General features: G+C 32.9%; 5 protein-coding genes across 9 annotated transcripts; 2 read left to right on the top strand and 3 right to left on the bottom strand.

The window, feature by feature from the left end:
* The first annotated feature begins 881 nt into the window (after window positions 1–881).
* On the top strand, window positions 882–2,303 carry LOC140812380 (F-box/kelch-repeat protein At3g06240-like). 2 transcript variants are annotated; one of them, XM_073170633.1, is made up of 2 exons: window positions 882–1,881; window positions 2,053–2,303. In XM_073170633.1, exons 1-2 carry the CDS (start codon window positions 1,026–1,028, stop codon window positions 2,157–2,159), a joined length of 963 nt encoding a protein of 320 aa, XP_073026734.1. In that variant the 5' UTR covers window positions 882–1,025; the 3' UTR covers window positions 2,160–2,303. The 2 variants fall into 2 exon arrangements, with proteins under 2 accessions (XP_073026734.1, XP_073026733.1); XM_073170632.1 differs by having other exon boundaries at window positions 884–2,303.
* Window positions 2,304–15,229: 12,926 nt separating this feature from the next.
* On the top strand, window positions 15,230–16,907 carry LOC140812140 (probable WRKY transcription factor 53). The gene is made up of 3 exons (XM_073170351.1): window positions 15,230–15,640; window positions 15,753–15,878; window positions 16,133–16,907. Exons 1-3 carry the CDS (start codon window positions 15,378–15,380, stop codon window positions 16,707–16,709), a joined length of 966 nt encoding a protein of 321 aa, XP_073026452.1. The 5' UTR covers window positions 15,230–15,377; the 3' UTR covers window positions 16,710–16,907.
* A 7,616-nt stretch (window positions 16,908–24,523) lies between these two features.
* LOC140812137 (NADPH HC-toxin reductase 1-like) lies at window positions 24,524–26,379 on the bottom strand. The gene is made up of 5 exons (XM_073170348.1): window positions 26,138–26,379; window positions 25,687–25,853; window positions 25,366–25,578; window positions 24,896–25,266; window positions 24,524–24,820 (listed from the first exon to the last, which is right to left on the bottom strand). Exons 1-5 carry the CDS (start codon window positions 26,256–26,258, stop codon window positions 24,679–24,681), a joined length of 1,014 nt encoding a protein of 337 aa, XP_073026449.1. The 5' UTR covers window positions 26,259–26,379; the 3' UTR covers window positions 24,524–24,678.
* A 5,850-nt stretch (window positions 26,380–32,229) lies between these two features.
* On the bottom strand, window positions 32,230–33,895 carry LOC140812711 (hydroquinone glucosyltransferase-like). The gene has a single exon (XM_073171057.1). It carries the CDS (start codon window positions 33,808–33,810, stop codon window positions 32,395–32,397), a length of 1,416 nt encoding a protein of 471 aa, XP_073027158.1. The 5' UTR covers window positions 33,811–33,895; the 3' UTR covers window positions 32,230–32,394.
* Window positions 33,896–42,876: 8,981 nt separating this feature from the next.
* On the bottom strand, window positions 42,877–46,924 carry LOC140812997 (jasmonoyl--L-amino acid synthetase JAR4-like). 4 transcript variants are annotated; one of them, XM_073171399.1, is made up of 5 exons: window positions 46,714–46,924; window positions 45,680–45,968; window positions 45,446–45,547; window positions 44,087–44,904; window positions 42,877–43,604 (listed from the first exon to the last, which is right to left on the bottom strand). In XM_073171399.1, the coding sequence occupies exons 2-5, from the start codon at window positions 45,961–45,963 to the stop codon at window positions 43,066–43,068; spliced, it is 1,743 nt and encodes a 580-aa protein (XP_073027500.1). In that variant the 5' UTR covers window positions 45,964–45,968; window positions 46,714–46,924; the 3' UTR covers window positions 42,877–43,065. The 4 variants fall into 4 exon arrangements, with proteins under 4 accessions (XP_073027500.1, XP_073027499.1, XP_073027498.1 ...); XM_073171398.1 differs by having other exon boundaries at window positions 45,680–45,994; XM_073171397.1 differs by having other exon boundaries at window positions 45,680–45,997.
* Between the last annotated feature and the right edge of the window lie 4,137 nt (window positions 46,925–51,061).

A 51,061-nucleotide genomic window follows, 5' to 3' on the forward strand; every position in this document is an offset into this window, starting at 1 on the left:
TATTATTATAGTTGCATTGTATTATAAAAGTAATTTTTTAAAAAAAAAATGGACGCAAAATTTAGCGACGGTGTTTGAACTGTCGCGAAATTATAGCCCGTCGCTACATTTTAAGACCGTCGCTATATTAGCAACGGTTTTAAACCGTCGCCATTTTGCGACGGTTTGTCGTAAACCGTCGCTAAGGTTTTTCTGTTTTATAACTATTGACTGCGTATATGTGCACGTCGCAGAATGTTGTATCAACAGCGTACATATGCACGCTGCCCTAGTTTAACTATCAACAGCATACTTTGCACGTCGTTAATAGACTAAACCGCAGCGTAAATTGCATGCCGCCAATAGTGTCAAACTTAAGACGGCTTTCAACTTTACAGCGTGCAATGCACGCTGCGGATACCTTTCCGCGACGCATATTGCACGCTGCGGAAACCCACTTTTCTTGTAGTGATGATATCGCATTTCATGAATAGGGATGTAAAAGTAGTGTTAGCTTGGTTTCATTCCTTTAGTAACTCAACCATGCGTTAGCTAAATGGAAGTCAAACGCGAACTGAACTCGATCAGTTCCACAGGTTTTAAGAAAGACCTAACATAAGTTGGTACCAAAAATTTGGGGGATTGCCCCGATCTTCTAACTAGCATATATAAGTTTATATCTTTTGATACATTTGTTTTGTTGGGATTGGGATTAAAGGACGAGAAATCCAAGCTTGGTAAAACAAGATTGAATATGCTCGTGACGTGAAGGGTTGAAGTGGTTTCATAGAGCCAAATCTATAAATTCCCAATTTAATTATACTTTTTAAAATAGCTTGGATTGCTATTCAAAGTATTATATATTTGTGAAAAATTTCAAACTTTTAATCAAATTATATCACTCAAAAAAAAAATTCCACAAATGAATTATATATTATTTCGAAATCATGACAAATGAGCCGGCCGGATAAGGTGGGATTCCTAGCGGCGTGGTTCTTCTTGATTCACCCGAAGCATCGACGGGAGCGAAAATTGAGATTCAAGAAATGAAAGAAAGCGATGATCTTTACGTCAAGCTCCCTCAAGATGTAATATTTCAAATCCTCTTCAAGCTCCCCACGAGAACCCTACTCAATCTCAGGTGCGTCTCCAAATCCTTTGTTTCCTTAATCTCTCACCCCTATTTCCTCAGACTCCGCCTATCCTGCGCCACCGCCGCCTCCCACCACCTCTTGTACTATGAATCCTCGGATTACACGAAAATATACTTTTCTTTTCATGATTCCCAGACGTTTACTCTGTGTCAAAAGCTCGAAACTCCGTTCAAGAGTGTTAATGGTTACTTGAGGCTTGTCGGTTCTAGCAGGGGAGTTGTGTGTTTGTTCGATACCAATTATTTTAACTTTGTTGGCACTGTGATTTTGTGGAACCCCTTTATTGGGAAGTACAAGATTCTGCCTTGTCTGCAAGGATTTCGTTGTTTTAAGAGTAGTTTCTCGCATATGGCTGTTGGGTTTGGATTTGATCACACGAATTTTGACTTTAAAGTTGTGAAAATCTTGTACGGATATGATAATAATGAGCATGAGTTACGATCGGAGGCTTTGGTATATGGAGTCAAGACTGGATCTTGGAGGAATATTGGACAGGTCGTGCCTTGTTTCATGCCTAAAAATTGGTGTAGCAATGCGTTTGTGCATGGTGTTGTGCATTGGATGGCATATAAGAGGCCGCAATTTGACGGACATCTGAATTGCATCATGGGTTTTGATGTGGTTGAGGAGATTTTCACGTTAATGGAGTTGCCTCAAAATCTTGGACCAAACTGTAAGGAATTGAGGTTGTCTCCCTTGGTTAACGAGAAATCTTTGTCTCTCTTTGTAAGTCATCGTGAGAATATGGGTGAGTCATGGGATGTGTGGTTGATGAATGACTATGGGAAGGTGGATTCTTGGATGCTAAAATATGTCATTGTGTTAGAGCAGGTTTTTGTTCCCATCAAGATTGTAAATGATGGTGCAATCTTAGCTGCAATAAGTGACGAATTATTGGTTTTGATGAATGTTGAAACAGAGGAAGTTATGGATCTGGCAGTTTGCGGATTGCCACTATCGTTCTATGCAGCTGATTATGACCCGAGCTTGGCTTTGATTGATATTGGACAGCAACTCACAGAGTAGGATTCTACACATCATAAAATGCCTCAAGAAAGCTCGTTATAGGCTGAAATGATTGTTACATAGTAGTTATTACACGTTGTGAACAAATGGATCAGATCTTTTAGATACCAAATTTCAGAATGGTATGGCAATCATATTTCTCAATCTCTGCGCATATATATGACATCTATGTGGTTATATTAGTATCATCTTTATAGTTCTTGTATACTGTAGTCTTACTTTTGAAATCTGTAATGCACATCCCTTGGAACATATTGTCAGCATATAAATGTACGTTCCTGTTATAGAATTGTTGGACTGAAAGTTTCTCACAGGAGTATATCTGCCCTTTACTTTAATCACTATTTGCGAACCATCTGAATTTTTAAACCCGTATATCTCCGAACCTTATTTTTGTCTTTGAACCCTGAAGCTGGTTGCCATGTTTAACCATGTATCAATGATGAATTTTTTGTTTGAGTCTAACTATGGAGAACTGCTTTGATCTTACATCCGGATTCACAAGTAATTGTATAGTTCAGTAGTTTGAGAGGAGACTGGTATTTGGGGTTTGGGTACTAAATTGGCGTTTAAGGTCTCGCATCAACTCTGCGAATACATCCCTCCCCTCTTTTCTGCAGCCGTCAATACAAATCTATCAAGTTGTTGAGTTGGACTATCATTTTGTTCGAGAAAGGCCGAGACCTTAGCTATGAAACTTCAGATAGAAAACCAAAAGCAGCGAGCTTATGAGGTACCGATCAAATAATAGAAAAAGGCGTATTTTTCTATTATTTGGATAAGGCCTTCCTTGTCAACGAAAACCAACCCGCCAAAGAAAGAAATGGGGCAGTCCTATGGAATTATGCCTATAACCCGCCCAACCAGATCAAACTCATTCAAGAGATCGAGAAGGTTGGGAACATTAAACTATTTGGATTGGCCACTGAATATAGGAACCAATGCCTCATAATCAAAGTGTGCGTATTGAAATGCTGGAATGTTATGTTAGGTGTCAGTGTTAAATTCTGTTTGTTCCCGAACCACAGCCTGGTTGTAAATTGATATATTTCATTAAATTTAATAGAGCTCGTTATATTGTCTCAAACTTGAAACATTGATATTAGATGAACATGCAAAATTGTAGATATCTAAAAAAAAAAAACTGCAAGATTGTATATTTTTTTGTCTTGGTTTTGATAATTTTGTCTCAATATCAAGGTCACGATTTTTTTTTTTGTTATGTACACCCCTAAAATAAAGGGTGTTGCTTACTGGACTTAACCGTTTTAATTTGTAAATAATAAATATCTTTTTTCTAAAAAAAAAATTAAGCTATTATAGGTAAAATTTCAATTGACGTATGTAAAAAACAGCATGCTAGTTTTTTTTAATACATTTTCTATCATCTGAACAATTTTAAAAAAAGAAACTATTTTGTATACCTCTCAAAAATAATAGATATCATGTGAGACAGTCTCATAGATATATGATTTATATCCACGAGAAAGATCGCCTCTCTCAATATCCGGATCTAAATTATTTTTGACATAAAAAGTAATATTATTTTATTAGTCGTGTTGGATAGGAAATTCGTCAAATAAATTGACCTATGAGATGATTTTACGAGAGTTTTTATACCCAAAAAATAGCAAAAAGAAATAGGTATCTATTTAATTTGTTAAGTGCTTTTTATAATAATTTAAACTAAAATAAGAATTTAGATAATCTGAGATGCATGTGCAAAAACTTCTAGCTAGTACTGCAAATTGTAAAAAAAAAAAAAAAAAGAAAACAAAAAGAAAACGTATCCATCCTGAAATTCGTTCGTTTGTCTTACTACATCCAATCTGAAACTGAGATTCTTATCCCTGACATGGAAATTCACATGAAATTCAAAACCTCTTTCCTCGAATTTGGATAATAAATAAAATAATAATTACTTGTTTCATTTTGACAAAGTTTAAAAAACTTATCAAATATTTTATGGTCTCATCAGTCTTTGTTCACAAGACGATTCATCTCTATTCATATTTATCAGAAAAAATAATATTTTCTCATAAATGACCCTAAATATAAAATTTATATCATAAAATTGACTCATTAAATTATCTTACAAGAGTTTTTTGTAAATAAAAATGATATCATCAGTCCAATGATTCAAAGAATCGGTTCTTGAATTCTAGTATCTCTTGATATTTTTCGGGAAACAGTCTCTTATATTTCAATTTTTAACTAGCACGCTTAGAATCCATTTTTTTAAAAAAAAATTAAATATTTTCTACAAATTTTTTTATTTAGTTTGTGGAACAATGTTAGTTTTATAATTTTTTTAGAAAATATATTATAATATAATATAATTATTTTACAAAATTGAAATAGTTGCAATTTAATAAATAAGGAAAAAGGCCATTTGACGGATCAATTTGTCGATTTTTGAACGTCGTTTTTACATAAATTTGTTTACTAATTAGAAATATAAAAAAAAAAAAAGTCCATTTTTTAGCCAATAAGTTTACTTCGTATCTGACATATTCATTTGAACTTTTATAAGAATAAAATAAATAATTCGAAACACACATAAATAAATTGTTATATCTCACACAAAACCTTCAAAATCCATATTCGAAAATTGAATTAAAAACAGTAAATAATTACGATTAAGCTTTCGTAAAAAAATATATTTCTAAAATATTATAATTTTATTTTTTTTAAAAAAATAAATAATTAAAAAAGCAGATGCTACCTATTCGTACAACGTGTAGCTTGGATTTATTAAACCGCCAAAACATATAATAAGCAGTATATATCATACAGACGCGTAATTTTTGTTTATTTCTTTGTAAAGCAGACGCGTAATAACTAAAAAAATTGGATCACTCGGTGCAAAATTTTCAAGCCACCTTCTCCGATTTACAAATCGTTGATATATTCAAATCACTTTTTTCATATATATTCTCAACACGTCACCAATTAAGAGCACAATTCAAGCTATATCTCGGAGTCCGATCTGATTCATAAAAAATATTAAGTATTATTTTTCATTGAAAATATAGATCGATCGACCCGTCTAATGATATGAGATCGTCTCACAAATTAAATATAAAAAACAATAAAAGAACTAGATTGTATTTTAAAATAGTTGTCATGAAAAAATTAAATTTGGGCTTTTATATTTATGGATAACATATTCACTGTATCTGAAAATTTTATTTTACGATGTATGGATGTAGATTTGGCAAGTAAATTAAAGTATAATTCAGTTGTAAATAACATTATATTATGCACAAAGTTGACAAGTAATCTGATCGGTAATATATTTATATGACGACGAGATCTTAGTATAACATGAAAAATAGAATAAAGAGTAGGTCTCTTGTGAGACAGTATCACGAATTTTTATCTGTGAGACGAGTTAATCCTACCGATATTCATAAAAAAAGTAATATTTTTAGCATAAAAAATTATAATTTTTTTTCATGGATGATCCAAATAAGATATATGTCGCACAAACTATGATTCGTGAGACCGTCTCACACAAATTTTTACCTAAAATAAAATAAAGTTGATGATTAGAAATCACAAGGTTTTTGACTTAATTGCGTATGATCGTATATTATATTATTATAATACTTTTTTATATATAAAAAGATTATCATGATACGTCTTGTCCTTCTCGATACACGTTAGCCGCGATTTATTAATCATGCAATAAAGAAATAGTTCAACCACTGACTTCTTCTTTGAATAGTAAATATATGTACTTAAATTAATCAAATTAAATCCAAGAAAATTTATGAAAATTTGAAAGTTATATTGACAGTTAAGGTTTTATTAAAAAATAATTGTGTATTTTTATATATATTATATATACTTGAAAATTTTTACATGCGATAAAATGAAGGAGTAGAATTAAGTACGTTTCTTTGTCAAAGCAAAATGATAATCGAAAATTTGTGAGTTTGGATTGAAATTTGTATTCAGTGCAAGGGAAGATTCCCGGTCCGACCCCTTTAAAAAAAGTCAAAAACACATATAAACCATCTCATTATCAATTTCGTGAGATACTTCAACTCGATTCGATATCTAAGAAAATTTTAAATAATTTTTTTGTTAAAATAAATTTTTTTATTATAAGTATGAATCAGATTGACTCTTTTCACGAATAAATATATATAATATCATCACTAAAAAACAACTAATTATAACTCCCACATGTGTGATTTACCTTTTTTTCCCCTTGTTTTATATATTTATTCCAATAATTATCTCAATAAATTTCATAAATTGAAAATATTTCATCAAATTAACTTAAAACAAATATTTTATTGTTTGCCTCTAAAGTGCAAGCAACATGCGGTTATCCAATTCTTTCACATGACGTAGTCCTGATTACGTCATTATTAATCTTTTTTTATATATTTATTATAATTTTATTTAGTGAGTCACCGAGTATTAATATATTTAAATAAAAGGGAAACAACGCGGAAGCAAGTTCTAAGATTCGTGGAAATTGGACAAGATTCTTTCCCTTGACTTTTGAGAAATATTTTTAGAGGAAAAATATATTTGGAAATTCTTTGGTACAAAATGTTGGCTCGTGAAGAGTCGACTATCTATGAAATCTCATGTTGCGAATTTGCCAAGCAAAATGCCATATTGAATAATGGAATACTCTGTAATAAAAAGAAATGAAAAAAAAAAAGAACATTGGATTTTCTTTTTTCGCCACCTTTTATGGTCGAAAAAACAATATAAACAAGTTTGGCAAAAGCTTGTGTGAGACGGTCATATTTATGAGATATATCTATTATTTAGGTCATCCATGAAAAACTATTGTTTTTTTTATGTTAAGAGTATTACTTTTTATTGTGAATATCAGTAGGATTGATCCGTCTCACAGATTAAGATCCGTGAGACGGTCTCACATGAGACCCACTCAACAAGTTTTTGTTGATTTTTGAGGCAAAAGATCTAATAATTTTCGGACAATAGAGACGCACAAAAGGGTAATTTGTAGAAAAATACCTCTGTCCAAGTTTTTTTTAAGATTCAGTACCCAACAGATTTTTTTTGTATTTTAGTACCTGACAAAACACCAACTTAGGTTTTACTACATATTTCATGTATTTTTACATTTTTACCCTTTTAATTAAGAAAAAAATATATAAATACTTATTTTTGTTGGACATCTACTATATCCACTCATCAATCCCAATGCATTTGGATGACATGTATATTTAATTTAAATATTTTTTATTAAAAAAAACAAATTCACAACTAATTGAATTTTTTGAAATACTTAGTTTTATTTATGAAATACTTAATTTCAATTTTAAAATACTTGATTCAGTAAATGAAATACTCAGAATGTTTATTAAAAACTGGATATTCGAAGATGCATTTAAAAAAAACAAATTCGCAACTAATTGAATTTTTTGAAATACTTAGTTTTACATGTAAAATACTTAATTTCAATTTTAAAATACTTGATTTAGTAAATGAAATACTCAGAATGTGTATTAAAAACCAGGATATTCGAGTATGTATTTAAAAAAAAAACAAATTCGCAACTAATTAATTTTTTTGAAATACTTAGTTTTGCTTGTGAAATATTTAATTTAAATTTTAAAATACTTGATTTACTAAATGAAATACTCAGAATGTGTATTAAAAAGCTGGATATTCGAATATGCATTTAAAAAAAAACAAATTCGTAACTAACTGAATTTTTTGAAATATTTAGTTTTACATGTGAAATACTTAATTTTAATTTTAAAACTACTTGATTTAGTAAATGAAATACTCAGAATGTGTATTAAAAACTGGATATTTGAATATGTATTTAAAAAAAAAACAAATTCGCAACTAATTGAATTTTTGAAATACTTAGTTTTACTTGTGAAATACTTAATTTTAATTTTAAAATACTTGCTTTAGTAAATGAAATACTCAGAATAGTATTAAAAAGCTGGATATTCGAATATGAATTTAAAAAAAAAAAACAAAGTCGCAACTAATTGAATTATTTGAAATACTTAGTTTTACTTGTGAAATACTTAATTTTAATTTTAAAATACTTGATTTATTAAATGAAATACTGATAATGTGTATTAAAAAACTGGATATTCGAATATGCATTTTAAAAAAAATCGCAACTAATTGAATTTTTTGAAATACTTAGTTTTACTTGTGAAATACTTAAATTTAATTTTAAAATACTTGATTTAGTAAATGCAATACTCAGAATGTGTATTCAAAACTTGATATTCGAATATGCATTAAAAAAAAAAAACAAATTTGCAACTAATTGAATTTTTTAAAATATTTAGTTTTACTTGTGAAATAATTAATTTCAATTTTAAAATACTTGATTTTGTAAATGAAATACTCAGAATGTGTATTAAAAAACTGGATATTCGAATATGCATTTAAAAAAATTACAACTAATTGAATTTTTTAAAATACTTAGGTTTACTTATGAAATACTTAATTTTAATTTTAAAATATTTGATTTAGTAAATGAAATACTTAGAATGTTGTATTAAAATACTGGATATTCGAATATGTAACGTAATTTCATCAAATGCTCGCATTTTCTTCCAAGATGCATTTAAATGACATGTTCATTTCATTTTAAAATACTTGATTTGGTAAATGAGATACTCAGAATGTGTATTAAAATACTGGATAAGTACCTAATTTTAGTTTCAAAATACTTGATTTCATAAATGAGATACTTAAAATAGATAATAAAATACTGGATATTCGAATATGATTATGATGCAATTTCAATGCAAATGAAATTTTAACAAATATATTGCTCATCATTTCTCATGAAATAAAAATAGCAATTTATTTCGGTATACAAATAAAGAACTTACTTTTACTCCGAGACAAGTATGCTACTATATTTTTGTTAAAAGTAAGTGATATCTTCAAGGACACGTGATCGCCAACCTCAAAATTCAACGGCCTGTGTCTCACATCAGCATAACTCTTCTGTCTCGACTGTGCTGTTTTCATCATCTCTCGAATATCAGCAACAACATCAGCTGTCTGTTGGACCAACTCTGGACCCAACATCTTTCTCTCACCAATCTCGTCCCAATATAAGGGTGATCTACATTTCCTGCCATAAAGTGCTTCATATGGCGCCATGCCAATCGTCGCTTGATAGCTGTTATTGTACGTGAACTCAACAAGAGGAAATTTGGAATCCCAGCTACCAGGATAATCGATAGTACAAGCTCTGAGCATATCCTCTAAAATCTGAATAACTCTCTCTGATTGACCGTCGCTCTGGGGATGATATGATGTACTGAATGCTAACCGTGTACCCAAGGCTCTGTGCAAACTCTTCCAAAACTCTGAAGTAAATGAAATACTCAGAATGCGAGCATTTGGTGAACTTACGTTGCATATTCGAATTTCCAGTATTTTAATACTCATTCTGAGTATCTCATTTAAGAAATCAAGTATTTTAAAATTGAAATTAGGTATTTCGCAAGTAAAACTAAGTACTTGAAAAAGTTCAATGCTTAGTTGCGAATTTGTTTTTTTAACAATAAAAAAAAATAATTAAATGAAATGAACATGTCATCCAAATGGATCTTGGATGGAAATACGAGCATTTGATGAACTTGCATTGTATATTCGAATATCCAGTTTTTTTATACACATTCTGAGTATTTCATTTACTAAATCAAGTATTTTAAAATTTAAATTAAGTATTTCATAAATAAAACTAAGTATTTCAAAAAATTCAATTAGTTGCGATTTTTTTAAATGATTATTCGAATATCCAGTTTTTAATACACATTATGAGTATTTCATTTACTAAATCAAGTATTTCAAAATTAAAATTAAGTATTTCACAAGTAAAACTAAGTATTTCAAAAAATTCAATTAGTTGCGAATTTGTTTTTTTTAATGCATATTCGAATATCCAGTTTTTTAATACACATTCTGAGTATTTCATTTACAAAATCAAGTATTTTAAAATTGAAATTAATTATTTCACAAGTAAAACTAAGTATTTCAAAAAATTCAATTAGTTGCGAATTTTTTTTTTTTAATGCATATTCGAATATCCAGTTTTTAATACACATTATGAGTATTTCATTTGCTAAATCAAGTATTTTAAAATTAAAGTTAAGTATTTCACAAGTAAAACTATGTATTTCAAAAAATTCAATTAGTTGCGAATTTGTTTTTTTTTTTAAAATGCATATTCGAATATCCAGTTTTTAATACACATTATGAGTATTTCATTTACTAAATCAAGTATTTTAAAATTAAAATTAAGTATTTCACAAGTAAAACTAAGTATTTCAAAAAATTCAATTAGTTGCGAATTTGTTTTTTTTTTAAATGCATATTCGAATATCCAGTTTTTAATACACATTATGAGTATTTCATTTACTAAATCAAGTATTTTAAAATTTAAATTAAGTATTTCACAAGTAAAACTAAGTATTTCAAAAAATTCAATTAGTTGTGAATTTGTTTTTTTATTTAAATGCATATTCGAATATCCAGTTTTTTAATACACATTCTGAGTATTTCATTTACTAAATCAAGTATTTTAAAATGAAATGAACATGTCATCTAAATGCATCTTGGAAGTAAATGCGAGCATTTAGTGAACTTACGTTACATATTAGAATATATAGTATTTTAATACAACATTCTAAGTATTTCATTTACCCCTCGCTAATCTACTTAATTCGTTCGACAATGATCTATGATTTCCACGAGATTTCATATCCAATTGAACACGCCCTCTCAAGCTATGCCAAACTAATTCAACTCAGTGAAGTAATTAAATCTCTTTAATTATTTATCAAGGGTGAATTGCATGTCGTTTTATTAAATCCACTAGCTTTCGACCTACTGAACTATGACTATCGAAGTATATCCGACTTTATATTTATCTGTAAATTTTAAATCCACGGATTAAATTACTTGTTCCTATCACGAGATATTATCTCGAAGAACATTGTCCAGAAATCTTCAAATCTTCGCGCTAAGCCTTTTTTCTTTTTCAAAGCTTTGTGGCTGCTGAAAAGTTCTTGAACATGTCATCCAAATGTATCTTGGATGGAAACGTGAACACTTGGTGAACTTATGTTACATATTCGAATATCCAGTATTTTAATACTCATTACAAGTATCTCATTTACCTTAAACTGAAATTAATTATTTCGCAAGTAAAACTAAATACTTAAAAAAGTTCAATGCTTAATTGCGAATTTTTTTTAAAAAAATAAAGAAAATATCTAAATAAAATGAACATGTCATCCAAATGCATCTTGGATAAAATTCAATTAGTTGCGAATTTGTTTTTTTTAATGCATATTCGAATATCCAGTTTTTTAATACACATTCTGAGTATTTCATTTACAAAATCAAGTATTTTAAAATTGAAATTAATTATTTCACAAGTAAAACTAAGTATTTCAAAAAATTCAATTAGTTGCGAATTTGTTTTTTTTTTTTTTAATGCATATTCGAATATCCAGTTTTTAATACACATTCTGAGTATTTCATTTACTAAATCAAGTATTTTAAAATTAAAATTAAGTATTTCACAAGTAAAACTAAGTATTTCAAAAAATTCAATCAGTTGTGAATTTTTTTTTAAATACATATTCGAATATCCAGTTTTTAATACACATTATGAGTATTTCATTTACTAAATCAAGTATTTTAAAATTAAAATTAAGTATTTCACAAGTAAAACTAAGTATTTCAAAAAATTCAATTAGTTGCGAATTTGTTTTTTTTAAATGCATATTCGAATATCCAGCTTTTTAATACACATTCTGAGTATTTCATTTACTAAATTAAGTATTTTAAAATTAAAATTAAGTATTTCACAAATAAAACTAAGTATTTCAAAAATTCAATTAGTTGCAAATTTGTTTTTTTTAATGCATATTCGAATATCCAGTTTTTAATACACATTCTGAGTATTTCATTTACTAAATCAAGTAGTTTTAAAATTAAAATTAAGTATTTCACAAGTAAAACTAAATATTTCAAAAAATTGAGTTAGTTACGAATTTGTTTTTTTTTTTTAATGTATATTCGAATATCCAGCTTTTTAATACACATTATGAGTATTTTATTTACTAAATCAAGTATTTTAAAATTTAAATTAAGTATTTCATAAGTAAAACTAAGTATTTCAAAAAATTCAATTAGTTAAGAATTTTTTTTTAAATGCATATTCGAATATCCAGTTTTTTAATTCACATTCTTAGTATTTCATTTACTCAATCAAGTATTTTAAAATTAAAATTAAATATTTCACATGTAAAACTAAGTATTTCAAAAAATTCAATTAGTTGCGAATTTGTTTTTTTTAAATGCTTATTCGAATATCCAGCTTTTAAATACACATTCTGAGTATTTCATTTACTAAATTAAGTATTTAAATTTAAAATTAAGTATTTGACAAGTAAAACTAAGTATTTCAAAAAATTCAATTAGTTGCGAATTTATTTTTTTTAATGCATATTCGAATATCCAGTTTTTAATACACATTCTGAGTATTTTATTTACTAAATCAAGTAGTTTTAAAATTAAAATTAAGTATTTCACAAGTAAAACTAAATATTTCAAAAAAATTCAGTTAGTTACGAATTTGTTTTTTTTTAAAATACATATTTGAATATCCAGCTTTTTAATACACATTCTGAGTATTTCATTTACTAAATCAAGTATTTTAAAATTTAAATTAAGTATTTCAAAAAAAAAATTACGTATTTCAAAAAATTCAATTAGTTGCGAATTTTTTTTTTTAAATGCATACTCAAATATCCAATTTTTTAATACACATTCTGAGTATTTCATTTACTAAATCAAGTATTTTAAAATTTAAATTAAGTATTTTACAAGTAAAACTAAGTATTTCAAAAAATTCAATTAGTTGCGAATTTTTTTTTTAAATGCTTATTCGAATATCCAGTTTTTAATAAATATTCTAAGTATTTCATTTAATGAATCAAGTATTTTAAAATTGAAATTAAGTATTTCATAAGTAAAACTAAGTTTTTCAAAAAATTCAATTAGTTGTGAATTTGTTTTTTTTAATAAAAAAATATTTAAATTAAATATACATGTCATCCAAATACATTGGGATTGATGAGTGGATATAGTAGATGTCCAACAAAAATAAGTATTTATATACTTTTTTATTAATTAAAAGGGTAAAAATGTAAAAATACATTAAATATGTAGTAAAATTTAAGTTGGTGTTTTGTCAGGTACTAAAATACAAAAAAAATCTGTTGGGTACTGAATCTTAAAGAAATCTTGGACAGATGTATTTTTCTACAAATTACCCCGCACAAAATATATAAACCAATAACTCATTTACTTAAGCACTATCCCGAAAAAGTAGCGTAATTTTAAATACTTCTTACTCATCACGTGTTGGTTGTCTTATCTTTGAGTGTGTCCGTGATTATTTTCAAACATGATCGTTTTTTGGGGGGAAAAAACACATAAAAAAGTTATATAGTTGATATGAGAATATGTGTCTTAATTATAACTCATCTGCTCATTAAAATCTCAAATTCGAGCCGAAATCGTTTGAGACGAAATTGTAACAAAACCACTCTCCACAAAAAAAAAAAAAAAAATTGTTTATGATGATGACTATTTCAAAAGTCTAGCCCTTATGGGGAGACAATTGATGAGTAATACGGAATGGGTCTAAACTCTATGAACAATAATAAAAATAACAGGAAGAAACATTGAGTATTTATAGAAGCTCGAAGAATAATTAAGTTTCTCATTATTCTGTTTTCAGAAGGTATTTGCTAAAAGATTTAGATATTTACAGCTTCTGTAAACACTCACGTAGGTATTGACTACTTAAACTTTTAGTATCAACTTCCTTACAACTTACGCACTGACTGTTGATCAGAAAAACTTTTTATGACAGTTACAAAGGTCTACTGAAAATGCTAATATAATAATGAGATTATAGAGAGTAGAAAATGACACAAGATGAACTCATAGAATATCTGATAAGGCTTGTACGAGTGTGTTTATGATTTATTTATCAGTGCTTTTGTATAATAAGATATGCTTGCGCTGAGTGTATTATGTCTTGCTGAAATATTATGTCTTGCTGAAATATAATATGACTTTATATATATGATCTTCAAACGGTCGGATATGAACGATTATAAATTGGTCGTATCAAGTTCCTTAATGCATTTGTTCAATATGTCGAATATAATTTGATCTGCTTCAAAATTAGCGCGACATTAAATGATTGACACTGTCTGTCAAATCAGTTGTCCTCTATATGATAAACAATTTCTGAATGTACTTTATGCTGATTTTATGCTTCAATAAGTATGATGATCTATTCAAATACTCATAAATTACCGTTGTCAAGTTCAATAATCTGTGCATGTTGATCAGTAATTTCTTGTCCAACAGAATCAGTATACTCTGATTGCATACCAGATTATAGGCTAGTGGCTAGTAATTTTTTTCAGAGTGCTGATTTTAATAATCTTAAGTTAATTATTTTCGTATAGCTCATCACCAAAACTTAAATGTTATAATATATATGAATTATATCAATAACTACTGGAATGAAAATTGTTAAATATTTTATAATATTCGAAATAAAAACTATTATAAGACGATCTAACGGACTAATTTTGTGAAACAAATCATCAATACGACTCGCTTTCCTTCATTGGACATATTTGTTAACTTTCCTGACAAAGTAATAATAACAATCAAATGAATGGAGGAGGCGTTCCATACGCAGCTCACTCTCTCCAATCAGATCTTGTTGTCTAAAACAATTTTAATAATTAATTGTATCGTTTTTTTAATAAAAAAAACAATAAAAATTTCCAAGTAGGTACATTGTGGACCTGTGGTGGCCATTTGAACCGGTCAGCAATGGAATAATTACAATCTATTTTCCCACAATTCCACACGATTATTTACCAAAAATCTAAAGCCACCTTATTTTATTTATGTATTTATTTTATATTCTCTTCTTATATATTACATAATATATATACATATAGCTCTCCTTGCTAAATCCTCAATCAGATTCAAAACTTCTTCTTCCATCACGCACCCCATTACGTCCAACAAGGAAGGTGAAGCCATACACCCTTTGTTCCGATTTAAAATATTCTCGATCAGAATCAAGATACATCAGATAAAGCTGCAGTCTTTTTGGATTATTTCGAAATGGAAAATCTTGGAAGCTGTAATAAAGATAGTCTTATAATTGAGCTAACTCGAGGGAGGAGTTATGCGAATCAGCTGAAAAAAGAGCTTCACCCCACTCCTGCTTCATGTGTTCATTTACTGGAGAGAGTACTTTCTTCTTATGATAATGCATTATCGCTGCTTGATTGCATGGCTTTGCTACGGAATGGATCAGACCCCAGATGTGAAGGATCCGATCCGGACTCTAAGGGTCAAGTCCTAAGCAAAAATTCCAAGAAAAGGTTAGTTGTTTACGTTTTTGTAGATTTGTATTTATGGGTTTTTCCCATAGATTAGTTCTAGTAACTACATGAAATGGTTTTGATTCTTTGAAGAAAAAAATGGTATTTGCAGAAAGACATTAGCAACATGGAGCCAACTGCGTGCGTGCACTGAAATAGGGTTTGAAAGTCAACTTGATGATGGCTATTACTGGAGGAAATATGGGCAGAAAGATATTTTAGGGGCTAAGCATCCAAGGTGAGACTTTTTTTTGTGAGGGGTGGCCGAGTGGTGAGACATGTAAATGTATATAATATATTTCGAAATCAAAAATTTTATTCAATTGTTCAATCCTCTCCTTAAAGACATTGTACTGCAACTCTTAGGGTTGTTGACTTCTGTAATAGGATCATAGTTGAATCGCCACAACTTGTTTGAAGGAATTTCAGAACTTATATTTGGTGGAAACAATTAGAATCTGATGGTGATCATTTGATTTGTTGAAATTGCAGGGCTTATTATAGATGCACTCACCGCGGTACGCAAGGATGCTTGGCGACTAAACAAGTGCAACGAACAGATAAAGACACTTCGATCTTCGAAGTGACTTACACAGGGAAACACACATGTATTCAGGAAATGCGGAAAAGGAAAAAAGAAAATCTTGATATAAAAAAGAGGAGAGAAGAAAAGGAAGCGAGTGCAAGACGTTCAGGACAGAAGAATTTGACCTCTAAACCAGAGAATCAAGAAATGTCCATTAAGGATGAGAGTGTTCCAACTTTTACCTCTTCTCCCACACCAATTGGATATGAAAATGTGGAAACTTCATTTTTTTCGAAGCCCGGAAACTTTGTTGGAATGAGTAATCCGCCTCCGTTTTTGTCTCCAGACACATCCGAGTCCTATCTCCTACTTTCACCATGCCAGATTAATGATATTGAGCTTAGTGACATTTTACAAAGTTCAGAATCAGATTTTGCAGAAATAAACTTCAATCCAGCCCCGATCGAGGATTTCCCATCGGGAGAGTTGGATCTCTTGATGGATCAAATAGACTTCAGCTCTTTTTTTGATGGATCCATCTGATTATTTTACAAATTCCGTCGTTATTTGTAAATTTTTTTGTAGTGGTATGCTACTGATCCACCGCAAAGCAAGATGTGGGGAAACATTAGTAAAGTTGTGCTTGCCTAGTTACTGATTCAAGCCACTAGCCAGCATCGAGAGTGATTCAAACTTGTTTATATTGTCGAGTCATCAATAAATCTGGTCTTTTTGGAGTAACTGTTTATGTAATTAGTCCTTCGCTAGATTTAGGAATCTTGATGACTAGAAGAGATATGTTTAGTTGTTTGGGACTTGGTTTCATAGTCTTGAAAGAAGAAGACTAGCTTGTTCATTTCCTTGTTTATTTCAAATTTTTATTGAAATCCCATGTTCCTACATTTTTATTTTGAACCCAATCAATCAAATTGTTCTTCGTATGTTCGGTATAAAATTTGGTATAATCTCAAGAACCGAGATTATTTTTCTTCTTGTTTATCAAGCGGACTGATGATACCCTTGTAAGAGTCCGGGTCATGCATGACCCGGAATATCAAATGGATTCCCAAATCCGAGTGAATCTGCAGATAAATTCTTCTAGAGCCGGGCAAGTGCAAGCCCATACTCTCCTCCCCGGGCCACCAGACGCCCGGGCTCTTGTATAAATCTCCCAGGATGCATTCTACCCGGGGACCTCGATAAACGTACCTGACAGAATCATACTGATGTGACATGTGACATGTCAGAGTATAGGGTGTGCTCAGCCGTCCTACTATAATTAATAGGTAGCACGGAGAACGAGGTCATCCGATATGTCCCGGGACATTGGTAGGGCCCGTGATCTCCCGGGTCGTGTGGCATGCCCATGAGCGGCGCCCGGGTCAGGGTAGAATATTTTCAAAGTTGAATATGGCGGCAAATACTCATATCCCGGGTTGTGGGTTTAGGGCCTGGCGCCCGAGTTCTGGCACAATTACCCAAGAAGTTTTTTCCCTCTGACATCTCGATGCGAGGGAAGCATTTAATTGCGTTGACATTAGTAGAGTGCACGCGGCCGACATATCCTTCTTTGGCTAACATTAATGGGTGACAAGACAGATGAGACATGACTAGTACGATTTGATATGTCAGAACAATAGGGTACAATCAGTCACCTTATTATATTTAATGCTCACACACCCCCAAAATCGAGATCATCATTACTTCCTCCACTATAAATACCAGGTTCTGCATTTATTCATTCATTCAGATATTAATGAACATTTAATACTCTCATTTATTACACACCAATCACCACAACCATCACTTGGTTACATTGGTTTTCTTGCTTGAGTACCTGCTGACTTAAGCATCGGAGTGGTCACGCCGGATACCCCTCCGGCGCCCATTCACGTGGTTGTTTTCCTTGTTCTCAGGTCCTTCGTAGCACTCGAGGAGTCATAACCCAAAGTTCCACGCTTAGACTCATACTTCCTTCAACATTTTTGATAGTCTACCCGGCAGAGTTCCCGACCCGACTCGACCGTTTGACCCGGGTGACATCATTGGCGCCGTCTGTGGGAAGTACTGAGTTCTAAAGACGTTGATATGGCTCCCACTAGGAGAGAAAACCAGGACACCTCTCAAGCCCCAGAGAAAAACAATACACGTCTCTCTGGTGCAGGTGGCCCTCCCCCTAATGGTCCTCAGCCCACCATTCATCTAACTCCCGAAGAATTGCAGAGAATCATAACTGATGCTGTCAAAATGACTACAGCAAACAAGGCTATTTCTCACCAGGCCAGTCATCCTGAGCTCATCCTGAGCAACAGCGTGAACGAGTACAAGAAGAAGAGAGAAGGGAAGAGGAGCAAGGGTGAGACGCGGAGGAAGAAAAAATAGAGGATGAAGAGGGCTCTCGCCCGCTGGTGGGAGAGACCCGTGAACTGGATTTTTGAAGATATGTGGAGTACGAAATAAAAATACACATGGAAAAGAAAGGGAACCACACAGGCAGCTGGGAGAAAGAAACCTTCTGGTTTAGCGTTGGGAAATCATTCTGGTAGAGAGATTATGGTATTTCTGGCTTTCAAAGAATTAAATCTAGTGGCATAGCCACCACTGTTATAGCTCCCTCCCGTGTCTCCCGTGACCGACCACCCACCGGAAACCGCGATTTAACAGTCGGAAAGCATGAAGAAAGACAACAACTACTCCATTGTGGGTCTGTAGCTTTCGATTAGTTTCCCAAGAATCTGGTTTTCATAATTTTTCTGGGCTGTTAGGTGGTGTTCTTTGATTGTGTCGTATGCTTCTTGGGTGGGTAAAACTTGCTTCAGTTTTTGATAAGCCCGGACTCAAACATTGATCAGGCACAAGTCGCATATTCGCTATCGGTTTGGCTTTGGCTCTCTGTATTTTTTGTTGTGCTCTATACTCCTTTGGTTTTTTGTTGCTCGTTTTGGTCCTTCTCTTTATTTGAGTGCATATAAGGCATTTGTGGGTTTTCCCTAGTAAATTTCAGGGCTTCAAGTGCTAGGATTCAAATATGCAACTGTTGAGAAATGACTCATGGCTCAACTAAGATATTACAAGAGCTTTCACTTGCCGACTTAAGGGGATAATCGGAGTTGGAGAATAACGTTATCCCTCTCTACCCAAGTATAAGCCCTTATCTTAAGAAGCCAGGGCGCACGAGTTGGTTCGAGGATGGAAAACAAAGTCTCAAATATGTTATGGGTTCCCAAAATCTTGAATTCGCGGAAAGATAAGTATTAATTTTACATGATTTGAATATGTTATTTGATAAATATATTGTTCATATAGCTGAATGTGGAGGATTGTGATAGGTAAAATACATCAATCACCTAAGGTGCATGTTTGCTTGTGATATATGTTGGATTTAATAATTCATTCCTCAATGATAAAGTCACGAGCACCACAATGTTTGACACATGGATTATTTTGTTTATATGGAGCTGCACTAACCCATTAGAAATTTGTGCTTCTGGATAGTTCTTGATAATTTAATTACTCAAGATAATTGATCAATCGGGGAATCCATGGAGTGGAGATGGTTTGCATTTAGCAAATTTTATTATCTTACTGGTCCAAGTCACCTTGAATATTGGCATAAATTCTCCACGAATTTAAACATTTCTGACGCATCAATCTTTATGTGCTTGAGGAAGGTTTTGAGGGGATGGAATGGATGAGTGCTAGAAAGAGATATAATCGAAATTCTTATATTACACAAGCTTGATCGTGACATTTGGGTTGCACGGTTTCATATCTCTCGAAACCGGGTCTTGCTAGCTTGCTTGATTCTACAACACAATTTCTTTCATCTTTGCTATCAGGCCTCTACATCTCTGTAAATGGAGCTAAATGAAAGGGGAGTTTTATGGGTAACCTTGACAATCGGCAGGTTGAAGCTTCTCTATTTCTCAACCTTGAGAATTTGTCAAGTTTATCGGGAAAGTCTCATTACTACCTTCATCTATGGATGTCATAACAGGGAAGATTTAAAACTTTGTTCTTTATATATCTTAATATTACACTTGTTTTTCGACTTATATTTAACTTATCAATATGCTCAAGGATGTTCAATGTGTGCAAACTTGATATATTTTTATTGAGTTGTTAACATCGGGCTCGGGATGCATTGCATATCTTCCTACATGCCTTGTCTACGGTTATAACTCATGTCCTTTTATTATTGGGCACTTTAACTCGACAGGGAACTTCGACCTCCAGCTCCGCACATCACCTCAATGCATTTAGCTATGTTCGGTGATTATTCTATGCAATCGACAGTTGCTTACTCTACTGATCATCATTGATTATTGATAATCTATTAGCAACAATTGCTTGGTTTTCTCGAGTTTGAATGCAACGGGCCTCTATCTTCGCTGTTCGTGATGGGGTCTTGTATTTCAACTTACTCATGTAGATTTTAATACCATCAACGGAGGAAATTTCAGCTAGCACTTCTTTGGGATCCATTAATTGCATCAGCAGCCACTCTACATGGCTTCCATAGCTCCACCCATTGAGTTGCGGCACACATAATTGGCATCAGCCGAGAAACATGGTTATATCATCTTTGTTGCTTGGATATCTAAGTATTGGCCCGACATCTGGGTTGGCCCCTCGTTCCCGGTTCGTTACTGCTGAGTTTGGTGCAATTTCACGAAGATAAGTCGCATCACTTTTATCATATTAATAAAATCAAGTGTTAAGCGTATTTATCAATTATGATCAGTCATAATTTTTAACTGAAATTATTTAGGATATATCATAGCGAGCTTTTCTTTATGAGATCGTATGAATTATTGATTGACCAGCTTAATTATGTTGAATTGCTCAAAAACGTGTGTAACGTCGTATCACGACACATTGCATATGCTTGGGATTTTATCGGTATGAGAGCTGGGATGTTTGGTAATGGATTTCTTATATCGGGCCATGTGATTACATTGTTATATTGGATTCTTACTTGGATATTTCTAAAGCTCGAACATACAATCTAGCAGTAAATCCAATTCTTCTTGGCAAATATATAAGTCCAGGAGATATGAGGCCCCGACACTTTCTTATCTTAAAATCCGGGAGGTATGAGGCCCCGGCACATTCTATTAAGTCCAGGGATCCGTACCCTGGCCCGGGGACCCGTACCTCGGCCATCTGTTAAGTCCAGGTATCCGTACCCTGGCTCGGGGCTCCGTACCTCGACCATTCATGAAGGCCAGGGCTCCGCACCCTGGTTATCTATTAAGTCCAGGGATCCGTACCCTGGCTCGGGGCTCCGTACCTCGACCATTCATGAAGGCCAGGGCTCCGCACCCTGGTTATCTATTAAGTCCAGGGATCCGTACCCTGGCTCGGGGCTCCGTACCCCGACCATTGAGGAAGGCCAGGGCTCCGCACCTTTGTTATTTATAAGCTCAGGGTTCTCAAACCTGGCTCTAGACTCCGGCATTTCATCACATTTCTGGGAGACATGAAGCCTCCGATGCTTTTCTACCCGGGCACCTCGATAAACGTACCTGACAGAATCATACTGATGTGACATGTGACATGTCAGAGTATAGGGTGTGCACAGCCATCCTACTATAATTAATAGGTAGCACGGAGAACGAGGTCATCCGATATGTCCCGGGACATTGGTAGGGCCCGGGATCTCCCGGGTCGTGTGGCATGCCCATGAGCGGCGCCCGGGTCAGGGAAGAATATTTTCAAAGTTGAATATGGCAGCAAATACTCATATCCCGGGTTGTGGGTTTAGGGCCTGGCGCCCGAGTTCTGGCACAATTACCCAAGAAGTTTTTCCCCTCTGACATCTCGATGCGAGTGAAGCATTTAATTGCGTTGACATTAGTAGAGTGCACGCGGCCGACATATCCTTCTTTGGCTAACATTAATGGGTGACAAGACAGATGGGACATGACTAGTACGATTTGATATGTCAGAACAATAGAATACAATCAGCCACCCTATTATATTTAATGCTCACACACCCCCAAAATCGAGATCATCATGACTTCCTCCACTATAAATACCAGGTTCTGCATTTATTCATTCATTCAGATATTAATGAACATTTAATACTCTCATTTATTACACACCAATCACCACAACCATCACTTGGTTACATTGGTTTTCTTGCTTGAGTACCTGCTGACTTAAGCATCGGAGTGGTCACGCCGGACACCCCTCCGGCGTCCATTCACGTGGTTGTTTTCCTTGTTCTCAGGTCCTTCGTAGCACTCGAGGAGTCATAACCCAAAGTTCCACGCTCAGACTCATAATTCCTTCAACATTTTTGATAGTCTACCCGGCAGAGTTCCCGACCCGACTCGACCGTTTGACCCGGGTGACATCACGGACAAAAACTGAAACAACATTTTGCTCAAGTTTTTTGAATATGAGCAGCAATCTCTGCTGAGATCTAGCGCAGAATCTTCAAATTTGGAGTTGTATCCTCTAATATATTTACATATTCATACATCATTGGAGATGGAGAAGCGAAGAGGGAGGTTTATTTATTTATTTAGTTTTTTGTCTATTTGTAATTATAATTTTTCCTGTTTAAAAGAAAGAATAATAGACAGTGATTTTAGCTCATTCTTGTGTTTTTAAAATATTAAATTTCGGCTTCACACTCGAAGCTGAAACGATGATAAAGTTTCTTGCTACAAAAAAAATTCTGTTTAGTTCCGTTGCTAACATGAATACATGATTAACGACGGAAATTAACATTTTGAGAAACTAAACCATCGTTAAATTGACGACGTTTACCGTCATTAATTAACGACAATGTACGAATAAAACGTCGCTAATCAACGACTGTTTCGTCAAAATTTTATATGGTTGTTTTCATATTCTGTCGCTAATTATTTCTTTTTTATAAAAAAATATTGTTTTATAATTTCTTAAAATAAAATTATTTATATAAATTTTTAAATAATCTCTTCAACTCACCTAAATTAATGATTTTCAAATTTATAAATAATATATGAAACGATTAAATATTGCAATAATAAGCATCCAACAAAATCACTTAAGAGAGAAAAATATATTACATAATCGCTTAAGAGAGAAAAATATATTACACAGGTGAAAGGGTGTGGAGAAAATGGATCCAGACGCCCAAACTTATAGAAAAAAATGCGACAGTTTTTCTTAAAACGTCGCTAATTAGCGACGATTTTGATTAAATGGTCGCCAACATTTGCGACATTTTAATTTTTATTTGCAACGGTTTTGCCTAAACCATCTCTAACACTTGATATTTTTGTAGCGTCTATACTTGATGTTATGATATTGATACATGTCCACCAAAAAAAGAATTGAAATTGTCACGCCCGAGCCCAGACCGGGACCCGCGTATGCATGACTGCACAATGGATCCCTATAGCAACTACTTTGAATTTGTCATCGCTTTACGAAAATGATTAACCCAAGTTGCTATAGAAGTCTATTGTAATTCCATTATGAACTCATTTTAAATATTTAATTTTTAAGATGTTGACAATGGGTATCACAATTACTCCTCGTTCAGAACGCAACACCCTCGTCGCGGTTTAACCCTTCAATCCACCAGCACCGAGAATCTAGAGGTAGCTCCTACAGGTTCAAGAGGTGGCTCCTGTCATGTAGCAATTTGCCCCTCAGGCTCAAGAGGTAGCTCTCATGCACATAACACTTTGCCTCGTATAGTACTTATTCTCGGTGTTCATTGCCCGTGACCGGCTCTGATATCATTCTGTCACGTCCCCGGCTTGAGCCCGCATCTGCATGACTGTACAATGTGCCCTTATAGCAACTACTTCGTATTCGTACTCGCTTTACGAAAATGATTAATCCAAGTTGCTATAGAAGTCCATTGTAAACTCATTGTAAACTCATTTTAAATCATTATTTTTAAGATGTGGCACAAGTGGTATCAGAGAAATGATTAATAAAATGTCGGAGGAATTCTGTCTTCAAGGTATGCTATTTATGTTCGTCTTCTCTTCTTGAATTTATGGCTCTAGTTGAGAAGTGAGAACCCACGCAAAGGATCGGAAGGAAAAACATAGGAAAGGGCAGCGATCAAACAAGTGTACATTGATAATGTGACTCGTGTTCTTGCTATAAACTAAATTCAAGAGGTTGTTCATATTGTTATCAAACAACGGCTCCATGAAAAGTTGGTCTGAAAGCCTCTTAATTTCACCAATATACCAATATGGCTAATCTTGGGGTTTTGACCTCTTTCCTCCAACTTATGGTATAATGTTAGATATTTCAATTTCTTCACAGTCGACCTTGGTAGAACTCAGAGCCCGTATTTGATCTCGAGCTCGATCAAATAAAGTTTTGGGCTCTACTAATCAAATCAATACATGAACTGGTTTTGAAGTAGGAAATCTTAAATATTATATCGTATCAAAGTTGAATAAACGTGTAGTTGAGAAAATCTGAAGTCTTAGATAACACAACATATAAATATAGAGAGTAAAGCAAAGGGAAATTTTCCGGCGTGTATTTATATTCCAATATCTCCATTTTTCTTTGCACATATGATGCTATCATCCAGAACCACACGCCAATCATACTTGTACTCGAAACCCCTTTTCTCAAGCAGAACAGATCCCCATTTGGTGTCTCTTTTAGGACATTCCAAGTGCCTGAAAACAAATCAAGATCCAAACTTAAAATGTTGTGAAAACAAGAACAAAGACTTTGAAATATCGAAAACTCACTCTTTGTTTATACTAAATTCTGGGTATTTCTTTTGATAGTATCGGGCCATATCTGCAGTTGAAACGTATCCATTTGCACACAAGAATCGACCATTGATAGTTTGTTCTTTCATGCAGAAGACAAGGGCATTTGTTATATCCTCAACGTGGGATAAGGGGACTTTTGCCACCAAATTTTCCAAGAATTTGAGGGCAATGTATCCAAATTCATCGTTTGTGAGAAATCCCAAGATTGTCTTTACGCTTAAGGGTGTGTGAGGCATCAAAGTCTCTCCCCCGACAAGGCCACAAGCTAGTGTCACCACCTCCATTTCTCCATTGCCAAAGCTTAAAAGTTCTCTCTCAGCCAACGTCTTTGCTTGAACATACTCCTACGAAACATTATTTTTCATTGTATAATATCCTTGTCGGATTTCCATAAGATACTCGTGTGTTCCAATTAATTTACGAGTAATAAATAAGTCATTTACCTCGACATAATCACTTGTGTAAGGGATAGAGAAATCAGCAGGGGTCCAACAAGTTTCGTCCATGTACTCCTTATAAGTACTCCTTCCATCTTTCAATGGTGAAGCAGCCATTACAGAGGCTGTGTGAATAAGCCTCCTCACCGTTCCTGATCTAACGCATAAACCCGCAACTATCTTTGCCGAATCGACAGTCGCATCCACCCGGTTCTTGTACTGAGTTAACCTCCAGATCCATCATCAATATATAGCACCGGAAAATTAACCAAAAAAATACCACAATTGGAAAGGATTTTATGATTGGCCTAAAAGATAGAAATATACCTTGTGGCCATCAGAGTGGAGCAAAGGGGTTGCAACATGGAAAACAAACTCACAACCTAGGATTGCTTCCTCAAATTCTTCGGCTCTGTATATGTCAGCTTTAAATAATTTGAGTCCTGTGTCTGCTCCATCGAAACTCTTCAAAACGTCGACCTTCGAATGATCATCTACATATCAATCAATCCAAAAACATAATGTTAGAGGCGTACCTGTGGGCTGTGGCATGACCTTAAGAAAATTGTAGCAGAAAAAGGATAGATTTTCACAAACTGAGTGTCAACTACAAGAGCCCATTATCTTCAATTCTAGTCGTTCAAATTTCCAAACACTTGAGACCCCTTCAACTTTCACTCTAGATCAATGGTAAAGAAGATTCAAGATTCATAATTTTTCTGCTTAACTACTTCAAGTTTTCCACTTTTTTTTTTAATATAAAAAAATGCATGCATACCCAAATCCCTTAGTGTAGCGTGAACAATATAGCCTTCACTCAGAAGTTTCTTTATCAGCGCGGAAGCAATATAGCCTGCTCCTCCCGTCACGCACACCTTACACTTTCCCTGCTCCATCATTCACCTAGCCATAATTTTTTTTCTCGTCTTCCCTTTTTTATATGCGAAAGCCAAACGTCTTTTAATTAAGAGGAACTAGAAATAAATACCTACGCCCTTTTTTCATAGGTCGACGTCCTTATTTGTCGTGAGTCATGTCAGCTTTTAATTTTTTTTGCTTTCCTTTCACCCAATCAAGCAAAATGACCTAAATACGCTAACTTTAATCTCTCGTTTTTTTCTATTTTGACAAAGTCTCCATCTCTGAAAGGTCCCTTTCCAACAAGCAAGCTTGCATCTCCAACCCGATTCTTGTGATTACTGAATTTCAATTTTTTTTTTGGTTTTAATCACTTCAAAATTTTCAATCATTGCTTAAGAATAGGGGTGTTCATCGGTCGGTTCAGTTCGGTTTACATTTTTTTCGGTTTTCGGTTTTACAAATATATAATTCGATATCCGAACAATTTTTCTTCGGTTCGTTCGGTTCGGTTTTCTATCGAAATGATTCGGTTATTTCGGTTTTGATACAATTATTTAAATTAATAAGATAAATTTATGTAAAATATAATATGTTATTTTTTACATGATTTCTTATTAAAACATTTAAATATAAAATCTAAATGAATTACATAAACAACAATCAGCTAAATATTATCCAAAATAATTCATCATTCACTAATATCATCATATAATAAAAATAAAATATTAATTTAACAAAATTTCGGTTTTTTCGGTCGGTTCGATTTTGACATATATAATCTGAAACCGAACCAAATAAATTTCGGTTTTAATATTTATATCCGAATTATAAAATTTGATTTTCGGTTCGATTCAGTGTTTGGTCTTTTTGGTTTGGATTTTCAATTTTTTTTTTATATATTTTATCTGAGGTTTGAATACCCTTACTTTACGATATTTCCTTCAAAAATCATATTTTATTTGATCAAAATCTACCCTAAATCTCAGCGGGAATATAACCATCTTCGATTTCTCATCACCGTAAGAGTGTGTTTCGATTTCTCAACAGGACGATAAATTTGGGAGCTGGAAGCTAAGAGACGTAGACGTGCTAGTAGTATGGATTGAAGTTTGAAACTTTAAATTATAGTGGTTTATGACTTTAATTTTACTTGTATTTTAATGTATTATATTGTGTAGTTGAAGAATTAAACTTCAATTACGAAATTGTTTCCGTTGTTGGGATTTGAACTAGATATTGACGTAACTTGATTTGATATATCTTTGATTTTTATTTTTTTTATTTTTTATTATTTTTATTTATTCTTATAATTTATTTGTATATTCTTGTTTCACACGTCTTTCAATTTACTGATCATAAATTGTAAGTTAAATTTATTTGAAATATGGCATTCAGGAAAGAAGATATTGAATAGGAAGACAACCTAGAATTTTTATAGAGCTCGAGAGGCCTACAATGTCACGCACTGTGACCGGGGTTAGTCGACACCGGCGTTGTTTAACAATCACCAATCGAAACAACAAGCCTTTCGTAGCACAGTATAAACCGAACCAGTTTATATATCATAATTTCAATGAAATAACATTGTCTTTACAAAACCGAAATAATTTAAACGACAGAACTAAATGCGGAAACGTCTTACAATTTATTTAATCATAAATTTTGAAATATAATCTATTATTATCAGACTTGCACATCACCAACCCCAAAAGTGCTCGGACTCTTCTTCTTCAACCTGTTCTTCGTTTTTATCTGGGAAGGGTCGTAAGGGGGTGAGTATTTGGGAATACTCAGCAAGTGGGGGAAATATCGAGCACAATAAATACAACATGCATAAAATTCAAATCATAAATCATGAGTTTCATACGTGCTTCAAAACACATGCATAAACTTTACCAGCCACTGTGATTTATCTAACTTTCTATGGTTTACTGACGTCAGTCCCTAATTTTTACTCCTCTAAGAGGGCGAGGCCGTATAGCGGTTTTATCCCCCACCGCGTAAGGGTACGTCATGATTGGGATTCCTACCCATATACAGTCGACTCCTCACAGTGCTTTAAAACAATATGGCAATTCGACACAAGAAAAAGAGTAGAAAAGAACATGTACTCGACTGTATTTTCAAAAACACACGAAGAATGCATCATCGAAATTAATTCTTTAAAACAGCCCACTTACAATATATAATGATGCTAAAAACGTGGTGCACAACTTCGAGGATTGGGTCTCTTTTCGTTCCTCGTCCGGGCAGCGCTTCGGTTCGAATTCTAAGCTAACTTCGGGACGATTTTCGGGCAAAGTTTTGGCTAGGGAGTTGCTGAAAATTTCGAGATTTCAGCAAGGGGGATTTCGAAATCGTGGGGTGATGGGGCATTTATAGGTGAGGGTGGTGGATCTAAACATGGTACTCAAATCATACCAAAATTTGCTCCAAATCTCTCAATATTGACTCCAATATTCCCATACCAAGTATCTAACCATTATACTAATCATGCATTAAATCTAGGGGAATTTCGAAATTTCTAGCAATTATCATGCATCAATCCTTTTAATTTGTATGATACTCCAATCATGCAAATATTCTTTCTAATACTCAAAAATTAGCATACCTTAGTGTAGGTATTATTGACTTGGTAAAAAGATTTCCAACAATTATTTCTCATAAGCATATCTCCTTTAATAAATATTAAAAATCTTATACTAAAATTTTCTTACAACTTATTAATTACATTTCAAAAATTACTATTCTCACATACAATTTCCTTTGAGTTTCTTGGAAGATAACCATAGAACTTTTAAATTATTTTGGTGTTTAGTTTCTGATAGGGATATCGATATTGACATTAGAATAATAAATTTTACTTGCACTCGGGAGAGACAACGAATAACAAATAATGGTTCTTTGCTTGTGCATTGGAATAGGTGATACGATCAACTAATATGATTTATACGAATGAAAATTGAGTGAAATATTGTATCTAGAACCCGTCTCAATTCGTGTATCAACAGTCGTCCTTGAAATTTCTCATGATTGAATTTATTTTAGTTTATTGAAATTTTAAGTCTTGATTCTCTAAATAAAATTGAGATTGTTCTAATTACAATACCTAGTGTGAATATGAATATTCAATCTTCTTGGGAACGATACTTCACTCATCATATATTAAAATTTTACACCATGTGTTTGCAAGCGAAAATATTCAAATCGTCTATTCAACATGAGGGAGTATTTATATCTTGTTTATTTTCTTCATTTTGTACCATTGAGGACAACGTTAATTTTAGTTTGAGGGGTATAAAAATTTAATTGATGGATAAGTTGTGTTAAGGAATTAATGAAAACTTTAAGCACCTGCGTTTAATTGAAAATGAGTTATTTAGATTGATTTTCATTTGTCAATGATGATATTTAATTTCATCTCTCAATATTGACACCAAAGCCTAACATTACAAGCTTTAAAAGTCCTGTTGATCTATATTTGTAAAGGTACGTGATAGTGAATTAGGGTATGAATGTGATACACTTGTCCCACATCGAAAAAATCAAAGATTTAAAATGAATTTATAATGGCATACAATGGACTTTTATAGCAACTTGGGTTAATCATTTTCGTAAAGCGATGACGAATACGAAGTAGTTGCTATTGGGGCACATTGTGCAGTCACGCAGGTGCGAGCCCGGGCTCGGGGCATGACAGAATGATATCAGAACCGGTCACCGGCATGGAACACCGGAAAATAAGCCCTATATATGCAGGGCAAAGTGCTACGTGCATGAGAGCCACCTCTTGAACCTGCGGGGCAAAGTGCTACATGACGGGAGCCACCTCTTGAACCTGTAGGAGACACCTCTAGATTCTCAGGTGCTGGTGGATCGAGGGGTCAGGCCGCGACGAGGACATCGTGTTCTGAAGGAGGAGTGATACCCTTGTCCCTACATCGAAAAATCAAAGATTTAAAATGAATTTATAATGGCTTACAATGGACTTCTATAGCAACTTGGGTTAATCATTTTCGTAAAGTGAGGACGAAAAGATATGTATGATACTTGTCAGTGATATATCACATACGCATGTTCGTGATTTATGACTGAAGTGATAACTTAGATGAATTACAAAGTCATATACTAGTATCTTGATGCATTTCTTGATCATGAATGAATTCGATTGTTGAGACAAAAAGATTAAATTTATGAAAAATATAATATGGCCAAATTAGGAACTCATTTTTTTCTTTCCATTTAAATCGCATTTTTGCTCGAGGGCAAGCAAGTTTGGGTGTTTATATGAGTCCATAACCCGTCATGTTTATATGTCCGTAATTTGACATTTTCCATTGATTTTGATCTTAAACACGAGCTAATATTCAATTATGTTCATATTGTAGGATAAAATGACTCAAAAGAGCATATAAAAATGAAAAACGCAAAATTAGAAATAGCGAACAGAATTGGCAGCACACCCTCCCTTAAAAAACGCACGGATGCTTCCAGATTGTTGCCCAAATGTTTTAAAATAGATCTAGAGGCGCGGGGGCACCGATTTTTATGTAGAGTTCGAGAGGTCTACAATTTCTTTTGAGGTAGTTGAAAGAGAACCATAGAAATTGATTAAATTATTTTGATGTTTAATTTATGATAGTAATATCGATATTGATATTTGAAAAATAAAATTTACTCGATACTAGGGACAATAATAACAATTAAATGAGTCTTGACTTATAAGTTGGAATAGGTGATATCATCAATTACTATAATTTACATGAATAAAAATCGGGTGAAATTTTATGTCTAGAACCCGTCTCAGATCATGTACCCGAAGTCGTCCTTGAAATTCCTTGTAATTAATTTATTTTAGATTATTGAAATTTTACATCTTGATTTTTTTAAATATAATTGAGATTATTTTATTTTCTAGTACTCGACATGAATATAAATTCCAATCATGGTTTTGCTTTTGAGCGAAAATCACACAACAATTGATAACAACACTAGGGGTAAGGATAAAATTGATCTTGAGGGACTGAGACAATACCAGTAGTGAGGAACGGCCCCAAAGCCCCTCTCGAATTCAAGGGCCTAACAGCCCAACACATTGACACATTCATCGGTGCAGCCTCTCATGTCTACGTCTCGCTTAGTATGAGGCTCTGTGCTGTCGCAGATATAAGGAAATAAATTTATGACTTGGATAACATTTATAAATTTTGATGTAGTGATAAGCATTTGTTCCTAAAAACTGATATATGAGCTAGGTAATAAGTTAAAATATCCCAAAAAGCATATTTATATATTTTTTGGGGAATTTTTGGTTAAGTGTGCAAGAGTGAGAGGAATATTAGGATATGTGACCTCCTGTAAAATACTATCGTGTGTAAAATACGATGTGAGACCGTCTCACAAGTTTTTGTCATTCAACAATCTCAAGATATACACAACAAAATATTTCTTTCAATTTTTTCCTTGTCTTCAAAATTTCAAATCAATATTTTAATTTTTCTTTTTATCAAAATAATCTCAATAATTAATCAACCAAAATAACATTTTACGAATGGAAGCTTCTGCCCTCATCTTGCCGAGTTCATTGCGGTTAAGGAGAGGCATCAATTCGGGGTGGTCCAATTGGATTTTTCAGGCGATCCAAGTCATAAAGCAACGTACTGCTTTCTCCATGGACGCTCAACTCCGGTGCACATCCGCAGCCTTTGCTCCGGGGAACATGCAATTACAATACAACATTTCCCACGGATCACAAACCAAGTAGCCCATGAAAAATGGCTCGTCTAAGCTTGCTGACTCGAAAGTTTGGTTCTTTTGCATGTGACCCAAGGTATACAAGACTTGCGAGGTCTGAAGAACTTAAAAAGCTCCATTAACTCCTGAAGGGACGTCGTAAATCCAGGATGTCAACCTGCTGGAGTCGCCGAGATGATTCATAATTTTCCATGATTAAATAAACATTTTTACAAGTTACAATCTTGGACTCTCGTAAATGTTTGCAATCTCTATAAAAAAATGATGAAATATTTTCATTCACGATTATTTGTAACCTTGAAGAAAAGTGACTAATTGGATATCAAGCAACAAGGCAACACCAACATAACATAATACATATTTGAATTCGTGATTCCACCAACATAACTCCGTTATACAAACATGCACATTATTAAATCATTAGCAATCTCCCCGAACATCATTCTTCCATTTTTCACCTAACATACCCAATATTTGGAGGCAAGAACCATTCTCACCAAGCACCTTTGCTGCACTATCCTTAAGCTCCCCCATTCGACTACGAATGCTTTTCGCTTCTTCCCCTTCCATCAAACCCTTGACGACACTACAAATTTCATCCCTCCCCACCAATCCGTTTCCCCCCATCTTCGGCCTCAGCGCCACTTTTAAACTCTTGTCCAGAAAGAAGGCGTTCATCTTCTGCTCTGCATAAAGCGGCCAAGCGATCAACGGTACCCCATTAACTACACTTTCAAGAACCGAGTTCCATCCACAGTGCGTCAGAAAACCTGAAACCGAATCGTGGGCCAAGATTTGTGCCTGTGGTGCCCACATAGGGACTAGCAGCCCACGGTTTTTGGTCCTCTCGATAAATTTTTCGGGCAAGTACGCTAATGGGTCATCGGAATTGTGACTATCGAAGTATGCAGCATTGGAAACCCTGTCATTTGGGCATCTGATAACCCATAAAAATCTCTGCTCGCTCTTCTCTAAACCTAACGCAATTTCGGATATCTGAGCCTGAGATAAAGTGCCACCGCTTCCAAAAGAAACGTACAAAACCGAACCCGTTGGTTGGTCGTCTAGCCACTTTAAGCACGGATCATCAGATTTAGAACCAGTAAGAATCAGGGGTCCAATCGGGTAAACAGGGGGCTTCCCACTTTCTTGTTGCTGTAAAGCTTCAATGGCACCAGGCTCCAATTCCTTGAAACTGTTAACTAACAAGCCATCAGCCATTCTATACCTTTTCATATGGTGAAGCATCCATCCGTACGCTTCATCCTTCCTGTCCTCCATAGAATCAGAAAGATCTCTCCTTTCAATGGGTATACACCCGGGAATCTGAATCTTGTCCGCTGCGTCCCTGAATTCGGACGAGACCGTTTTTTCGAGATCTGGCAGGTACAAAGCAAGAGACAAACTACTAGCAGAAGGGGGGAAGAAAAGATATACTGGAATTTTAAGTTGTATACCAAGGTCGAATACATCAGTGGCAAACAGATCAGCAACGAACGCAGCAAGCTTCTGGGTACCATTTAAGGACTCAACGACGTGGCGAATCGAGGGCAGAGAACGTGCGACGGTGTGGGATATACGGGTTTCGATCTTGGTTCCGGAAGGCAAATCGTCCAAGTTTACAGGCGGGAGGGATATATAGCTTATTCCAGGAGGGATAGCTAGAAGGAACGTTTTCTGGGCTGTGGTGAGAGGTTGGCCTTCGTTCGGGATAAGGAATGTTGCGGAGATATCGTGGAGATGGAGGAGTTTCTTGGCGAATTCGAGTAAAGGAATGAGGTGCCCGATGCCTGGAGTTGGAATAATGGCGATGTGAGGATTACTGGTTATCTCCATTGAAGGAAATTATTATTGGTAGGAGACGGCAGAAGCAGAAAAACGATATCCGAAACAATATCCGTTGTTGGTTGTTTCGATGTTACTGTTTACGTTTACGTATAATTTGAATGGACAAGATTCACACAAATATATAATTTAAAAAAAATTAGTGAACGTATAGAGTAAATATTTGTATTTGGCGTCGTGTCTTCCATAATAATATTATTATTACTATTACGTCTTTCTTTTTTATTGCAATATATCTATCTATACTACTTATGTATAAAGTTTGAGTCACGACTCAATTTTGTGATATGATTTCTTGATTGATTCACCTTTCGGAGAAAACCTGAAACAAAGATGGAGATCTTCGATTTTATCAGGTTTTGGTTCGTGGATTTTTCTCGAATTTTAAAAAATCCCCAAATAGTTCGAGACGGATATAGAATTAATATTTTCATCCCTGAACTAGACTTGAAAATAATATTAATAATAAAATAAAAATATTGTCATATTAAATAAGTTTGGTTCACATATCTCCTTCGTCTAGTTACACTAATATTTTTGAAACAAGAATGAGAGCGAGAAAAAACGAAGATCGAGACAAATATAAGAATGGAGATAGAAATCATGGACGAGATGAAGATAAATTTGTTCTCGTCTCGCCCCATTATCATCCTTTGTCACGAGTATGGTGTGTGATATATACTCTAAAATTTAATAGCTATTCGTGCAATGTATATTTAAGTAATTATCTCGGCACCCTCGCAGTCAATATTTAACAATAGCAGTCATGATTTCATGGTGATGATTATGTTATATATGTATTGTAACCTGATTCCTAAGACAAAAATTTGTGTAAGACGGTCTCACGGGTCGTATTTGTGAGACAGATCTATTATTTGGGTCATCCATAAAAAATTATTATTTTTTATGTTAAGAGTATTACTTTTTATTGTGAAAATAGGTAGGATTGACTCGTCTCACAGATTAAGATCAGTAAGACGGTCTAACATGAGACTCACTCGATTCCTAAATAGTAGAACATCTTTTAGAAGAAGATAAAATGAGGAGATTGTTGTCATTCATTTAGGCCAATCTCCCAATATTCGTCACAAATTTATTTAATCACAAATAAGATAATATTTGCAAATATGTCCCTCATTGTTTTGGAATGTGTTACTAGAAAATCACAACTTATTAAATTAGTATCATTCTCGTAAAATTCAATGGTTGGAAACGCACCGCAACTTTACACAGCAGAAGTTGCCAACGTCGCTATCAGAAGTTATGATATCAATGCTTGAAATCTAAATCAGTTTTGTTCTCAAATCTATTATTAGGCTGGTTCGGTTATTTTCTTGTATTTACAGTAATTGAAACCAGATCTCTGGGTTATGCTCTCTTGAATAACTATTTTATGAGATGGTTTCCTAGATTCGTATCAGAGTGACGAGTCGATTGATTCACGAAATAAAAATTAATACTTTTGAAATAAAAAACAAAGTAGATAATTTGTTAAAACAGTCTCATGAATTTATTTACGTGAGATATTCTTTAAAAGATAAAGTGGAGGAAATTAAAATTTAACATTCATTAATATTTTGAATGAAATTTATACTTTATTTTTTTTATAAAAAAAAAACTATATCTTTAATGAAATTTTTCGAAACGCAATTTATACTCTATTTTAAAAATATATATATATATTTAATAAAATTTTAAATAAATAGAAAAATAATGAAATTTACATTTAATTTTTTTAAAAAATGAACTATATCTTTATTTTGAAAATATTTTTTTTTTATTTATCTTTTTTTTTCTTTTGTTTGATATATGAATTCTATCTTTATTTTTTTTAATGTCTTTTGTTTTATTTCTATTTTTTCATTAATTAATAATTTTACAATAAATCGAATAAAATTGAAGTTTACACTCTTATTCAAAATTTTATAATTCTCAAATTTTAGTAGGTCTTTTGTAAAACGGTTTCATAGTTATATATTTCTAAGAAGGGTCCATTTTTTTCATTAATTAATGTTAGTAATTCTAAAAGAGTGAGTCTCATGTGAAACCGTCTCACGGATCCTAATCTGTGAGACGGCAACCCTACACATATTCACAATAAAAATTAGTACTCTTAGCATAAAAAATAATATTTTTTGATGGATGACTCAAATAAGATATTCTTCTCACAAATACGACCCGTGAGACCGTCTCACACAAGTATTTGCCATTTTAAAATAAAGCGGAGGAAGATGAAGTCTACACTCGTTAAAAATTTTATAATTCTCAAATTTTTGAGCATGTCTTCTGTGAGACAGTTTCATGGATATATATCTTTGAGACGGGTCGATTCAGTCATTTCTTGAGTGAAAAACAATGTTTTTTTCTCGATTCGAGTCAGATAGGAGACATGCTTCACCAAATTGACCCGTAGAATAGCCTCATATGAGTTTATATGCCAATTTTATTTTTAACTTGAGTAAATTAACGTTAATGATAACATAAATAATAATAATTAACACATGTCTCTTTGCTTATTTTTTTTCTATTAATTAATAAATTTTAAAATAAATTGAAGAAAAATAAAATTTAACCTCTATTTTTAAATGAAATTTACATTCCATATTTTAAAAAAATATATATATTTTTAATTAAATTTTAAATGATAATAATAAATAAATTTTTTTCTTTGTTTTTTTCAAGCTATTAATGACTTTTAAAATAAATTAAAGTAAAATGAAATTTAAGCACCATTTTTTTGTCATGAAATTAAATTTAACTTTATTTTTGGAGTGAAATTTGTATTCCATTTTAAAAATATATATATTTATTTAATGAAATTTTTAAATAATAATGATAAATACATATTTTATCGTTCGTTTTTTTCCTCAACTATTAACGAATGTTAAAATAAATTGAAAAAAATTAAAATTTAGCAATTATTTTTTGAAATGAAATTTATATTCTTCTTTTAAAAAAATTATATTTTTAATAGAATTTAAAATAAACAGAAGAATAATAAAATTCGCACTTCATTTTTTAAAATGATTTATATCTTTATTTAAAAATAATTTTTTTGTTTGATTTATTTCCCTTTTTGTTTGATTTATTAACTCTGTCTTTATTTTTTGGATATCCATTTTTGTTTATTTTTTATTAATTAATATATTTAAAATAAATCGAATGAAAATGAATAATATTTGTTGCTCAAAATTTTATAGTTTTCAATTATTGAGCAGGTCTACTGTAAGTCGGACTCGTGGATATATATCCTTGAGATTGGTCGACCCAACTCATTTACGAAGTGAAAAACAATGTTTTTTCATGATCTAGATGGATATGAGATATGTTTAAAAAAATTGATACGTGAAACAGTCACATAGGAGTTTTTGTACCAATTTTTATTTTTAACTTGAGTGGATTAACATTATTAGGTGCAATAATTGTCCCTGCTTGGTAGAGCGATCGAACCGTGGTGCTTGAGCTGCTGTGCGGTTTAAAATATTTGATTTGCAACATTACTACTTGTAATGCCCGAGAAGTTGATCACTGTAATCGGATATGATTACTGATTATGAATGGATGTGATTGTAATCGGGCTATCACGGAGCCAGATTGGGCAAAACATGTGAATTGCACAATGTGTGGACAGAGAGTCTGGCGCCCGAGCGGTGGTTTTTGGCCGCCTGAGCGCCAGTGTTCAATAGAAATAGGCCGCGGGCAGAAGATGTGGCGCCCGGGCGGTAGTTTATGACCGCCCGAGCGCCAAGGATAAATTATGAGGGCAGAGTCTTCCGCGCCCGGACGGTAAGTCTTAACCGCCCGAGCGCCGAGCACGCGCCCGAGCGGTAAAGATCAACCGCCCGAGCGCGAGACGTGTTTTGCCAAGAATGAGCCATGTGCCATGATGCATGTGCGAAATGTATATATATATATATATATACATGCATTTCAGTTTCCGAAGGAAGGAAATCGAAAACGGAGGAAAATATTTAGCTCTTGAGATTCAAGTTACTATCATTCGAAATCCGTCCGTCTGATTTTAAATCTGAGGACAGTATCGTGTTCCTATCGACGTAGACTACAACTGGACGTAAGTTTTGCTACGTTTTGACATGTTCTGAAATTATGATATTGTCAGAATTGAATAGGATTCATATATGATGTTCTTGTCATGTTGGACATCATAGAATCGAAGTCAGATTGAAGAGCGGACTGGTTATTTAATTGTTATGATTTTTGGAATCGATTTGATTGAGATTTCATATCAGATGTATATTGTTATTGAGATTATGACTGGTATCGATATTAATTATGAGTTCTGGTATTATATATGTGATGTTTGGACTGACGGGGTCATTGAGACTGAATTGTTATACCGTCGAAACATCAGTTAATTGATATTGATCAGATTCAGTAGTGATTTCGATTATATCGTGATATCGTCGATATGGATTAGATTGTATCTCAAGTGACATCGATCAGATTATGTATTTTGATTTGAATATTGATCAGAACATGTATTGAATTGAGTTGTATATTGATATTATATATGTTCGGTATTGTTATTACCAGATTGGGAATGGATCGAGATAGAGTCGGGACTTCTTCTTCTTCTGAGCGAGAAGATAAAGGTATAAATTAATGTTGAGTTGGGATTGCACAACTCGAGTAAGGTTTGGCTTGAGTTTCCCTAAATCACATACTTGATTTTATTGCATTGACATTTGCAATGAATTGATTGATATACTTGTTCTCTTGAAATATAGATGACAGGGGTTAGACGAGTAGTCTTATGACAGAAGTGCCTGATAGTGGTGGGATCACCACGGGCACATTGCATGATGTCATGAGATATTGTATTGGCGGAAGTGCCATAGTCTGTCACTGGATAATTGGCTATCGATGTGGATAGACTTATAGCTCCTTCTATTACTGGTGATCAGTACTGTATCGATGTGGATAGAATTATAACTTCTTCTATTACTGTTGATCGATGTTATATCGATGTGGATAGAATCGGAGTTTCTTCTATTACTGGTGATCGATACTATACTGATGTGGATAGAAACAGAGCTTCTTCTATTACTGGTGATCGATACTATATCGACGTAGATAGAACTGGAGTCTTTTCTATTACTATTGGTCGATATGGAATGCCAATGTCTGAAAACCGGGATCCCTATGCTAGGATTGAGTCTAGTCTAATACATGGAGTCACGAGTCTGAGTGACAATTATATTGATTTATATTTATTGATGTTGATTATGTTCCTGATATTGGTACATGTTTAGAATAGGAGTTATTCTTGATATTGAGTTTGTTCCTCATATTGGTACATGCTTAGAATAGAATTTATTCTGGATATTGAATTATGTTCCGGATTAGGGTACATGTATAGAATATGATTTATTCTTATTATGGATTGATATCATGATTTTGATATATGATATGATTGTCTGTTATATGCTATTATATTGTTTATATGATTGCATGTATACATGATTTATACTGGGATATTTAAATCTCACCGGAGTTATCCGGCTGTTGTCTTGTTTGTATGAGTGCATGGCAACAGGTGGGCTAGGATCAGGGTCAAGAAAAGTACGAGGCTGGATTAGATAGCATGGAGATCCGGACTTTGAAGCAACTTAAGATTCAGCACTGACTTGTAGTTGAACCTAGTTGGATTATTGTAGATCATACAATAATTGTATGCTATGTTTAATATGTAATTCGAATTTAATTACATTACGTTTCCGCTTTGTATTTTAAAAAAATAATTTAGACCCTGTTTATTATAATTGTTGGAATTATTCCTAAAGACGATTAAGGAATGAATTAGCGTCCGGGTCCCCACACTACTAGCTATAGGTTTTGATAAAGCGGTAAGCACTAGGTCCTACAATTGGTATCAGAGTCAAGGTCACGGGTTCGATTTTCACTGATTGCAAAGAGTGCAATTATTAAGAGGGAGATTATTGGTGCAATAATTGTCCCTGCTCGGTAGAGCGATCGAACCGTGGTGCTTGAGCTGTTGTGCGGTTTAAAAAATTTGAGTTGCACAATTACTACTAACTATAACTTTTGGTAAAGCGGTAAGCATTCGGTCCTTCAAACATCCATGAATAGCGTAAATAATACGAAAATAATATATTTGAAAACTCTAATGAAAATGTATGAATTTAGATGTACATCATAATCTTCGATAAATAGTATTAATGAATACATGTTTTTTTTTCATATATTAATGAATTTAACAATAAATTAAAAAAAATAAAATTTTATTTTTGGAATTAAATTTACACTTCATTATTTTACCCAAGGCATGAATTTATTTTTTATAATTGTGATCAACTATGCAAAATCTTATACTAAGCTAATGAGGATTGTACTGACGTGAGTGTCAATATGTCAAACTGTAAAATCCTATACATGAAAAAGACAAAATAATTGATTGGTGCCACAAGAGAACATTTCAAAAGAATCAAAATGAGTTTAAATTCATTTTATGTGTAATATTTTACATGAAAGTGATGGAAAATGAGAAATTAGGATGAATTCAAATAGTTTTTACGTGAAACAATTTACTTACATCTGCATTGACTTAAAAAAAATTTGTAAGATTTTAAAATTTTCTTATGTTTTTTAAATATTTTTTTTCTAAAATAAAATTTTAAAATATTACAGTTATCTTCATGTTTTATATCATGTCAAATTTTTATCAATGAATATTTGTGGAACTTGTAACTATTTTTTCAAGAACATGATTTATGTATAGAATATTATGACTTCAAAATATACTATGAGAAATTTAGAAATTATGGTTGTTGTAAAAAATTTAATTGATATATTTGTTTTTTATTTTATTACTTTGAATACTTATAGTCTGATTATATTATTTTACAATTTAAAGTTGTGATATTAAAATAGGTGTCAGATTGATAGTAAGAATATGGTTCTGATTATAGATCACATTAATAAATATTATTATATGTAGACAAAATGTTGCAACAATATATACTTATATTTATATCAATCCTAAAACAATTCAATTATATTAGTTTTCAAGAACTCAAGCAAAAATACAATCTGAACTTTATCGATGTGTCGTAGATTGGATTAATTGTTGAAAAAAAAAAGATTGTGAGAAGAAAGTGAGAAATATTCTCCTCATATAATCCTTGTATATTCCACACGTGCAACACACTAACATATCTTCTAGTAAAATAAGTACATCAGTTTATATTTAATCAGTGGCATACAACTGAACAGTGAACAAACATTTTAGCATCGCTAAATTTAACTTCTTCGATAAAAAAGAAAAAAAGAAAAAATAAAAAAGTAAATAAACAAGAACTCAAAGGCCACCTGCAGTCTTATCTCGAGCAGGAAAAAATTCCAAATTTGTGGATGCGTAATTTTGCCGAAGAAAATATATAAATTCCAGCCCATTAAAATACTCTTTATTCTTGACTGAGCAGAAAATATTCCACTCTCTTGTTTTACCGATTGCTTGTCACTTTTTGAATCACGGCCTAGAAAATGCTTAAAGATTTAATTTTTAGCTATGAACCAGACAAAAGCACACAAATTAAAAAGCCAGCAAAATCTATGCATGGATCCGAGAAACAAAAGAAATTTTACACCATTCTGAGTAGTAAAATGATCAAGATCCGCCGAAACAACATCGTCGACGATTTCTGGCAGCTCCGACATGACTTGAGGTCATATACCATAACCATGCTGCATTTTGCTATTTCTTCCACGAACTCATACCGCACCCGAAAATCTTAAAAACCGAACTTTTCTTCTCCTTTGATGACCTCTCTTTTATCATTTCTCCATCATTCTTATTTTTACATACCTCTCCCTCAAGCTCACTCAAAAACTTTGTCATAAGATGTTTTTTAGCTTTGCTCGGTTCTCCTCCAATCGTCTCTTGTGTTGCATAATCCGGTTCAATCGACGAAGATGATGATGTGAATCTTGATGAATGAGCATTCAAGTTTCTTGATCCAGTGCCATGATTATAAGGAAAAGTCATGAAATGTTTCTCAAGAACATGGTTCATGGCAACCAGTTCGAATGAATCGTATAAAGGGCTCGCACAATCCCATATCCTCGCTTTTTCCTTAATTTCATGGGATTCTTCAAGTTTCTCCATCTTGAATTTTATGCCGAAGTCGCTGAGTTTTTTTTTTTTTGCTTTAAAGATAATAAGTTTTCACTCCATCTGGTTATTTGAGGATTCTTTTTTGAAAATTTCTGCCTAAATTTTATCAAAACATAAGGAGAAATAAAACATACAACTGGAAAGCCTTTTTAAATGTTTGGACACTGTTAATGGGGGTGTAGCTTAGTTACATTTGGTGTCTTTGAGGGAGATATTAGTCTTTTTACCTCTAAATTTTTTCCCATTTTGTTTATAATTATGGCAAGATACTTCTCAATAAAATGACAGATGGCTTATTAACGTTAGCTGGATTACATAAGTAATGTAAGAAGGATTTATTTGTCAGCTTACACATAAAAATCTTGCTGTAGCCTACCAAGCAACCTACAAATTTGTAATTTGAATTAATTTAAATTGAAAGGTTTAACTTTTGTGCCTCCAAATAACGTCTTTCAAGTTTCTTATGTTAATATGTGCAAGATAAACAATCTGGATGAATGTGGAGTCAGAATTGAAAGATTGCTTACAACTTTCTTAATAACTTTTCATACACTTGGTAGATATGTTCGCTACGCATCTCAAAAATATATTTGGTTTAGGCCTGTAGCAAATGATAAAGTACGAAAAGTTATATCTTCTAGTGATCGTGTGACTTAAATCTTTTAAATTATGAGCGTTTTTTAAGGATGTAATTGCAATCCAACATTCCGTCTCGTTTTAGAATAAGAGGTTCGCCACCACACCATTACTTGCAAGGGGAGCTTACTTGATTCACAGATTATCTAGGCTCATGATTCACTTTTGAGACCGCGGGTTGGATAGCCCAACGTCGCAGTAATGTTTAACAGCGGTATGCAACAAAAGATAATTATGATGGAGCATGACTCGTTAAACTAAAAGCTATGTGGAGATTTATATGGAATTTAGGAAGGTAGCACATATGAAAGAATGGAAATCTCCGAGGTAATGTGAGTACAATGTTGAATAAATTGCGATAAAAGAAGCAACGGAGCTAATCATTTTCTACAGTTTACCTAAGAGATAGCTCTATGAAACAGCATGGAAAACAGAAAACTCTGACCAATTTTCGACTAATACGCTGTACTTAAGTAGCTCTTGACAACATTATTCGACAGTATCTGCAACACAGTGGTGTTGTTTTGCCCCACGCATCTTGGTGTTTTGAACTGGCTAACAGCAGCACCTAATCCCACAAAATGATCCATAATCTTGTGGAAAGTGCCTGGCTTCAAGATTCGTAATTCGAGGGCTCCAATTGTATTAACTTTCCGGGAACTCACGTACCCTGCATCGACGAATGATCTGTCAAGACAGTTGCAGCATTCTTTGAGAACTTCATCTTTTGCTGCATGACTAATTTCCCAGAAGATCACATAATGGCCAGGGTCAGTAGATGTATCAACTTGGCTCGTAAAATCTAAAACCTCGAGTTTTTCCTCAGACAGCAGCGTGGCCGCCGCTTCTACAGCTAGTTGTAGATCTTTCTCGGTGTTCTTGTCAATGTTAATGGTGAGAAGAAGGTTTCTTCTGCAAACAAATTGGAGCTCAGGAGTGGAGTTGTGGAATCCTTTAACCTTGACTAAGTCTCCTAGTCTGTAACGATACAGCCCTGTGCATGAAAAATATCTTCCAATCTAATTAAAAATTCAAGATCCTTTGACAATGATAACAGATCAAGATCAGGGCCAGACCTTACGTAAGGCGAGAAAGGCCTCATGACCCCGCCTAGTAGGGGGCCCATTTTATTTTTAGAATTATAGGTAATATGTAACTACGCAAGGCCCTTTGTTTTGGATTATACAAAATAACTAGATTATACAAATGTGATAAATATTTTTATTTCTAAAACAGTTAAACGAGTAGTATTGATTTAATAATTTCAAATATTTGTTAACTTGTTATTAATGTAATATATTATTACTGATATATTTGTTTTGGAATTTTTTTTGTAAAAAAAAAAAAGTCTAATAAATCCATACAGACAATATTTTCATCACAAACGTAGGAAGGTGAATGAGCATTGACACAATCCCATAATTCGTGACACAATAAAACATGTAGTGAGATCAAGAATAGAAGAAGAATACACACCTGCAAAATTTGTGATAATGATCTCATAATTCTCGCCAACCTTAACTTCTGTTAGGCCTACAGGCTGGGGCTCTACGGACGATAGACAGGAACTCTCCTGCTCGGGGCAGTTAGTATCATCTTTCACATGTATAAATTCGAAATAACCGATATTTGGAAGAACGGCAAAGGTAGCCACCTCAGGTGGTAATTTGGGGTTGACATTTACCCCTATCCATCCTTCTGAAGATCCATAATCGGCACTTAATAAAGGTAGTTTCCCCGCATAGTGCCTCAATTTCTTGAGATAAGGTTCCATGGAACCTGTCATGATCCCATAAATGTACTTGGTATTCGGAAATAGCTCTTGAATAAGTCCATTCCAGTCGCTTAATCCGGAAATCTTGTCGAAAATAGTATTTGCCAATACGGGATCAGGCTTCAGTAGCTTTGACACAGCCTCTCGAATTGATAGGACCTTAATTCGGTCACTTAGAGACCCTTCTCGGATATCAGTGACAAGTTCTTCCCAAACTTGTTCAAAGGTTCGGAAGGCATGTACAATGCTGTGGGCGAATGTGGAGGAAACAACTTGAACTTCTTCTCGGAAAATCAGCCCACATAAGAGATGACAGTATAAAGATTGGTGAAAATCGGGACCAAATATCACCTCATCAGGACTGCAACATGGGGTCTGCATTGCACTCATTGTTTTCTTGAATTGAGGGTTGCGATACACATTAGTAGTGGCAGTTCCAGCTGTTAGACCACCTTTTGTTTTGAATTGTTTGCTACTGTAAATGAATTGTAGCGCTTTTCCATTCCCTATCGGGTATTCTCTGCGAAAGTAAATTGTTGCACATAATCATGAACACAGAAAGCAAACACATCAGTCGACATTCGTTATTATGAGGACATATTTGATCGATCAAGGTGAGGAATGGCAGGGCATACAACGATAAAATAGAAGAGAATAAGCCACGTTTAAACTGTGGCCTATTATACATGAAACATAACGCAAGAGCCCAACTGCACTTGAAATAATGTAAAGATAGTAATGTTGCTAATAATAGTTATTAACTTTCGACGACTTCGAGTATCTATTGTTATACCAGAAACTAAGATGTTCATAATGGTGCATTGTAAATATTTTAAAGTCTACAATGGTCCCGACGCTGTCTCCATGATACTGCAACAAAAACAACGAGGACAACCTTCGCTTTCATAATTATACTTTCAGTAAGAGCACATGAGAAATTGAGAGGAAAAGGGCCTTCAGTCTTGTTCTTGTATGACAACAAACCTCATAAATTCAAATTAGGTGAAGTTCAGGCCAATATGTAAAACCAAAAAAGGACTATTAAATAACACTAAATTTACCTGTTCCTAAATGCAAAAGAAGTCTTGTATATTTGAATGGTGCTTTCCATCAATTTCTCATTGAAAGGCACAAATTTTGGCTTCCCTTGAGTGGTACCAGAGCTGCAAGATTCTCCAAAGTTTATCAACGTTCGAAACTTATGAGAATCATTTATTTCAAGAATATGACAAATATATCTATCTTATTTAAAAAGTCATGGCAGAAATCTTTAATCAGATAAGATGAAGTTGTACCTCAATGAAATAGTAGTTATTGGTTTTCCGGTTAAAATTGATGCTGTTTCGCCATCGGCAATTCGCTGGATGTAAGGCTCCAAGTCCTTGTGATTGACAAGGGGAACACGAGCAATGAAGCTTTCGGGGTCTGTTCTTGCATCGAGGCCCCATTTGCACAGATACTCTGCTTCACCATTTTCTTCCAAGATCTTTTTCAAGGCCTCCCTCTGAACTTTCCCAGCATCATTCGACAAATCTTCGAATTCTTCTATGACTAATTCCGGGTCAAATATTTCCTCCATTTTTCCTAGCATATCAACAATTTAGTTGAAACTGCTATATAACGCCAAAGTTGGTAAGCCTTCGAAAACAGAAATTGCAAACGGGAAGTCGGCACGGAATTTGAGTTCAAAAAAGGGCAGACATTTTAGAATTAACAACAATGTCAATGATGACAGGATTGAAAATAAATTATGAATTATTCCAACTTTCTTTCTCAAGTACAAAATGTTGAGGACAGTAAAATGAAAATTGAAATTGTAAGGTAAAAAAGTTGGAATTAAAAAATCAAAGAAAGATCCATATCTTTTTATCACAATAATGCTTGAAGCAGAAAAGATGACTGCAGAGAAAGAGGAATTTCACACGGCAGCCATACGTATTCTATCTTAACAAATAAAAACCAGATTCAACGGAACGGATGTCTCAAGGAAGCGCGCGCGCTGAAATCCAGGAACGATATAGCCACCATTAATGCATGATAACGACGCGAATTAACTGGAAAATTTTCAAGAAAACTGAGTTCCCAGCTTGTATTTCACACACATAAAACCACGAGAATCACAGATGGTCAAAAAGTTTCAAGAAAATTCAATAAAACCACCTCCATAAAGTCACGTACTACATAAATGGCACCCATAATCCAATAATTAAAAAGGAAAAAAGAAAAGAAAAAACCATCACTAATTCGCACAGAAAGAATCATCACTGGACCAGTGGTCAAAACCAACAAGAAAAGAGTCAAACACAAAAGATTCAAATAATCCACAAACCAGTAGTCTGTTATAAGCTCTGCGCAATGAAGAATGAAGAGCAAGAAAGAACAAGTATCGCCAACTCCAATTAAGTATCAAGTATTTCGTCGTGTATTTTGCAGTTGAAGACTAAAGAGGACATGGGATTTCCGCCAAACGGAGATTTGGTAGCAATAATCGGAGAAAAATGTGGTCTTTGTTCATCCAAAACAAGAAACGGAAAATGAGATCGTTGTGTACTGTGTATATTATACATACGTGTATGAACCCTGGTATTTATAATGGGTTGTGTGGGTGAGTCCAGGTAATAATTGACTTTTTTACCCTTAGAATATTTAATTACTTTTTATGTGTATATATATAATAAGATTATATTCGTCAAAAAAATATAATAATATTATATATATATATATAGTCAATATTATTCATACTGCATTTTATAATTTATACTATTTACATTTAATTTTACGGATAAAACCAAAAAAAGAAAAATCTGTTCCGATGACCAATTATTGTAAATTAAATCATCAAAAATTGCGATGATTATTATGAGAAATAAGAAATTTCTTGTGTAAATACATGATGTTAATGATTATTACTATTATTTATTAAACATGTTTTGCGCGTGATTTATATTAAATTAAAATATATAAATATAAAAAATTTCTTCGTTGCGAGAGAGGTAAATTATATATATATATAAATTTTATTAAACTATAAATTCAGATTTGAGAGAGATTATAATAATATCACGTGCCTTATAACCAGATTTTAAAAAAAAAAAATTACTCGAATTTAAATGGGATTATAGTAATATCACAGTGCCTCGTAACCCGATTTGCAGAAATATTCATCCTAGTTTTCCTCTTGACTTTTTTCGATTCTATAAATTAAATTTAAATTTTCATTATTATTGTTATCATACTCGCTATTACTCGATAGTTATTATTATTATTATTATTATTATTATTATGGGTATAATATAATGCATGAACATTATATGTTAATATCATCGTTTTTTAAGTCATTGATTAACTTATGATATTTGATAAAATCAAGGAGATATAAGAATTTAATGTTATTTCCTTTATAGTCAATAACTAATTACTTATGAATTGATTAGTTATTATATTATTGATAATCAATTAGTTAATTGACCAAAGTATACTAGATTGTTTAGATCTCTCACATTTGTATGAAAATTGAAATATATGTTGACGATCAAATGACTAACATTTGACCATAATATAGGAGGAAAAATATTTCAGGTGCAACATAAAATAATCTAGCATATATATGTTTTATTTTATTTATATCTAAATTTTTAGATAGTCTTATCATTTTTAATAAAAATGAAAAATAATTAATGTTTAAAAAGAAAAATTATCAAGTATTTATTTCAACTTCACAATGTATGTAAATGGCACAAATATATATATATATATATATATATATATATATATATATATATATATATATATATATATATATATATATATATATATAGACATTAGACAGCAGTGATACCATGCTCGCCCTTTTATACTGACACTCTTTTTATATTTTAATACAACAAAAATAAATAAAAAAAATAAGATTGAGTCTATATTATATATGTATTGACACTCTTTTTATATTTGAATACAACATATTCAATTGAAAAGTGCGGATAATATCACTTTGGAGTATAATATTGAATGACCCAAAACACAAGCTGCAAGTGCAATTTGCGCTACTGCCGAGCTGTTGCTGTAGTTCGTACGGTTACATGCATGCATACATCCAAACCACAAATGGTGGTCCAAGTTGCATCCTTTCGTTTAGGGATTTTAAGTAAAAAATATCAATCAATCAATTTTATATTTATGAGCATGGTTAGGCGTAGATTACTTTAAGTCTTTCGGGGATATTAATGATTCTGAATCATATATTTTAGATGATGACTAGGTCTAAGTTGTGGAAAGGTGAATGTAATTTTCCCTATTTTAAGTCGATCGTGGTTTGAGTTTTCACATGACTTTTAAAAATTGAATTCCGATCATAACTTTGAATAAAACAACAAACCATTAATCTTATAATTAATACAATAATGGATGTCAAAATTTCATAAAGTTGATATAATTATCGGTAAAAACTTCAAAACAGACAAACCTGATCTGATCAGACCCAACAAACGCAACCCACCATCAAACAGTGCGGTGCTGAGATTTGGATAAATCTCAACCCAACCCAACCTAACACACTTTATGTTACAGACTAGACCGACCGACCCCCAAAAACTTCAAAAAAAACAAAAAACAAAAAACATGAATCTTATTTTATAAAACATATATTATCCATTATATAATATATTATACAAAATACTTCAACAATTAATATCATCAGGATGAAAAATTTAAAAGTGCATAAAGTTTATATGTATAAAAATTAGTACACAAAGTTTAACAAAAGTCTTAAAAACTAAATAAATAATATAAATATAAAATTCTTCAAAATCCATGGACGGACAGACGGTCGTTTATTCTTCATCTTGTTCTCCTTCGCTTTCTTTCTCTTTCATCAATAATATCCACAATATTTGATCCTTCACGAGCAAAATTTGGTTTAGTATTTTACTATATTCATTATTTGCATATAAAATATACAAAGACAAATATAGTTAAAAATTAAAATCGCAATGAACTAATATATCAACTAAGTAAATAACGCAAGATGACTCATGGAATTCATATATTTTTTCTCCTCTTGTTCACTTTTCAATAGAATGATAATATTTATAAAGAATATATTTTAAATTTATTTTAATAAAATAGAGGATCAACCCAGCCTAACCCACCTTAACTCATAAACCAAATGAGCTAAATCAGTTTGATTCACTTCTAAATATGTTATAAAACCTTAACACAACCCACATTTTTATCATGACGGGTTGAGTTAGTACAACAAGCATAACCCATTTTGACATCTATAATTATCGGGATCAAATAGTGATCTGTGACAAGAAAACGATCTGAGCGTGAAGTTATTATTCAATTAAAAGATTTAAGAGTGTATTTGAATTGAATCGTTTGAAATCTATGAATTTAAACATTTATTATTTATTATATAAATTAAACAAAATAAATTCAAATTCACATCCCTACTCGTTTACATTATAATTATACCAATCACAACATATTTCAAATCCTTAGTATTGGACTCAATTAAAATCTATTGTGATTAGTATTATTAATTATATAGTGTATATAAGTAGGGGTTAGATATGAGTTTCTTTGTTCAAGTTATTTAGTAATCAAAATAAATTCGGAAATGACTAAATCCAAATGCAACCGAAGTTGCTTCGTTACCGACATTTATAGTTTTTAGTAAAACGACGATAATTGATATGTATAACTCTTCGTCATTTTAAATATCAGCAACCGTCCAACATCCATTTCATCAATAAAGAAACAAATCAAGATATTACACTACTCAATGCTCTGTATCTATACAATTAATCAAACAAAAACAAGAAGATTGAATAGCAATCAACTTTGGTGAAGTCGTCCTCTTAATTCCAAAGCTATCATTTTATACATTTAACTTTAATGCATATTTCCGTATTGTATAATATAGATGTTTTATGTTGGGTGCAATAATTGTCCTTGCTTGGTAGAATGATCGAACTGTGGTGTTTGATCTGTTGTGCAGTTTAAAAGATTTTTGAGTTACACCATTGTCATCATCTATAGCTTTTGGTAAAGCGGTAAACATTCGGTCCTATATTTTAGTTCATATTTTTTAAAAAAAAAAAAGATAGATACTGACCACATACTTAGCTTGTGGTTAGGGGTAAACCCGTGTGTGTAAATACAGCCAAAATTATATTTTTGCGAAGAATACATAAAACGAGCCGCAGCAACAATTGGTAACATATATAGTGGGTCTATGGGATTCCTCGTATTGGACCAAAAAAATATGGCCATTATCATACGTGTTATCCGCTTATTTTGTCTCTATATACTTACTCAACCCAATATATTCTGCATGTGAATAAAACATTATTGGAAAATTAAATTATATAACGAAATTCGACATTAATAAGACTTTTAAAAAAATTGAATCGGAAATAGATACCGCACTGATGAATAAGGATATTTTGATGAAAAAATAAAAAATATAATATTTAATATAGGTACTAAAATTTGGGATGAATGATAAAAGAAATGTAATTTTTATATTTGGAATGAGGGTTATTTTTTTTTCCTTTCAATTTCAATATTACATTTATGAACTTATGATTTTTTAAGAAATAAATTTGTTAATTCTTACAAGTTGTTGCTTATTCATTTAAATTTATTTGCCCATATAAATATATTGATTATAA

This window comes from Primulina eburnea, chromosome 14, assembly GCF_022965805.1.
Source record: "Primulina eburnea isolate SZY01 chromosome 14, ASM2296580v1, whole genome shotgun sequence".
In the NCBI taxonomy this organism is placed as follows: Eukaryota; Viridiplantae; Streptophyta; class Magnoliopsida; order Lamiales; family Gesneriaceae; genus Primulina; species Primulina eburnea.

Coding starts and splice junctions, on each gene's coding strand:
- LOC140812380 (XM_073170632.1), top strand. CDS start 1,026: ATGAAAGAAAGCGATGATCTTTACGTCAAGCTCCCTCAAGATGTAATA.
- LOC140812140 (XM_073170351.1), top strand. CDS start 15,378: ATGGAAAATCTTGGAAGCTGTAATAAAGATAGTCTTATAATTGAGCTA. Junction 15,641..15,752: donor AGCAAAAATTCCAAGAAAAG/GTTAGTTGTTTA, acceptor TGGTATTTGCAG/AAAGACATTAGCAACATGGA. Junction 15,879..16,132: donor TTAGGGGCTAAGCATCCAAG/GTGAGACTTTTT, acceptor TTGAAATTGCAG/GGCTTATTATAGATGCACTC.
- LOC140812137 (XM_073170348.1), bottom strand. CDS start 26,258: ATGATGGAGCAGGGAAAGTGTAAGGTGTGCGTGACGGGAGGAGCAGGC. Junction 25,579..25,686: donor TCCACTCTGATGGCCACAAG/GTATATTTCTAT, acceptor AGGTTAACTCAG/TACAAGAACCGGGTGGATGC. Junction 25,267..25,365: donor ACACAAGTGATTATGTCGAG/GTAAATGACTTA, acceptor AATGTTTCGTAG/GAGTATGTTCAAGCAAAGAC.
- LOC140812711 (XM_073171057.1), bottom strand. CDS start 33,810: ATGGAGATAACCAGTAATCCTCACATCGCCATTATTCCAACTCCAGGC.
- LOC140812997 (XM_073171398.1), bottom strand. CDS start 45,975: ATGCTAGGAAAAATGGAGGAAATATTTGACCCGGAATTAGTCATAGAA. Junction 45,548..45,679: donor ATAACTACTATTTCATTGAG/GTACAACTTCAT, acceptor AGAATCTTGCAG/CTCTGGTACCACTCAAGGGA. Junction 43,605..44,086: donor CATTATCACAAATTTTGCAG/GTGTGTATTCTT, acceptor TTTCATGCACAG/GGCTGTATCGTTACAGACTA.